This window comes from Adiantum capillus-veneris, unplaced genomic scaffold (assembly GCF_014529385.1).
Source record: "Adiantum capillus-veneris isolate H3 unplaced genomic scaffold, ASM1452938v2 Hic_scaffold_325, whole genome shotgun sequence".
Lineage (NCBI taxonomy): Eukaryota > Viridiplantae > Streptophyta > Polypodiopsida > Polypodiales > Pteridaceae > Adiantum > Adiantum capillus-veneris.
The window spans coordinates 1-52,921 of NW_028221436.1; the positions used below are offsets into that span (position 1 = coordinate 1).

The 52,921-nt window shown below is 43.4% G+C and overlaps 1 pseudogene; it reads right to left on the reverse strand.

Annotated features, from left to right (window-relative positions):
• Positions 1–11,768: 11,768 nt before the first annotated feature.
• Positions 11,769–27,740, reverse strand: LOC147417039 (TPR repeat-containing thioredoxin TTL1-like; annotated as a pseudogene).
• Positions 27,741–52,921: the final 25,181 nt, after the last annotated feature.

Here is a 52,921-nt window from a genome sequence, read left to right on the forward strand (position 1 = left end):
AGCAAGCTAGGGTTGTCCTTGAGGTGGGAACCTTAAGCAAGCTAGGGGTGTGCTTGAGGTGAGAACTCGACCTAAACTTAAGCAAGCTTGATGTGGGAACTCGACCTAAAATTAAGCCAGCTAAGGCTGTGCTTGAGGTGGGAACCCCTCCTAAGGTGCTTGTCATGCTTGATGACTAAGGTACTTGAGGTACTTGTCACATTTAATGAGGAAGTTGCTTGAGAAGCTTCATATGCATGGGGGGTAAGATGCTTGAGTCAAAAAGAGAACCTACTCACTTAATGAGGAAGTTGCTTGAGAAACTTCCTATGCATAAAAATCTCAAAGTTAGGGGAATTCTAAAAGAGCACATGGGACACATGTCAGACTCTCACTAAGCTTAACCACATGGTGTGCTTGAATGCTATTAGTTGGACTAAAGAGGGTTCCAATGAGATTCTACTTCCATCTAACAAATATCTAGATATTTTCAAGCTCTCTCTCTCTAAGGGGTAAGGAGGACACTTGTCAAAAGACTACCCATATGCTTGACTGCATGCTGGATGTGATTGGCTAAGGGAGAGGGGTCCAATGAACTTGTAGCAAGTAGAACTTTCGCCCAACGCAAGAAAGGGGGGTGCTAGGGGGATATACACCATCACACACACTCATTTGGACACCATTCTCACTTGGTGAAAGTTGAGGAACACCACCTCCTTCTCCAAGCTTGTGAGAGTGAAAGCCTACACCAACACTCTTGGCTATGGAATGCAATTCCAACCAAGAGTCATGCTTCAATGCTTAAGCTTTCCATCTTCTCCATCTCCATTACTATGCTATTATGTATGCTAGCAAGAAGAGTAATGATAAGTGAGGAACTATTTCTTTCTCCTATGGAATGTTTTTTCTTCCTCTTCCCTATACTCATTCCCCGCTAGCTCTCTCCACCTTCGAAGGTGTTTGAGGCCTTGGAACTAAGGCTTGGGATAGTTAATGCTTTCTACAAGTTTATGTTATGTTTGTGATGCATGAAGCTTTCCATCTTCATTGCATCACGTAGGTCACAAGGAACACAAAGATTGTATTGTACCAAGTCTCTCTTGATGGGAGAAACTATAATACAAATGCCTACAAGTTTATGTTAGGCTTGTGATGCACGAAGCTTTCCATCTTCATTGCATCACATAGGTCACAAGGAACACAAAGATTGTATTGTACCAAGTCTCTCTTGATGGGAGAAACTATCATACAAATGCCTATTGGAGGGGGGACCGGCTCCATATGAATCCGGTCCTCAACTATTGTCATGTTCTCTAAACTCTTTCTCTTGCAAAAGTATTGTTCATGCCATGTTAACTAAGTACCATGTTTATGTTGCTACCATCAATTAAGATCACCTGCTATGCTCACAAAGTAATCTCTCGAAAGTGCTTCACCTAATTTCCTAATTCAGCTACTCTCAAAATTCATAGGCCATTTCCATTACATTGGTATCAGAGCATTAGGTTTCTCTTTTCTTGCTTAAGAAGAGAGGTCCATAAGTAGCCTATTAATGGTTGATTTTGTTAATTATATTATGGTAAGTGGGACTAGGATCTATTATCTGTTTTGTTGAGCCCATTATGTGGGATATGGTGCACACCACGGGAGCTTTGGTCTTAGTAATGGAGTCTTTTATGGCTTTACCATTATTGAGCCATAAGAAGTTCGAAAGGAGCTATCCCTCGGCAACTTTGCTATGTTAGACTCACTCCACTACTCTCTATAATTAACCAATTCGAGCCATGGGTGTAGATACTTAAGTGCATATTTTCAAAGGCTAAGAGGAGTAGCAACTAAGGTTTTGAATTGCCAAAGCATACACTAAGTAAACACCTAAGTTTAACTAAGATGGCTGACAATAACCAAGAGAGGAGAATGAACATTGATAGCTTTGATTTGGCACATGAAGGTTTTAATGATGATGCCCCCATGTTTGTGGTCACCCTCTTCCTTCTTCTTCACCTTCCTCCTCTATCGATGAAAGCTATGGCTATTCTCTTAGAGAATACAAGAGAGTAGGACATTGCAAATCTTACCATGCATGGCGAAGGTCACAAAAGTTAAATAAGTTCAAAGAGGGAGGAAAGAGTATCTCTTTTCTCACATATGATGGCACCTTTGGTGCTACCGACAAAGTATTGGCCTTCATCCAACAATTTGATGCAGCCTTTGGAGACGAGGGCTTCACGGAGTCCTCCAAGCTACGCCATGTAGCTATGCACTTTCAAAAATCGGCTTGTCAATGGTGGGCTAGGCTTCGAGGCAATGGCGTAGCCCCAAAGACATGGAAAACTCTACGAGTTTCCATCATGAAGCAATTCCTTGCAAGTGATGCAAAGGAAAAAATGCTTACCAAAAGGTGAAGTTTAAAGCTTCTCTCTCATGAGTCTATCCACAAATATGTGGACAAGTTTTGGAATTTACATCTCAAGGCTATTGTCTTTCAAAAGATAGACTTTGCCGTGAAAAAAGAAACAATTCTGTGCGGGATTACCCAAAGAGATGGCCGAGTATGTCAACTCTCAATGGTCTGGTTCTATCACCAAAGTAATCCACCACACCATGGTTGCGTCGTGCATCAATTTCCAACAAGGGGCTAGACGGAATGTCAAGCCCATGGAAAACAAAGACAAAAGTGATGCCAAGAGGAAAACCAATGTCCAAAATTCTTACCAAGGCTATTCCAACAACAACAACAATCGGTCCAAGGATAAGGGAGTTTACAAAGGTAAATATAAACTCTCTCCTAAAGAGCTAGAAGCTTTTCGTAAGGACCACAAATGTTTTAAGTGTGGGGAGCAAGGCCATGGTTATCGTCCTTGGCCCAAGAGAATCGACCGCAATGAGACTCCTAGAGCCTCTATGTTTGAAGCTCCAAAAGAGGATGCTCATTGCCAAGGATTTCCCCTTTCCTATGCTTGGGGAAAGATGGAAGAGGATGATGCTTTTATTTTGATTGACCCTGGTTTAACTCACAACTTCATATCCATGGAGTTGACCACTATGCTAGGCATACAAGCCCACGAGATGGGAGATGCATTGAAAGCCAATGGAGCTATAAAGGGACAAGACGTCTCAGTTACTTCCTTAATTGGAAAATTAACGCTTCATGTCCAAATCTATGTGGACAAAAAGGATTTCTTCATCTTCCCTCTCAAACATGAGAATTTTATCGTTGGGGCACCATGGTTTAACCACATGGCTTCCAACATGAAGTTTCATGAAAGGAGAAGCTACTTCACCCATAGGGAAAAGAGCATGTACATAGATGCTAATGAGTCGGGAAACACCATATCCTTGCAATAAAGGGAATCAAGAGGAGTTAGAGTTGTCTAATTTTCTAAATGGATCCCAAGATGTTTTCATTGATGACATCCCTCATGAGCTAACTCTAAAATGAGGGATGATGACCATGCAATTGAGCTCCTACCAAGAAGCTCACCGCCTAACAAGCCTCCTTATCGAGTTTCACAAACTCAACAAGAGGAGATCATGAGGCAAGTGCATGATTTGGTGGAAAAAGGGATGGTGAGGCCTAGATCCTCTCCATTTTGTTCACCATTACTTTTAGTGCAAAAGAAAGACGACACATATCACATATGTGTCGACTATAGATCACTAAATAATATCACTATCAAAAATAAATTTCCCATGCTGCACATGGAAGATCTATTTGATAATTTACAAAGTTTTGGCCTGACAAATGCTCCAGATGCATTCAAACTCACGATGGACAAAAATCTTCAGGCCACTCAAAATCTCTTGAGGAGTACAAGCGACACCTCCAGGTAATTTTTCAAGTTGTGAGAGAAAATAAGCTTTTCATTAATCAAAAGAAAAGTGAATTTTTCCTACAAGAGATTCAATAGTTAGGTCAGTGTAGATAGTGTTGGCAGTGTCCTGTCCAACACCCAAATCAGCCATAAGGCGTCTGAGCCATACACACTCAACCGTAGCCGTGAAGATTGCCCTGTACTCAGCCTCACACCTCGAAGTGGCCACAGTAGGTTGCTTCTTGCTCAACCATGATATACATGAACTGCGAAGCATGAAACAAAAACCACTTGTGGACACTTGCGTGTCAAAACAACCAGCCCAATATGAGTCCAAAAAAGCATGTAAGTTTGGCAGCAATGATCCCCCCTTGGGATAAAACAAGCCAAGATGTAAAGTGCCACTAAGGTAGCGGAAAATCCTCTTGACAGCCTGCCAATGCTTAGACCCTGGGCTATGCATAAATCTGATGACTTGTGAGACTGCAAACTAAATATCCGGCCTCGTGTTGCATACATAAATGAGGCAGCCAACAACAGTTTCGTAAAGAGTGACATCAGCAGGATCGCCAGCATCATGTAGACTCAACTTCAAACCTGTTTCCATGGGAGTGGCAATAGGTTTGCAATCCTCAAGTCCAAACTTACATAGCAATGTCTCTATGTAACTTTTCTGACACAAGGCAATACCACCATCACACTGCTTAAACTGTATACCCAAGTAATGATGCAACATCCCCAAATCTTTCATCTTGAAAGTAGCATTCAAATCAGCCTTAAATTCAGCAATATGTCTCTCATTTGGTCCAGTGATCAGCAAATCATCAACATAAAGAACCACAATGAGAAGTACATCACCCTCACGCTTTACATACAATGTGCTTTCTGTTGGACTGTTACGAAAGCCTCGTTTAACCAAATGAGTGTCAGCTTTCTCATACCAAGCACGAGGAGATTGCTTCAACCCATACAAATCCTTCTTACATCTGCACACTTTGTCCTCTTGTCCTTTTATGACAAAACCGCGAGGCTGCGTTACATAAACTTCCTCAAATATGTCACCATTCAAGAAAGCAGTAACAATGTCTGATTGATGTACATCCCAACCAAAATGAGCTGCCAATGCACATAGAAAACGTACAATAGTCATACGACAAGTGGGAGCAAAAGTCTCTTCATAATCTATGCCTTTTTGCTATGCATAACCTTTTGCAACAAGTCGAGCCTTATGGCGATTGATCTCACCATCCGGCTTGCGTTTCAACTTGTAAACCCACTTTGTACCAATGGCCTTTTTTCCAGGAGGTAAATCACATAAAGGCCATGTGTCATTTTCTATAAGTGCATCATATTCTGATTGCATGGCAGCCATCCAATTTTCTGAATTCTATGCTTCAGCAAAAGACAGAGGCTCCTCAACATCATGTAAGCTAGACACAGCCAAAGCATAACAATCTGATGCATAAGATGCATGGCGAGAGCCTGAACGAGTACGACTAGACAAAGGTGCATCCAATTTTTTGTCACGCAAAGTGTGCACCAACCATTTTGGCATACCTCTAGCGTGCTCATTTTTAGCCCTTTCCTCATCAAGTACATCATGTACATCTACATCAGTATAAAACATTTTCAGAAACCCCCATAGGCTGTACATTTGCCTCATTCGAACTTACATTCTTATTTCCACCACTGAAAAGAGGCAACAAAGTGTCATAAATGCCCTTTGAGCTTACATTATTGTCTCTAGTACATGACAGCAAGGGCTGAACAGAATCTTCCACAAACACTACATCCCGAGAAACCTGAATACGTTTTTTTTGCGGATGATACAACCTGTAACCTTTGCTTTCAGCACTGTAACCAACAAAAATACATTTGACAGCCTTATCATCCAATTTTTTGAGCTGCACTTGTGGCACCAAAGCATATGCCAAACAGCCAAAAACACGCATGTGCTCAATAGAAGGCTTTCTATCATGCCATGCTTCATATGGAGTAATAGACTGCAAAGCTTTCGTAGGACACCTATTAAGTACATAAGTGGCACACATGATGGCCGCAAGCCAAAAAGAATGCGGCAAAGCTTGACTTTTGACCATACATCGTGCCATTTCCGTCAATGACCTGTTTTTCCTCTCAGCAACACCATTTTGCTGAGGTGTATAAGGCACTATACATTGGTGTTTTATCCCACCACTAGCCGGAAATTCATTAAATTCATGAGACATATACTCCCCCCCTCGATCGGAACGGAGGGTGCCCATAGTACATTTCGAGACATTTTCAGCCATAGCCAGAAATTGTTTGAAGCACATAAAAACTTCGGACTTCGCTTTAAGAGGAAATACCCATGCATGCCTGGAGTAATCATCAATGAAAGTCACGAAATACAGGTAATTGCCCAAGGACGGAGTTTGCATGGGCCCACAAACATCACTATGCACAAGCTGCAACCTGCATGTGGCCCGAACTAAACCATCCTTTGGAAATTTAGAACGCTGCATCTTACCCAAAATACAGCCTTCACAAACATGTTTGACAGGTGCTTCAAGAGGCGGCAAAGAAGCAACCATATCAGATTTCTGCAAACGCAGCAAACTAGTAAAATTCAGATGACCAAAACGTGCATGCCAAAGTTTTGCATCTGAAATAGCCCTTGAATCTGCAACAACATTTGCAAAATTTTGTCCACATTCGTCATACAAAGTGAGCTTATACAGCCCACGGCACAAAAGGCCAGATGCAACAATTTCATCACCAAAACTGAGATCATGAACTGTACATCTGTCATCCACAAATTTGACTACAAGTCCAAGTCTAGCAAGTGCGGATACAGACAAGAGATTCTTTTTTATCCCAGGTATATAAAGTGCATCAACGAGTGTGAAAGAACTGTCGTTAGTAGCAGTAAGTACAATCTTTCCAAATCCCTGAACTGGATATGTAATGGAAATGGCCTATGAACTTAGACAATAGCAGAATTAAGAGAATTAGAGTGAGCGACTTTGAGAGCATAGATGGTGCACTTAATTGGTAGTAGCAACTTAATAATAACACTTAATTAACTAGGCATGAGCAATACCTTTGCGAGAGAGAGAGAGAGAGAGAGAGAGAGAGAGAGAGAGAGATTTTAGAGAATATGACAACAATTGAGGACCGGATTTATGTGGAGCCGGTCCCCCTCCAAAAGGAATTTGTATTATAGATTCTCTCATTAAGAGAGACTTGGTACAATACAATCTTTGTGTTCCTTGAAACCTCTTTGGCAGTATGGAGATGGAAGCTTCATACACCAAGCTTTTGCATAATATCAACAATCAATCTTAGCTTGAAAACAGTCAAGAATTCGTGAACATCATTAGTCTTTGTGTTCCCTACATCATTTGAGTGCATGAAGATGTATACTTTTATGCATCAACTTGTGCCTAAAGCAACAATTAATCTACCTTGCAATACAATTAATCTACTTGCAATAAACCATTAACCTTCTTGCAATAAGCATAACATGCACTTTGTAGAAATCATTAACTATCCCAAGCCTCATTCCCAAGACCTCAAACACCTTCGAAGGTGGAGAGAGCTAGTAGGGAATGAGGGTAGGGAAGAGGAAGAAGAAGTATTCCATAGGAGAAAGAAATAATTCCTCACTTATCATCACTCTTCTTGATTAGTATACATAATAGCATAGTAATGAAGATGGAGAAGATGGAAATCTTAAGCATTGAATCATAGCTCTTGGTTGGATTTGCATTCCATAGCCAACAGTGTTGGTGTAGTCTCTCAACTTCTCAAGGAGCTTGGAGAAGGAGATGGAGCTCTTGCACCTTGCCTAGCACACAACGAGAGTGTTTGTGAGTGTGTGTGGGTGAGTATACCCCCTAAGAAACCCCCTAGCTTGCTTGGGTCGACCCCCCCTTGTAGCTCATGCTTGAAGCTCATTGGACCCCTCCAGGCCTAGCCAATCATAAGCAGGAGGCATTACAAGCAGCAAGGGTAGCCTTGAGACAAGTGTCCCCCTTTCCCCTTTGAGAGAGAGGACTTGATAAATGCAAAATCAATTAATTAAATCCCCTAAATTATCATTGGACCCCTTGGGTGGCCAACCAATAGGCTTTAGGCACACCATGAGGGCAACATGAGGAGGAACTTGACAAGTATCCCTTTTGCTTTCTTTGTACCATGCATGCCTTGTGTGAGTGTGTGGGTGTTCTCTCTCATCCCCCCCCATGTAGGGCTCGCCCCCTCCTTGTAGGGATTGAATCTTTGACTTTTTGACACCTCAACCCCTCATGTATAGGCCCAGTTCCCACCACAAGCTTGGCCCTTAAGCACTTTAAGCTTGGGCTGGGTTCTCACCTAAGTGCAACCCTAACATCTCAAGCATGTCAAGCACCTCCAGCATCTCAATCATTAAGTACCTCAAGCATCTCAAGCACCTCAATCATCAAGCACCTCAAGCACCTTAGTCATCAAGCAAGACAAGCACCTCGAGTTGGGTCGGGTTCCCGCGCCTCAAGCTCAGCCCTAGCTTACCTAAGGTCAAAGGACTTTTACACACATTATTGGAGGTCTTCAATGAAGCTAACCCTAAGGTCTTATGCTCCATTGGTTAGCCTTGCTCTTTGATAGACCATCTCTCATTTGGCCCCTTTACCAATGGCCCCGTGTCGAGATAGATCTAAAAGCACATGTCTATATCTTAACCCTTGTTCCCGTTTATTCTCCCACATTAAGTGATCAGTTGAATATGAGAAAATCATTTGGTTTGGTTAGATATTAGTTTATATGACATTACCTCTCTCTTGAAATCATAGTCGTCCTCGACTATGAGGTAGATATGGTAAAGTGTCACCCATTAGTCCATTGGTCCTAGCGGGTAGAGGATCCATTTTTACCCTACGACATCATTCCAGAGTGGATGACTAATCCACTTGGTGCTTGAGAGACATTGTCTGCCACAAGCATGTCTACCCTTTTTAGTCCATATCATACTTCCAAAGTAGAGTGACAAGTTCTACCTGGTGTTTGGGAGACGTAGTCACCACAAACATGATCCTAAGTATGCATACTTCTTAAAATTTGTGCACGAAACATAAAAAGAGAGTCTTATAAGACAAAAACATGGATCATTTAAAATGCATTTCTTTTACATTTGCTTACTCTTTTGTGTCATTGTAAGCATCATTAACAAGGTTTATATTATCCTTAAGCTATGTCCTTTGCATGCATTTAGCGTCTTTGAAAGGATAATTCTTAACTTAAATAAGGTACTGTCAGTAATCTTACCATTTCTTAATATCTTGTGTTCCTGTCGAAGGATGAACTTGGATTGGAGCTCGTTTGCTTCATCCTCGATCTCTAATGGGTCTACATTTATAGTCTCTATTGGTGGCTCTTCCTTAATAAGGCTCGAATAGGCTCTCATGAAAAATGATATATATGAGCCAGTAGTTGGGCAACTTTAATTGTTTAGTAAGACCCAAAGAAAGATTTCTTTTTCTTTAAAGGATAAGGCTCTTTTATGCCTAATGGCAGGAGCCTCTTTTGCCTAGATAATAGGTGGATATAGCCTGTTTAATCTTCTAAAAAGATTCGTTTTGATCTCGGCTATACTCCTTTTCAATGAAGATCTTTCCAGGTACCTTAAGCTACAAGGGACGTTTGGATCTTCCGTCTTTAGCCTCGAAAGGTACTTTCCCCTTAGAAGTATGTTCATGTTATTAGAGACATATTGTTGTTAGGGTAAGTACTTCTCCCATTTTGAGCATTGATCTACCTCGAATCACAAGCTTTTAGTAGATCAAGGATCATTAGTTTTCTAATTTTCTTTGGCCATCCGTTGGAATAGTAGGCCAACATAAGAGGGTTACTCTAGTTCTGATAATTCATGCTCATGGTAGGATTTCTATCCGACACAATTAGATGTTGGCAAGCCATGGTCCTTCTATCATACTTCATCTTTTGGTATACCATACCATACCATACATTTTGAAACATACTCTTGTATGTTCTTGTTTCTGGTAAGCCAATACAAGTATGCTTTTATTCCTAAAAGAATAATTCGAAGACCTCTTTGCCCCGCATATGGGAGGAGCATGGAAGTGAGGAAGATATAGCCTATTGAGGTATGGAAGATAACCATCCTCTAACGTGAGTAGTTCTTTCTTCCATTTGTAAAGGCTATTATTGTATCCCTAAATCCTGGGTTAGAAGCATATTAACTATCATAAAAACATAGTTCATTGTAAGTTGCTATTGATATCCTATCTACCCTTGGCCATCGAGAAAGTGCATCGGCTACATGTTTGTGCTTGCCAACAATGTGAGCAATGTAAAATTTAAATTGCAAAAAGAAATTTTCCCACCTCATTTGATTGTCGAAGAAAGCTTGGTTTGTATCATGGATGGAGTCACATGCTTGGTTTAGATCTACTTTGCAACAGTTCTTCACATATCACTGGACCACTTGCCGAGGGCTCAGCTTACATAACCGCCTTGGTAGACGTGCTCCAGAGGACATTCTCTTCGAGTTGGACCATACTTGGTCCGTACGCACAAGTAGTCTTGGACCGCCCCACTGACAAGCGTCCAATGTGGACACATCAACCAATCAAGGTGGGGCTCGGACCATGGCCAAAGAGGTAGCATTCATGATACAGAGTGTGAACCTAAGGGCCACCCTTTCCAGAGCATTCAACAGCTACGAGACAACAAATGTTTGGTTGGCCTAAGAGTGATGTGGGCTAGGCTGTCCAATGGCCAGACTCACTAGAGGCTTTCGTAGGCCACTAGCATCAAATATTTCCAATGGCCATGAGTTGCCTTGGCTAGATATTTCCAATAGCATTAGATATGTGGAGATTGTGCAATGGCCTTGACGTGTGGATATATATAGCATAATATGGATAGCAGAGACAATCTAAAGAGTCTCAATAGAGTCTTGCCATACACTTGCCTTCTGTGAGAGTCCACTATGTGTGTCTCATTCCAGAGCACTCGCCTAGTACTCTTGGACACTAGCATTTGGAGCACTTCACCTTGATTGTCTCCGATTGGGCTTGTGAACTTTGTAGTTTTGTTATGTAGTTACATTGTGATTCAGTAGTGTCGTGGATAGGGCAACATTGGCCCCAACTAGACTAGTCTTTGTATGGTCATTTAGTTAAGTACAAGGGTTGTCTTGAAGGGCTGTGGTTATCTAAACTACTATTCCATTTCTTGTTCATTGTTTACTCCTTTATTCAATTCTATTTTCATGTTTTCACATTGTCTGTCGGTTTGAGCTACCTTGTGAATCCACATGCATACTACATCCAAAGCATCCCACCAATAGAGAGCATTGTGCACCATTTCCATCTACTATCACTAATTGAGCATTGATTGATGTGCCTAAACAAAAACTTGATCCCTCAACTCTATCATAAGGATGTGTTCATATGGGATCAACGGTGGAGACAAAAATGAGGGTGTGCATCGATCAGAAAATTGGCTCCAAGTGTACGAATCCATCCACATATACCGTAAAAGACACTCACAATCCTTATATTACATAATTGTATGTGGTGTAGAGGTTGAAGCACATGGCTTCCTAGTGGGGGGTCATGGTTTTCGATTGGTGGGGTGCCAACTGACCCGAATTAATAAGCCAATCTAAATTTACTTCTTACCCCAACTTGACAAATGTGCATCGAACGGTCCACATGCACCCAGCTATGAATCCCATTTGAAACATATCCACTGTGAAGGATGATTCATAGAAAAGAAGTCTTAATCCTTCCTTTAGCATGCCCACCTGCCATTTATACTCCATGGTCCCGCTGCTACAGATTATGTACCGTGGATGTAGTCTCATGTTAATACAAACGACATGTGAGTATGCAAGTGCTCCTGAGTCTTAATAGCAGAGGCAAACACTTCAATAATTTTCAAAAACATACAGGCCAGAAAATGTAAGGACATTGTGGGCACTATATATTAAAAACGATTTCACATTCTTCCAATTCTTTCAATGTTAAGACAGCCCCCACCACTTAGCCATACATGATGGTGAAGAAACTTTCTAGCCCTCCATGGATTATATGTATATCCTCAGCAAGCGGGAAAAAAAAAAGTTCTGTACTTGTATGCTGTCAACTATCTATCAGAAATGAACAAGAGGTGTACAAGGGGTAGAAGGAAAGGGTGGTGAGATGGTATATAATGCTAACTCTGCATTTAGCCCTCAATGTGGGCCAACCTGCCACAGCCCGTACACATCATCTTGGCAAGACAACGGGCCAATTGCGGCAGAAATTCAGGCACTTCTATGCCAAACTCCCCTCTAATGATGTTTCGAGAGTAGTCCAATTACTTCATAAATGCTTGAAAATGTGGTCAGGCATAGACATATGATACAGGAGTTAGTCTTATGTGTTGCAATGTGCAACACTTCTGTATAACTGCAGGCTAATTGTATTGTCTCACCGCAAACTCGAGATCTTGCTGGCTTGGGCTCACCAGCTCTTTCATTTTGTGTCCATTCTTGTAAATTCTGAATGTTGGAATAGAGCTCACTGCATATGTCTTCCCCACGTCAGGGCTCTCATCGACATCCACCTGTAAAAACAGCACAGCATAAATTCGATAATAAGCCGAACAACATCAATTGTCCTTGTGGAAACTTATCATGTAACAATACAAGAGTGGCATGCACACACAGACATGCATACACATGTATATACAAACATGATAATGACGCCCTTCTGATGATGTTCCTCCATTTTCCTTCCCATTCCCTGAACTGTTGATGTGAAGTTACAGGCAACCAGGGAATCCCAGGAATTGGGTCATTTCTGCTTTCATCACCTCATCTTTTTTATGCAATGGGCCTGTATAAGTATATATACGTAGATAAATCTAGGGAAGAGCCCAAATTCACCTATAAAGGAAAGTGCACCTATAGACTCATGGTAGTATAGTCACCCACAAGACAATATAACCATCAATTTTATCATGAATCGTATTGACTAAATACTACCACATCCCCACTTATGTTATCAGTGCCCAATAGTGGATGTAGAACTTGTGTATGTATGTTGGCAATTTTGTGTGTGTGCGAGTGTGTGTGGCTCTTGCACGCGGGTCTGCTCCTACACGTGAGTTCACAGCCCGAAGGCTAGTCTGCCCTACGAGTTTTGCTCTCTGCGCACCTGTTCCTGCGCGCTGCTAAGTTTTGGGCAACCTGCTTGAGCTGTGTCCTGCAAGCAAGCAGTACCTCTGCGCGCGCAGTCTGCTTCTGTACAGCAGCCAGCCATCGCTGCAGCAGTTTGCTTTCAGTGTGGCTAGCCATTAACATGGTTGTCCCCGGCCAGTGGGTGCATAATCTTCATCGAATTGCTTCAGAATCACTGCGAAGAATGGTCTGCTAGAACTTACAATGCGAATTTGTACAAACTTGTGGAAGGGGCATTGATAGTTAGATGCACTGTGGCTTTATGTACAAACTTTTGTGATCTCTGAACAGAACCTTGGGTTGCTCAAAATACACATTTCTTTGCAGTGTTTATTTTTCTAGGCATCATTGATATATGTCCGAATCTTTGTGTATGTTTAAGCATTGGAAAGCCATGGGAAGCTTCTCGAATGCCACTTCTCACATCAAAACTTGTCTGTATGAGGACTTTTGAGGAGGCTCAAAAAACTTGGAATGGTTTGGCACCTGTTTTCGAGGGTAGATTTTCTTCTCAAACGCAAGGCTGTCCGTGGTTTTGGTGAGCGTGGATTTTATGAAGTCCTGTTGGCACATATTGAAGCGCTAGAAATGTCTCCACTCTTCTTTAGCACCCAAATTACCCATGTTCTACAATGGGCATTGACAAAGGATTATCAAAGTCTTTTTCGCTACAAGTGCCCCGTGTGGGTAGAAATAGTGGAATTCCCTCGCACATGGAAACACTTTCTATCGTTGTTGGCTGCATAGCTTGGGAAGGTGATTTGTCCCCCGGAATTGGATGCAAACACCGACAGGTTTTGCATTGTATGGGATACTGACAATGTTGCATAGCTCGGGAAGGTGATTTGTCCCCGGAATTGGATGCAAACACCGATAGGTTTTGCATTGTATGGGATACTAACAATCCTACCCCAAAAGGCATTATGGTTAATTCAAGGCACCCGTGGGTGGGCAAGCACCCATTCTAACTTAAATGGGCAAGTTTGCTAATTCATGTTTCCCATGTGGTAAATTTGGGCACATGCAATCTGAATGCCCTAACCTATCAATGAAGCAAAATGGAGGCTCAATTGTTAATGCAGCTCACAATGTGGAAAAGGGAAAGCCAAGTTGTCCCATTCTACAGTTCCTGGTAATGGCAATGATGTGAAGGATAAGAATGTGACGTCAAGTGATTCTAGCGCTTGGGGGGTGCCTAAAATGTCGGTGAAGATTCACACTCCACCTTCCTCTCGCAACTATGTTTCGCTTGTCATTGCTAATAAGAGTGCATCATTCGGCAAGAGCTACAACCGGTTCTTGTGAGTAATGACCCACACGATCGCTGGATGATTGTGCAATGTTTGTTGAATGGTCAGATTTATGAAATTGGGGGCATCTATGCATATACAGCCTCTGGGCAAAGGGCCACCGGTTTTTCTTTCCTTTACCAAGGGTTGCAACTGGCTAATCTTGATTTTCAATCGGCTCAAGGCTAAGTTGAGGCAATACTTTCCTGAACGCCGCCTTATGGCGGAACATCTCTTCTTATCCATGGACCTCCAATGCACTCGTTTGTGGTGATTTTAACAATACTCTTGATTTGTATGTTAGCACCGCAGGCAATTCACACATGTTGCTCGTGGAGAAACAAGTATTGGATCATCTCCTTGCTTTTGCACAGATGCTTGATTTATGGCGTCATATGTATCCAAATGTTCTTGGATTTACATGTTGCTCATTACTCTGATCGTGCACGGCTAGATAGATGGTCTATACTCAACTCACAGCAGTGTGATGATTTTGTGTACGATATGAGAATGGATTACACTTTGCAACTATTGGATCATCACCCTCTTTTATTGGATTTGTTCTTTGGGCAATCTCTTTGTGATAGAGATGTTCTTGGATTTACACATTGCTCATTACTCTTATCGTGCACGGCTGGATAGATGATATATATATATATATATATATAGATGAATCCAGAATAAGCCTAGATTCACCTTTAAAGGAAAGTGCAAGGTATAGACTCGACTCACAGTAATATGATAATTTTGTGTACGATATGAGAATGGATTACACTTTGCAACTATCGGATCATCACCCTCTTTTATTGGATTTCTTCTTTACGCAATCTCTTTGTGATAGACCTCTTTCTCGGAAACGTCTCTTGCATATTAACAATACTTATCTTACTCATTAACAATGCTTATCTTACTCATGAGGCCTTTCAAGATATGATTTCTCGACTTGTTCCCCCTTGCTAGGTTTCACTTTGTTATGCGAGCGCAATGTGCTATTCAAGATTATGGTAAATAGTACATGCATTGGATTCGAGGCAATGTTAATGATGCCCAAACTCGGGTATGTATACAACTTAATGACAAGTGGAAGCTTGACAAATGGCAAAATGCAATGTGCGTGCTCCTTAACGGGCCTTTGTGGATAATGGTTGTGCTTCGAAACAATTTTTTAAGCATCTACAACACACGAGGGTTTCCCAAGACATTAAGCGTGTAAAGCTTCCTTCAAGTGCTTAGACATCATCCAAGCAGGAACTTGTTGATGCCATGGTCTCATATTAGACACACGTGTTCGTTGCTCCTCCTCAACCATCTGCAACAATTCGTACAACACGACAATTGTTGCTCTCTCATGTACAACCAATCATTTCTTTTCACGATGCGCAATGCCTTGAGGAACCTTTCGTCGATTCTAACCTGCATTGTGTGTTGCTTGTATTGGGCCGTTGGCGCTCCCCTGGCTAGGTGGGCTTACTATGGAGTTTTTCCTTGCCTTTTGGGAGACTCTTAAAGAGCCTCCGCTTTTCATGATGAATGCGGCTTGGGAGAAGCAAGACTTGCCAATATCATGGAAAGAGGGTTTGCTTAAATTGTTGCCTAAGCAAGCACTTTGCGAGATTTATCTCATTGGCAGCCGATTACTTTGATGTTTGTTGTTTATAAGATGTTGGCTAAGTTATCAGAACCGGATCAAAGATCACCTTCTTACAAGAATTCATCAAGCTCACTATAGTTTCATACCCCTCGCCAAATCAAAGACAACCTGGCTAGTGTTTTGATTCGCATCAGAACGTGTTGATTGTGCAAGTTGACATTGGAAAGGCTCTTGACACTATGCAATGGGATTTACATTACTGCTACGATGCAGGGTCTTGAGTTTTCAAACTTTCCCTTAGGCAATCTTTACGTTTTGCTTGGCAAGTTGGTGATATTACCTCAGAAACGCATCAACCATCAAGTCTCCTATGAATGCGTTTGGTAGCCCTCTTCCACAGATTAACACTCATGTGTTCATGCTTTTGTCTTTCTGTGAGTTTTCTTTGCCTCATGAGGGTTTTGTTGGCAGCAACAGACAACCCCATCATGCTTGCAACAGACAACCACGTCAGTCCCTCCACTTCTCATTGGCCTGCGTCAATAGCCATCAAGTGAGATCCCATCAAGAGATAGGGATGCCACTCAGCTGTAGCCAATCTTAGAGAGAAATGCATATCAAGTTGTTTGAATCCAAGTGGTTGTCCACATTCAGATAGAAATGTCCCCATACCGGTTGCTACCTTGCTCACCATATGATTCACTGATACACTGCCACTTTAATATGGTATTAGAGCTACAGCATGCTCAAGAGTATTTAATCTGTACGAGTTCATTGTGCAAATATTTATGTGACAAAAAGGAGAGAAAGGGGTTGTCCACGTTCACAGAGACATGCCACCACAAAGGTTATTGCCATGTTCATCACCCAATTCCATTGTCCCTTTGACATGATATCACAGTTATAGTGTGCCCTAGAATCGAATGGTGAATAGATCGTCTGTCTCTGTTTGAGGAGCTTATAATTCGCGAGCATTTGGCTGGTTGCTACTAGTGTCCACTCATTTAATGTTGATTTGTTGTTGTTGTAAGCTCATTTGAAGATATCCCATCAAATCTCTTTAGACTCAAAACTAAAGCAGGTTCTACATACGAAAGTGGAGCCGAATCTACTACCACATAAGATAACTTGTCTCAATTATATTACAACCGAGAAGACAAACACATCAAGATCAGTACACTCTCAACCTTTCCGAAGGATCGATGGTTGGATAATGGCAACTATGTTATATGGCATGAGACCATGACGGCAGTCTTTACAAGCTTAAATGCTTTGTAGCCAATAAAATTCAAAAAATATGAAGATGCAAAGGGTTGCGGCTTCGTGTGGGAGTGTGTCAATGTTGGATTTAATTCTTTGTTATTCTCAACAATATTCTATCTGTAATTCATATTAAGACGATGGCGAACTCTAAGAAGATTATGCTTGTCTAGAAGAGTCGGGTTTTCCAATAAACCATATTTTAAAGGTGCAATTGAGGACCTTAGGCGCAGACAAAGGTGCCCATGAGGGACCACATCAACAAGATGTAGGTACCCCAACGCGAGAGATTTCATGTGAAGAAGTAGTTTGGAATATATGGCAATTCAATTTTTGGCACAATTGTCTCCACGGTATTCCAACTTTTATTCAGCTTCTGATTACCAGCAACGAGTAAAGGCAATAACAACAAAAAGTTTGATGATGAACTAGAAGCTTTGGGCGCAGAGCGGCATTACAATAATTGTGGTAACCAAGGCATCATCATTGGTGGAAGTGCCCTAAGCGCACACAAGAATCTTTTGATGAAGTCATCAGCCTTCACAAATGTCAAAATTGGGTTGTAAATAATGGTGCTTCATGGCACACAACACCGTCTAGAGAGTTAATAACAACATGCAGAGGCACTAGGTCTTCCTTTAACCGGACAACAAGGGGAGTATGCATCCCCATCACCTCTCTCTAGGTACAAGCCATTGAACGAGGTTTCGACCCCATCCCCCCACAAGCTGGGCATGGACGTGGACTTCGCGGAGCATCCAATATCTACTCAGTACCTTAGCTTTGGCAAGGAGGCTCGAGGAGGCAAGAAAGAGCATTGCCTCTATGTATGCACTCTTTATTCTATGACAAGCTCTCCTACAAGTGACTTGGCATTACCATTTTGGTCACTTGAAAGTTAAGACTCTTCAATCGCATACGATCGATGTTTTACCCAATGTTTTGGAGTAAACAAGGAAAATGCAAGTCTTGTGCTCGTGGGGAGTAGCATGGAGTGGAGAGGCTATTTCAAAGCATTCTAACCGACAAGCTTCGATGCTTTTGGAGTTTGTCCACACCGACTTCTGTGGACCTACCCAAACTTCATCCCTTGGTAGAGCTTTGTCTTTAATGCTCTTAGTGGTGACTTCAATCATTTCACTTGGTTTGTTTTCTTCCGCACAAGGACGAGGCTTTTAAGACCTTCAAGCACGATCGAGCACAAGTGGACATTGGAGAAGGAGACCAGACAATAAACGAAGATTGTCCATGCGGACAAGGGTAGTAAGCTCACCTCCGATGCTTTTGTGATGTAATGTTCGAATAACGACATCAAGCATGGACTAGCAAACATAAGAGTCTCCTTTAGAGATTGGAGTTGGGAAACAAAAGAGTAGTGTTGTTGGGGTGGGATAGAAAACCTCTTTTGTTCTAAAGTACAAATACAAATCAAATAGTACATCAAATAAGCACAAAGCTTGTCTGATAGCTGAACAATTTTCTCTATGACCTGGAATTCACTACGCATGATCTTTGCACCAATTCTGTGTGTGCCACTATTCAAACAATCCTTAATCTTTCAACTCATCATAATGACGTGAATATCAGAGAGGTCAAAAATTTGCCTTCTCAAATGGCAATTTTAAAGGATACTGACACTACTGATGTTGGGTACTAGGTACTGAGGTATTGAAGGGGTATCGAGATTCTATGTCGAAGACGATGATGTCGACGACGTGTTCTATAGGTTCTATGTCGAAGACGGGGAGGTCGACGACGAGGTCTATGTCGAAGACGATGAAGTCGACGATGAGGTACTAAGGTCTTTGTCGATGACGATGAAGTCGACGACGGTAATGTGTTGAAGGCGGTAAAGTCGACGACGGTTCTAAGTCGAGGGCGGTGAAGTCGACGACGGTTTTGTGTCGAAGGCGATGAAGTCCACGACAGATCTTGTTGGTCTATGTCGGACGACGATGATGTCAACGACGACGACCATGGTGTCGTCGTCAAGTTCGAGATTGCGATGACAATGACGAAGGTGTCGTCGTCAAGACAGGGATATGCGATGACGACAATGATGTCAACGACGATGGCACCAAGGCTGAAAACTGAAACGCTAGATGCTATGCTATGGATCTGCTGTTGTGGCCATACTGCAGGGCTGATCTGCAACCGCTGAGTCATGCAAAGGCTGAGAATGCAAAACGTAGGCTGCTCTGGGCTGGAATTGCAAAACGCTGGCTGTCTTAGCTGAAAACTGAAAACGCCAGGCTGATCTACTGCTGGTTGGTCAATGCGGCGATGAGCTGCAACAGGGAGTTGCAGTCCAGCGAAGCTAAGGGCTGAAAAATGAAACGTTGTTGGCTGTGGGCTGAAAATGCTGAACTGCTGAAGCTGAAAACGCTGGGCTGAACTGCTGAGAAAACACTTGGGAGCCTGAGGGTTCGCCTGCTCTTTCTGTGTCTGTTGCTAAAGTGGCTTTATTTGACAAGAAAATAATTCTAAATGAATTATTGGATTTATAAGTGAGGGTTTTCTCGCTTGGAACAACAGGAAAAATAATTATAAATGAATTATTGGAATTTTAAGTGAGAGGGTTTTTCTCACTGGAGACATCCGAGTACAGAGTATTCCTAGTGCGTCGTTCGAAGTAATGACGGGAGCATTGTGAATGGGAATATTTGTAAGGCCACCAAGAACGGGTACTTCTGATGCGTCACATCGGATGGGTGACATGGAGCATCGGGAAGAAGTATCAGACCATCCGAGAACGGACATCTCTGATGCATCATAGGATGGGTGACATAGAGCATCGCGAAGGAGATTGTACCGTTAGTTCGGTAGGAAGTGACTAGGTGATGGGTATTCCTGATGCATCACAAGGTGGGTGACGGGTGCATCGGAAAGGGAATATCCATAGTCGAGAGGAAATTCCGAACTGTGTTAGAATTGTGCACAAGGAAAGGCAAGCACTTGAATGAAGATGGGTTCAAAGGAAACTTTGAGGAAAAACGGATGCTTTTTGAGAAAGCGGAATTGCTTTTCGAGAAAGCAAATGCTTTCCCGCGAGGAAGTCTATGTCTGCATTGCAATTGTGCGTGTGATTGCATCCAAGGACGCCTGGCAAGTGCAGTGAAAGCATTGTTTTTAACTTATAAGGTTTTCTGAGTTTTTGGACAGATTCAAACCATTTTTAAAGCTGACCGGCCGCCCACTTAATAAGTGGGCAGCCATCTGATAAATAAGGCAACAGATCAGCCAGCGTTTTCTCTCTCTCTTTTTCTGGCAGAACAGCAAAAAAAACTTGGAAAAAAAAAAAACCGGCCGCGATCTCTACGCGAGCAGCTATTCGAGCCCGTGGCTAGGAGCTATAAAAGCATCACCTGCCCTCACTCAGAGGGGAGGACCAATCTTTGCAAGGAGGAGATGTTGCTGCAGATTTCAGCCGTAAAGAAGACGTTGCCGGTGATGCCCATGGCTGCCCCAAGTGTACCAGATGTCGCCAAGACCCAATGCGCGAGTTCCCTCGCAAAGAAGTGCCTACGAAGCGTGTTTCCATCGCGACAAGTTGCTGTTTTTCTCTGTTTTCAGCCCATAAACGTCGTAGACGGGGCTGATTTACGAGAAGGAACCCAAGAACACACCTCTTTTGTGTGTAGGATTGGAAGAGAGGATTTTCTATGTAGAGATCTCTTCTGGGGAATTTCTTTTTCGAGAACCGAGTTGTGTTTCGAGCGTCGAGACTTTGAAGGTAACGATTTTCATGTTATGATCTTTGAGTATTTGATTGCAGGTGTACTTCCTCTTAGTGAGGGAGTAGGAGCAGAGGAAGGCATGAGCCTCTGCAGGAGAACAGCGCTCTGAGGAACTAGAGCCAAATCAGCCCAAGGGTTTCGTACTCGAGTTTGGGAAGTAGATCCACGGATCGGAGAGAAGTAGTCTCTCAAGTTGTGATCCGGAAGTTGGGATTCCCAAGTAAGGACTTCGTGTCCGGGAAAGCAACGTTGTTCTGCGGGAAGAGGACTCTGGAAAGAGAGTTGGAAAAGAGTTGCAGGAATGCCATGCCCCGAGTCTAGAAGGTGAGATCCAGAGGTGGGAACCTTGATTCTCGAGGAATTGGAATAAGGAACAGAAGTTCCTTGGAATAGGGTTTTGCCCTAGGAGTCGGAAGCTGAGGCTTCCGAGAACCATCAAGTCTTATTCTAGAACGAACGAGGTAATACGTTCGGTTCAAGTGCTTGTATAGACTTCTCCTCAGTAATAAAGATACTATTACGGGGGGGACCAACCCATCTTCTGGTCCCCAATACTGTGTCGATCTTCTCACTCTCTATCTCTCTCTCTATTTATTTCTCTCTACATCCTCTGGCTTCAATAATAAGTGATAAATCCTATTTATCCGAATGTATTTTATATTGTTTTGCGCTCCGTTTGTGACAGTATCCCTGCTTCTTCTGCTTCTACTAAGTGCCCAATGGGTTTCATTTATAGGAATTATATGCTGGGTAGGGCAAGCTTCCCAACAAACTTACAAAAAGAATTCCAAAAGTCACTTTTAATAAAATGACTTATAAGAGGTGGTTCACGCAGTAAAATGCCTGCATGATGAAAAGATTGTTCTTGTACAAGAGAGGGTATGCAACTATGACCGACCTGGACATGCACGTCTTGCTAGAGGCTCACAAAGTCCCAAGCTCAATCCTAAGCTAGGCTATGACTGATGCTAGACTATGGCAGAAGCGTGTCCACGTGGCGCAAGTGAAGTGCGCACGTGACATCACCCTAACAATGTAACGCTTCCCCCTCATATTAAACTTTTTCCCTTCGCATTTTCTCAAGAATCACGCAAGATAGCCCGGGTCCCAAGGTTCCATTTATAGGACTTCATAACCACCCTAACCTAAGGGCTTGGTACACACGAGCCAGACACATCTCAAGAACTACTCCTAATATCTAGGGATGTCACCCCCTTGCAAAGGAGTTTAAGATGATGGGCTCCAAAATGCTTTGCTACTTCCTTGGAGTTGGAGATTTGGCATCAAAAGAGGGAAAAGAGGGATCTCCCTCTCTTAGCAACGGAAAACTCAAGAGCTATTGGAAGGCCACTGGCATGAGTCATGACCAACTTTAGTCTTCCTCTACTATGGAAATTGATACGAAGCTATCATAGAATGACTCATATTGCCAGGTGCTTCCTCTCTCATTCCCGTTGAACGATCTCACCTTCTTTTTCTTCCTCTGCCATCTTGTTCTAGTATCCAAAGGTGTAAGAACGATCCTACTCACACTTGGGATAGACTTCCCCTAGAGGGCGATTTGACGCAAGTTGTTCAAGTTGGGAGGGGAGCCTATCCACATTCGACGAAATGTCACTACACCGACTGCTGCCCCGTTCATCATCCAATGCACTTGATGTGGATCTGCTCGGTTTTATGTTGGTGGTGCATGCATTGTCCTTACTTTAGGATTTGTTTGAATCAACTCTCATGGTTCTAAGACTCCTATGTGCCGGTTTCTTCACACATAGTGGCTTTGATACTCTTTGATTAAGCATCTTCATGGCCGGGTATTTCCAACTACTCTTTGATAATGCACATCATCTGAAGATTGCCCCTCTTAATGCCCAGCCACATCATTGGACAAAATGATGTTGGGTGCCTATCCTTAGCTCTTATCCTTATTAGGTCACTAGGACAGTCCTTGAGGGCGGTTTTTCCCTTGGCATTTTTCGGTATCGGTATTTGCAGAAGGCCTGAGCCATAAGCTAAGTTTTACTGTTATCTGCATTACCCTAATACTCCTGGGCTATTGCCTCATCCCTTGCGCCAGCCACTCTATAACTGCAAGCATCAGTGACATTTTGGTACAACTAAAACAGCACTAATGCAGTTTTAGAAAAACTAGGCACCACAACCACACATACACACACATACACACACTGGATGGTTGACAGCTATTCCATATAGCAACAATAAGAGCAAGACATTCAGATAACTTTGACATACAAATTCCAAGAACATCAAGGTTGCAGTACCTTTACAAAATGCACACAAGGATATCGTTTACAGAGCTGATCAAAAAAGGAGCAGATCTGGCGACAACGGTCTGCCCGCTTACTTGAAAACTGCACTACAGACATCCCTGCCACAAGCGACAGAAGCAAAATTAGATTCTATCTTTAGAGGAGAAAGTGTTTCAGGACGTTCAGGATTTGACACAAGTAATGCCTCAATATTTACCTTCAGAAGAGACCACATCTCTAAATCGCTCAGAATCAAGCACCTCCTCTACCTCTCCACCAAATCTCATTTGATGAATCTCCTCTCCTCTGGCTTTCTTAATTGCAACCTGAGCATCAAAAAGACCTCGAGAAACTTCTATATCACCAGGCATCTTTACTCGTAATACCTCATAATCCCTAAGTGCATCCTCCCATCGTTCCAACTGCAAGATAAATCCGTGAAGCAATCAGACACATTAGCTTGCATAAACCCTTTCTCATTTGCACATACCAAAATGCACCATGCAAACATAGAACATATCTGGGTGCAGTCGAAGACGGCCCATGCAAACCCAAAATGTATGTAGATCATTCCTCACTTTCATCTTCATTAACATTAACACAAAAAAGTACTATTTACAGCAGGAAATCAGTCTACATTTCATATTCTCTTATCAGAATGCATTAACATCAAAGACCCTACCTACAGTTATTTTAGCACAGTCCACCTCATGAGTGCATGATGCCTTGCCAGTAAATGATTGCATATCCACTGAAGTCATAATAAGACTTGCAAAGGATTCAGGACTACAGAACAAACTGAGGTAAATAACCCCAGAGAGAGCAAGACTATGTGCAAGAAGATGCCTTGCTAATCAAGTTATTACATATCCACCATGAAACACAGAAGTCGTAATTTCCTAAGAAGTCAGGACTGTAGAAGAAGCCGAGGTAAATAACCCCAAAGAGAGCAAAACTAGTCTACTTATATGTACATACCGCTCGAGCCAAAAGCATGCAGTTTTTGACCTACAGACAGTGATGTGGGCTTTTATCATCCACGAGAGAGGTAGAAATCACAAATCATTAGCCAACAAGCTGGTTTTAGCTTGGACACAATGTTCAAGGCACAGTTAAAAGAAAACAACTGTGCATGATTGTGTGAAAGGCAATGTCTGTAGATGTCTAGCTTTCTAATCTGACATAACTTCAAAAAAGCTCTAAACAAGAACATGCAGTTTTATCAAATCCAGAATTTCAACAGTCAAAAGAGCAAAACTGCATTGTAGCAACAGAAAGATGACAACGATGCATTTACAAATACTTGCCTTTAAACTGCAATTGGCCCTCCTCATGAGAGCTTTGACGTACTGGGGCTGCGAGTTTAGAGCCGCATCACAATCTTCCAAGGCCTTCTCCCATTGGCCAAGCTTTGATCTGCAAGCTGCCCGATTACAAAGCAGGACTGCATTTGTTGGATCACTTTCCAGCCCTTCACCATACGCGGCACAGGCCTCAAAGAACTTTCCTGCATTAAAAAGCTCATTTCCTGATGTCCTTGTCTGGCCAACTGCCCGCGCCTTTTTAAGCAGACCAGCAACCTCTGGATTTCGAGGGTCAATCTTTGCAGCCGTTTGCGCCGCAACTATTGCAGTGTCAAACCTGTGCATTTGTAGTTTTCCTTGGTTGTCAAGTGGGACATTTCCATTTTTGGATTAAAAATGTCTTATTAGCATACCTGCCAAGGGACATCTCTATGTGTGCTCGCAGAATACTCAGAAAAGAGTCAGATGGAGCAAATCCCTGCGTACAAACAGACTTTTCTAGTCTTTCAGCTTCTGTACACACTATCTCTGCTTCCTCTGGTCTGTGAAGCTTTAGCAGAGCCTCAGACTTATATCCAAGAACCTAAACAATAACAAATTTGGTTAGGGATGTGCACGACCCACCCACTTGAGAGGGTCTATTCAAACCAATCATTTTTAGAGCCCAATCTCTTCCTTAGGATTATCCAAGCCTCAAGCTCTCATTTTGAAAATAAACCTTCACCAGAAAAATCGACTCCACGGCTTTGAATTTTCTCAATATACAACAAAGCAAAAGCAACCACAGACCACGGAGGTGCCACATTACAATTCCACAGCACCTGAGGTGCAGAATCAGCACCAGCCGTGCTTGCAGCCATGCTTTCTCTTAAAACACTCTTCCAATCACCCATCTTCCTTGCATCAATACACCTCGAGATGTGCTTCTCCACTGCCTGAAGGGATTGCACGTCCCTTGCATCATCCTGCAACCCAGCAGCTTGAAAGCGCCTCCTTGAACTCTCGATAAGACCTAACCTGCACACAGGATTCTCAGATAAGCAAGCTACCCGACCAAGGTTTTCAAGAGCATCCGAGAATTCAATAGAAAGTAAGATATCCACAAAAAGACCAGCAACACAACCAAAATTTGCAGAGATATCAGATAGCAACCAGGCCTTTCTCGGACCGGGAAAGGGAAAATCTAGCACTTACAAACCAGAGAAATAGAATTAGTCACCTAAGATAGAGTTGTGCTGCTCTGTGTAGAGCTCTAGAATACTTAGAGTCAAGCCTAATGGCATCTTCACATTCCTGCACGGCTTCAACCAGCTTTCCAAGTCCAGCAAGCGCTGCCGCCTTATTACTCTTATAAGGGGCATGATCTGGACTCAAAGCAATGCACTTGTCATACAAAGCTGCAGCTTCGAGGAAATGCCCCATCTTGTACTGCTCATTGCCAGCCCTCTTGATGTCCTCAGGAGAATTCAACTCGTGTGAAGTACCATTGTCTTCACAACCCATTGGCTTCTGGCTTGAGTTGGCATTACTTGGCAAGTTACCAACTAATGAGAATCCATTCACATTATTCGCACATATATTGCCAATATTGCCATTAAAGGAGTTCCCCAAGCATCCTTTCACTTGAGAGCAATCTTTCCTGTTCAGCTGCATGGCAGAATCAAGTTTTTTGACAAGGACATCCCCAGACTTTGAGGAATCATTGGCATTAGGCTTGTTAGTTGAGTTCTTAATGTTGCCACCACCAAAAATATTGCCCATACCTCTTAGATTTGCACACGGTGAAAGCTCCTTGTCATTTAAAACGCTACTACTAGCGATCCTTCTGCTGACATCTTTAATCGTAGGACTTCCAACACTAGAGCTAGAGGAATCTGCAGAGCCATAACCACCAGTTGATGACCTTCTCCATATATCCTTTGCCATCGGACTTCCACCATCAGAGCTACCACCATTGGAGAATGAAGACCTCCTCCCGCCATCTTTGGCAGTAGGACTGCCCCCCATGGAATCTGTAGATCCCTGACTACCAAAAGATGGCCACCTTCTTCCATCCTTGCTTGCAGTTGGACTGCCCCAATGGCAGACAATGCCTCTGCAAAGCCATACCCCTCAACTTGAACATTGCCCAAATTAAAAGGGCCAGAGGTAGAGCTCTCTCTTGGGTTTCTTGCACTCACAGTGGGTTTAGAAGAAAATTGCTCCCCTGATTTGTGCAGTCTAGTACCAGGAGGAAGTCCCCCATTCAAGCTCAACTCTGCAGACTTGTGTTTTCTGCCTCCATCAATGGCCCTTTCAGCAAAACTTGCACATCTCTCTACAGCATTCCGACCATTGTGAGTCTTGATGGCATCAAGATCTACTCTTTTAGTACAAGCTTGGACTGAGCGTGCCACATTCAAATCCATGGAAGTTTGCTTGGCATCATGAGTAGCATTTTCATGCACTCCCTGTGATGAGCCCGAACAGAGTTCCTTCGGAACAGAAACAGGGATCAGGCTCATATTCCTTAGAGGTTTTACAGCATGGCTTAGACTTAGATCCACACCAGACAAAGCTCCAGGTTTATGTGTGTCCTCACGAAAGCTGCCAAAAAGAGACGCCCTGCCATGGGAAACTGGCTCCTTCCACAAACTGTCGGAGCTTGGCTCCAACATGTGATTGAGATTTTTGTTAGCTGCATTATACTTGGAGCCATGAGAATGGCTACATGCATCTCTGTTCGGAGAGTAGAGCTTACTGTGAAGTACACCAACGTACATATCCATGGCACTGGGGTGTTTTCTCCCACCATCTGCGTGACAATTGGCCATAGTACCTCAGTGGGGAACAAGAAATGAAGACTCAGTGGTGTGGCACGTACTCGATGGGAAACACTATGCTTTCACAGGGCCACACAAGGTGTGAGGAGGCGGAGGGCACCCTCCATCCGAAGGCGCTTGTGTGATGCAATCGTCTGCGAGGAGTCACATCAGCATGGACACCTAAGTTGACACAAAGAGGTCAATCAGTACACGAGTGCCAGCAGAGGAGCAATGCAGGTTGTCCAAACTCACCTTCTAGAACTTAGAGGACCTACCTTGCAGAGCTGAAGCATGGAGAGGATGAGCAGGCCTGAACAGCCACAATGCAGGTTATCGTATCAAGCCGTCTCTGGTAGACGGCTGCTCTCCCAGCTCACCCACATGGTAGAAGACAAGCATGAAGAAGATGAGCAAGCTGGGCATGCCCAACCGGAGCAGAAACTCTGTGCGGAAGCAGAGGAGGGTGGAGCAAAGAGGGGACATGAGCTGATGCATAGTGGAGAGAGCTCTACTGGCTTAGAGTTAAGAAGGGAAGTGGGGATGTCGTCTGCAGGGTATCGATTAACTAGCAAGGCAAACAGTGGCTTGCTCGAGACTCGAGCACACATGTAAAATTTACAGGCTTACTTTGCAGGGAAGCTGCAGAAGAGAGGGAATGAGGGTGGGGTGAGGGTGAGGTTTGCTGGGTGTCAGAAAAGAGAAGGTGGGGGTTGGTTGAAAATCACAGAGGCAGAGTGAGAGCCTTGAAGAGGAGGGAGAAGAAGGCACCCTACCTGATGACTCTCTTTCCCTCCCTATAGGCACAAAGCAAAAGCGGGAATTGCAGTAAAAATACAATTCCGCTTACTCATCAGCAATGAGAAACTTCGAAAAAAGGAAGAGAAAACTTTGAGGAGGGAGAACAGGGGAGGAAAGCAAGGCTCTCTTTAAGGGATGGAAAGCAGCGGAAAAGGAGATTTGAAGGAACCCAACGCAAGATTGGAGGCGCCCAATTGCTGGTTTCAGGCGCAGATTGTGAAATTGCGACGTGGGCGCGAGAGTGTGTGTTGTCAAAGAGTTGTGCCTGTGTGAGGGGCGGAGAGGCTGAGTTTAAAAGAATCGAAAGCGCTTGCAAGCATACCGAGTGCCTGGCAACCTGAGAGAGGGAGGGGCGGCGCGGGAGAAGGGCAAAAGAAAGCGTTGTTTTGTTTGCGAGCCTGTGGCCAGCTCCGGGGGGAGGGGACCATCTCATTCCAACGAGCTGGAGCCTGGCGGGGACCATGAGAGCTGGCCTCCATTCTATCCGTCTGCATAGGCTAGCGTAGGTATGTCCAAATTGCCAAAGATCTCTCATTGCTTCTCAAGCTCTCACCTTCAACCTTCAAGATCAAAGAGTCGTGTCAAAGCTGTTTCTCCAATGTCACATCCTTGGATGAAGCATTTAGATCATAGGCTTTTATGCCAAGTGGCAACTTGGAAGTGTTCTCAACTTCAATCTCAAGCTTCAAGTTGAGCCCTCTGTCACACACGTCTGCCCGAACGAATATGAGAATGAGGTAGCAAAAGCTTGTTGGTCCGCGAGTGTGTCCATTATGCAAAAACAATTGGTGCATACCCTTGCCCATCCTTGCGTAATGGCGGACATGCATAAAAGTAGTTGCATGAAGAGAGCTGGTTGGTATTGAGCCGAAGACCTCGCGCGATGAAGCTAGCAGCTTTTTCCATTTGACAAACACCATCTCAAAAACTCTAAATTATAAACAATGTGTCCGTCCGGTGTGACTGCTAGGGCATCCAAAACACCTTTTATGGCGTTGTTCAGTGCCCATGTCTGGCAGGAGCTTGAGTCTAGACTCTCATATGCAAGAGACAAACTTGGCAATGGACACATACACAACTCCCCTTCTTTAGGTGGCATCAAGGAATGGGGTGGCCATCCAAACAAGCTGAGTTCCACTCATGTGCAGCAAACGTCAACATATCGTTCGATTTGGTATCTTTCAAGTTGCAAAAAAGATATTGTATGTGGAAAAGTCTGCATGACCAGAGGAGGGATCATTTTTTCCACAACATGATTTTTGTTGGAGCTTTATGTTCAACTTTTAGATTCCTTATAAGTTATTTCATGCTTACAGACTTTCACTTGTGCATAGGCAGGCCCTTGTTTGTGGGTTGGGCATTCTTTTGCCCTCCTAGTAGGAATTCTAGGGACATGTAAAGTTGCACTAGGGATCATGGTGATTCTTATGGTGAACAACTTGTGGACTAACTTATGGACAAAGCCAATGGTTTTGACATTTGGAAGATCTTCGACTTCTAATTCTTCAACTATTGCTTCAAGACATGCGACTCCCACTTCTTCTACAACTACTTCTAGGCACATATAGGATTTTCACCATGCAATTGAGCATTTCTTGTTTTTCACCATTTATGGCTTTTTGGTGGGTGGTGAGTATATTTGGAGGTTTATTCTAGCACACTTTGTATATTTCGCTAAATGGCTAATTTGCCCACCCGTCCACCTCTCTCTCTCTCTCTCTTCTCTCTCTCTCTCTCTCTCTCTCACACAGCTACTTCTACACATATGCAATAGTACAACTATGCTAATTGGAAATGGTGTTTCTTTATGGAGTCGAATTGATGGATATGTATACATGTAGAAAAACATCGTGGGGGTAGTGTGATTAATGTTACCATATACATGTGGTAGTGATGTGTGTGAACACACTAGGACCATCGGGGCATTTTTTTCGTCTTTGGGAGTTTTTCCCTCGTGCATTGTTTATACGCCATCACTCTATGGCTATCTATCTTTCCATTGCACATAAGTAATATACTCTCTGTTGTGTGCTTTGAGCTTCTTCGTCTTCTCAATGCTCTGTGTGTTTCCCTTCAACCATAATTCCAACAATTGTATCAGAGTAGGTCACGTCCTCCCGGGCTTACTCGCCAGAATGCCCCTACTCGTTTTCTCAAATTTCAACGAGCTTTGGCGAGCGTCAAAACAGGCCGACAAAAACTTTGGAAAATCTTATAGAGCCTGGTATGCTCAGAATTTCATTTCGGGCTCATTTTGACCTCCGTTTCCACTCAACCAAGTCTGCACATGCAATTGTGTCATTTTGTGTAAAATTTTTGTCAGTGCCAATTACTGCATAACAGGTTCCATACAGTCTACTGCGGGTTGTGCTATATAGCACGTGCTGGTCTCACTCAGTTTCTCCTCATTTCGGGCAGTTTTCACATCAGTGCAGGCATTTTTCCATGGCTAACAACAACACAGATGTGTTCAAGATGTTTCTTGTTGAGGAAATATGGATGGGGACAATTACCCTATGTGGGCTTACATGATGCAACATGTACTTGTATCAGAGGGAGTTGGAACATTGTGTGGGGCATTGATGTGCGTCCTGGTACTATGGATGCAAGCAATGTTGAGGATGCTCCAGGTTTTGTTGCCAGAGTTTGCTGTTGTCAGAGCTGTTTTGCCTACGTCTGAGCAGGCTGTTGGGATGTAAGAGATGCGCGGGCTCATGCATTGATTGCATTGTCTATGAAGCGCACTATCACTCCTCACATCCGTTCTCATCAAAATTTGGCAAAACATGTTTGGTTATTCTAGTGGGTCTTTTATGCAAGCCGCAATGAGGCTAAAGTTGCTTTGCTGCGTAAAGAGCTGGAATCGAAGATTATGCATAAGGAAGATGAAATGGACACTTTCCTTGTTGGTGTCAGGGATGTTAATGAGCAATTAATTTCTGCAGGAGAAGTCATTTTTGACAATTCACTTGTGCAAATTGTTCTGGATGCTTTGCCAAATTCTTACCAGACCTTTGCTAGTACTTGGAGACTTATAACCCAAGGAAATCCTAAAGTTGTCAAGTTTGATTCACTATACACATTGTTGTTGCAAGAGTCACTTTCCAAAAAAATCAGGACTAGGCAACATGCAGTTGAACAGCTTTTATTGCAGCTCAAAGAAAAGGTGGGAACAGCAATGTAACCACTTCTTATGGTTCTGCAACGAGTGGCAAAACTTTTGTTCCTGATGCTTTTGCTGGCAGCACTTCGTCTGGCAATTCTGGTGAAAGGGCAAAAAGAAGATGCGTTGCCATTATTGTAAAGCTAATGATTACTTGATCAAGCGGTGTCCAAAATTGAAGGCAAAAGAGGCTAAGAAGAAAGAGGTTGGATCCACTACAGGGTCCAATACAAGTGCAGTGATTGTAGAGTCTTCTGTCAAAGGAGATTGTGATGCTGATGTTGATGCTAAATGGGCATTTACTGCAGAGTGTATGTCAGTTGTTGCAGTTTCACATGTGTGGCATTTTGACAACGGTGCTACAAAGCACATTACCTCACATCGTGATTTGTTTACCTCTATTGAGTATGTCCCTCATGGGAATACGGTGAACTTGTGCCAACCAACACCTCTTATCATGTTCAAGGATTTGGAAAGATTGTGCAACTGCTGCAAATGGTGTTCTTTCACACTTGCTAATGCATTGTATGTACCTGGTAAAAAAGAACCTTTTCTATATCTGGACTTGAAGACTTGGTTGGAGTCCAAAATATTGTGGATGACAGATGTACAGTTCATGATTTTCAATCTTTGGTCATACAACAACCAAAACATGGCTTCCTCCATTGGCTCCATGGACTTTGGCCTAAGGGTTTATGATTATTTGATGGCTATATAATGTAAAGAGGGACACTTTTTTGTCCTTCAAACCATGTTTTCATAAAGCTAGGTGACCCCGGAATGAGCTGGTCACTTGTGAAAACTATTCTAGGTTGGTTAGCTAGAGTTAGTTCAGACCATGCAAACAGAATCAGATAGAGACGTTAGATATCAAAAACACAGACCCAAATGAAGTACGAGACTAGAACTGAAATAGAAACTAGAATGAGATGAACTAAAGTATGTATTCAGATTAGTATAGCTGGAGTACAATAGTATGAGCTAAAGACTACTCTAGCCTTAATGAGGCAAAAGATTACAAGAGCATAATGAGCTCCAAGACACTAGAATCCATGATAGTGGTAAAAGGTAACCTGCAAAATGAATAGTGGCCCTATTTGTTGTTGGATTGGACCTTTGACTGATTGTCTCCTATGTAGTTATCGCAATAACTGAGTTTGATAATTACCAGGTCCTGGTGAGCTTTCGACTAGCGTCTGTTCCCACCATCTACAGTTCTATACTTACCAGCTCATACTGACCTTTCGATTGGCGTTTGTTTCCACCATCTACATTTTCTTACCCCTTTTCTTTGAATTTTGGAATCTTTCCAAATTTTCATTTAGGTCTCTGATTAATCCAGTATGAATCAAGCACTCTTATTCCACCTAACCATCTTTCTTTTATCTAGATCCTTCCTCTTTGTAGGTTTCTAAAGAATCCACGGCAGAGCACTAGAACCCCTCTTGAGCACTAGAACAAACATTCCTCTTCTGAATTAGTTGATAATGATCTTCTTGCTGTAGCTTCTCCTTGTGCTTAGTCTTCATCTCCATTTCATATGGTGTTAAAGCATTCCAAGTCTTCGTGTTAGCATCATACAGAGTGTGTCTACCTTTGGTCAATCTGGGTCTCTTAAGCTTTTGACAAAATGATGCTATTTGAATCCATCCTTTAGAAAGTGACTGCTTGATTTGATTATGTCCTCATACAGTACTTCAACCATCTCTCTGAACTGGGATTCTGAATTTTCTTTGTTTGCTAGCTCTTTCTCTGGGATCTTGGAGGCCTCTACTTTGAGTTGAAGAAGCTCATTAGTGATCTTTATTATCTCTCTAACATGAATGTGCCATTGGACCATCTTAAGGAAAAAATTCGAAGGCATCTGGCATATCATCCACTTGATCCTTCTTCTCAATTCATCATAAACTTCCATGTAGTCCATTCTGCTATGGTTCTCTCATACCACTCCCTTGGGTGATCTACTATCCAGATATAATGTTGGAGAGGGGGAATGGCGGAACACACCTGACACACAAACAAAGACCTCTCTATATAGCTCAAGATATCCACAACACCCCTATCCTCTCAGAAACACCTTCAAAAAATACACTTTACACTAGCAAACCACCGCCTGCTCACTTCCCAATGCTTACACACTCCACAAGATCACCACACAATGCACACCTACTGCCACAGTCCGTCTCTACCCTTGCGTGTGCGTGCGTGCGTGCGCGCACACACACACAAACACTCAATCTCACTCTCTCACACAAAGTACCCCCGGTTCGGGGGGCACACACATCCACACTGCTGGCACCACGGGGAAACACAAGAGCATGAGAAATCGGAGGGGGGAAGGGGAAACGACAACACAACTGGGAAATGGTGGCTTGATACACTTCAGAAGGCACATACAAAGCATGTACTACCACCACAATTGCCATTTTCATGCGAAATTACAAACGGGGTCAACACACACTCCTCTGTCAAAAAACTCCACTCTGGAGGCTTCAAACAACACACAAAAATCCCTTCATTTGATTACAAAAAGACATTTTATAGGGGGGGGGGGGGGGGGGGGGTTCTTCAACTTTAGACAGTGCCCTTAAATTTGTCCATCTAGAATCCATTCTTGGCAACTTTGGAAGGGGGAGTCACTTTGTTTCCATCTGCTCTCTTTGAAGTGGGGGGCACTAGCTTGAGAGAGGGGTACACTAGCGATGTCGCTATTGCCCCTTGGCATTCTATTATTAATATAATTATTATATATTTATTTTGATTTGTTTTGTCTCCCCCTCACTAACCATTTTACCCTTGGTAGGTCACTTGCTTGCTCCTTGTCCGGCTTGGGTCTGGACTGCCTTTGACCTCTCTATCTACCTTTGTGCCAGACCTGACTTGGGGGCCCTTTGCTTTACCCGGCCACTTCCCCTCTCTGTCTTTCTCTCTACTCCCCTTTATGCATGAACTCCCGGCTGCCCTTTGACTGATCTAGACCGGCTTGGCTTTGCTCTCTTGGCCTTGGATCCTCCCCCTCTGTCACTCTCTCTCTATTCCATGCCATGGAGGCACTAGCAAGGTCGCTATTGCTGTGCAGGCTTGCTCTCCAAAAATCCCTAACGGTGCGGGACACCGTCCCTATCAGATACCATGTCATCACTGCGCAAGCGCCATTCAACCACCATCGCCAGCCCTCTCGGCCACTAGTCCAGCCTTGCACCACCATTCACCAAATCTCACGGCGTTGCCACCCATCTCTGCCGCCAAAAGTGCCTACACAGAGCCGCTCAAGTGCCATCATAACCACACGGGAGATCTCCTCTCCCTCTCTCAATTAGTGATACCCATGGAGTGGGTTTGCTCTTGCTCTTATACACCGTTCATCGACACCCTCCCCTGACATACAGTATTATGCTGAGACATGTGGCATCACATGGAGCGCCCTCTCTTGGGGTGGGTTGGGAAAATCCCCATAAACACTGAAAAGTATAACTTATTTGTGTCACTTTATCCCCTTGCCTTTTTTTGCTCGATAGTCAAATGCCTGAGCGGTAAAGCTAAGTCACAACTCCATTGTATTGACTCCAAATCACTTGATCATTGGAAGATTTTGATTCTTCCACGGCCTCAAACCAAGGCCCATACTTAGTGAAAAACATTTTTCACCCTCTTTCACGCAATTGCTCCCCAACTTTAGACTTTAATATCTTACTGCTCTGAATGCGGTCAACCCGGTCCATAATTGGCCCCCAAAAAGTCTTCTTATAGCCATAACTTGTAGTCTAGAGCTCTGATTAAAAAATTCGACAAGACAAGCATGGTCACCAACTCAATCTCGTCACGCCTACTTCCACTGACCCATCTTTAGCCATCTTCCCCTAGTTGTCCTAGCCACTAAGGATCTGCAACACCTTCCAACTTTGAACTGCATTATCTTTCACACGAGGGCTCTATTTGAATAGCCTTCTGAAATGGATTCTAGAGCACATCAATAATTACATTCCAGAACACAAACATAACACTTTGGACATTTGAACTAGCCATCCCAATTGGTTCATTCTGGGGCCTTCTTGGCCTAAAAAATGCATCATGTATACATTTCCACTGCCACTTGCCTACCTAGGGCCTTCATAACTGCTAAAACCCTTTGCCATGCACCTGTGCATACCTCTAGCCCTACTTAGTGCCACTTCTAGCCTCAACCAACTTTGTCTGTATCATCATTTCCCAGCCCCCTCGTCAAACATTCATATTCAACCAAAAGCATATTTACAGAACTTTAGAAACTGGCACACTATTTTGACAACTCAAAGTACTCATATACCACAACCCTATGTATAGGCTATGTACAAGAGCTTCATCTTATTTGCACGCTCCATACTTTAGGTGGGTTTCCACCCCCCTTAGCTACAATTTGATGTACTCAAGCACTAGATCTCTTTCAAAATACACCTTGAGCTGCACATTGTTCACCCTGTGTTTAAGAAGCTTATCATTTTCCCTTACTAGCTAATAGGTCCCATTTGGAAAGGCCTTCTACACTTTGTACAGACCTGTCCACTTCTTTTTGAACTTCTTCTAGAACGTGAAATCCAGGTAGCTATCGTACTTCATCACCAGGTCTCCCTCTTCTATCATCTTGTCAGGCAAGTTTTGATCAAACTTGGCTACCCGCATCTCTCTCTATTTCACATAGTAGTCTGCTGCTGCCTCCCTATCCATTTACAAAGCCTCCAAACTGGCTATCCAATCCTATAAAACCACATGTTGAGTGGAATTGACACGCCACATACCTTTTAAAGAGCCTATTTTTCATGCATTGGCAATATAGCCTTCTTACCATAGACTATCTCAAATGGAGTAAAATTTGTAGCCACCTTGTAGGACATCCTGTATGCCCACAAACACTTCTCTAGATTTTCTTCCCACTCAGTCTCGTGCATATACACATACTTTGTCAACATCGTGATAATTTTCCCATTAGCACTCTCTACCAGACCATTGCACCGGGGATGATGGGGTGAGAAAAACGATGTTGAATCTTTAACTTCTCCAATAATGCACACATTAGCTTTCTCCTAAACCCCTGACCCCTATCAAAAACTAGTACCTATGGAACCCCAAAACAACAACAAATGTTATCAAACACAAATTGAGCTACGACATGAGCATTCACTTCTTTAACAGCTTTGGCTTTGACCCACTTGGGTAGGTAGTCAATGGCTACCACAATATACTTCTTACCACTTGTAGACTTCAAGGTGGACCTATGTCCTCCAAACGCCACTTCTCAAAATCACTTTGTGCGATGATGGCTCCCTGCGACTTTTCCACCAATTTCCTTTTACCTATAGTGTGAAAATTGTGGCATGTTTTGCACCATTAATGCACATCCTTCACTATGGAAGGCCTCCAAAAGCCTGTTCTCAACACTCAAAATAGCACCTAGTCATTACCCTGATGTCCGTTCTCTTCATGGCATTGCTCCGACACCATACCTATCTCTTCCTTGTATAGCACCCTCCTTAGTATTCCGTGTCACCCATAGTTCATCATGTTTTCACCTACCAGTGTGAATTTGCAACAATTTTGCACCACTCTTCTTCTCTGCAACTTGGACAAATCCTTTTGACATTTCCTTGTACTAAAAAATTATCCCACCTCCTTTAGAGTCTCCCTAACCTACATAAGTGGATGAGGCCACATATAGGCCTCCAACATGCACTTTTATTTTGCTACTTGCTAGTGGGTCAGCCTCTTGGTTTTGTTCTCTCCTCACATGCTTGAATTGTACCGCTTCAGAAAATTTTAGCATTTTCTTAATGGCAAAGAACCAGTGCTTCAAAGAATCCCACTTTACCTGGCACTGGCCTAGTAGTTGCTTGATGACTAGAAGTGCATCACCCTTTACCACTAGCCTAGAAATACCAAACTCCAGGCACTGCTCTAAGCCTAAATGCACAGTAAGATACTCTACCTCATTATTGGTGTGGATATCCTCCAAGTTGTAAGCTTTTAAAATTATGACTTTGCCGCATGGGTCATGTATCACCACACCTCCACCTGCCTTCTAAACTACCCTTTGATATGCCCCATCGAGCCAAATTGTAAAAGCATTCTCCAAATTGGGCTCCTCTTTAGCTTCATCCCACACCACTCTTGGATAGACTAGCAAATCAACAACCAAGTGAGACCGAGTCGTGTGGTGTACTTTGAACTCAGACTTGAACTCTTCAGGTCCAACACCCACTTCATGATTGTTTTCAAATGTAGCACTGATCATTGTTTGAATTTTTTTTCTGCACATCACTTTTACCAGGTCATATTTAGGGTATCCACGTCCCATTTGGAAATTTGCTTGCTTTATCTTGCGGCGTTTTCTCCTTTTGCTAGTATCGGGCTGCTCTCTACCCTTGTACATATTCTCTTAACCTTGCAAGCTCTTGTCTCTCACTCGGTCTTTGTTTATCTCTCAACTCTTGCCCTCTTATTGGTCAAAACTTTGACATACTACTTATCCACCCTGACGATATTCACCCTCGGGACCTCACCTCCTAAATTGGGCGGAGAAGGCTGCACAGGATTCTCCACTGCTTGCTCCCTCGGACCATTAAATTTCCCTTGACCTCAGTCTCTACCAAACATGAGGTAAATGACTCCTCTCTCTTTTGGCAGTTGAGAGCAATCAGGAACATAATGCCCCTCTTCTCCACAATTGTAGCACCTACCTGGCAGTGGCCTTGCCCTGCCCCTTGCTCCTCTTGGATGTCCTCTATCCATCATGCTTAGCCGCAATTCCTCTATCTTCTCAGACAAAGGAGCTTCGACCGTGGAAGCTCTAGGAGTCTCATTGCAGACATTTCTTTTGGGGCAAGAACGTAGCCATGTCCTTTCTCTCGCACTTAAAGCATTTGTGGTACTTATGAAAAGCTTCTAGCTCTTTAGGAGAGAGCTTATTTTTACCTTTGTAAACTCCCCTCTTCTCATTGGACCGATTGTTGTTATTCTTGTTGTTGGAATTTCCATGGGAAGAGTTTTGGGCATTGGTTTTTTCTTTGCATCACTTTTGTATTTGCTTTCAATGGGCTTGGCATTCTTTCTAGCCCCTTATTGGAAATTGATGCAAGAAGCAACCATACTGTGGTGGATTACTTCAGTGATAGAACTAGGCCGTTGTGAGTTGACTTAATCCCGCACAAAATTATTGCTTTTGTTCAGCAAAGTCTATCTTTTGAAAGACAGTATCCTTGAGATGTAGATCCCAAAACTTGTCCACATATTTGTGGATAGACTCATTGAAGAGAAAAATCAAGCTCCACCATTTGGTAAACACTTTTTCCTTTGCATGCTTGTAAGGAATTGATTCATGATGGAAACTTGTAGAATTTTCCATGTCTTTAGGGCCTCACCATTGCCACAAAGGCTAGCCCACCATTGACGACTACACTTCTGGAAGTACATAGCTACATAATGTAGCCCTTAGAGGACTCTGTGAAGCCCTCATGTCCGACGGCCACATCAAATTGTTGGAAGAAGGCCAATACTTTGCTGGTAGCACCAAAGGTGCCATCATAGGTTAGAAAAGGGGTACTCTCTCCTCCCTCTTTGAACTTCTTGAGCTTTTGGAACCTTCACCATGCATGGCAAGATTTGCGATGTCCTCTCCTTTTGTATTCTCTAGGAGAATAGCCATTGCTTTCATCAAAAGAGGAGGAAGGTAAAGAAGAAGGAGAAGAGAGTGACATCTTCCTTTGTTTCCTCTCTTCCCCTTTGAAGTGACGAGGAGAAGGACTATGGGTTGACCATTTCCTCTTGAAAGGAGCTGGCGATCGTCCAGACCGCCGTCTTCGTGGAGCACATCTTTAGAGGAGCTTAGGGATTCCCTTCATTCTCGTTCTTTGGATTCCTCCTCTCTTATGGGAGAGAGTCTTCTTTTGGGAGTCTCATCAAGAGACCTCCTAAGCTCTTTCTCCTCTTGGAGAGGAAGAGAAATCCCATAATCAAAAAGTTATTGGGTAACTTCGGCTTGCAAAGCAAGGTTTCCCATAGCTTGATGCAATCTAGTAATAAGATAATTAACAAACATGGGGGAATCATCATTTGCACCTTCATGTGCAAAAACAAAGTATCAACGTTCATTCTAATCTCTTGATTATTGTTAGCCATGCTAATTAAACTTGTGTATATATTACTTTGTGCTTTGGTACCTTCAAAACCCTTAGTCGCTACTCTTCTTTACCTTTGAAAATAAGTTCTCAAGCAGCCACACCCGTGGTTTAGACACTGTTGATTCACTACAACAAAAAAGGGGACCTTCGACACCGGTTTTGATGCATTTCATCGAAAATCCCGTCTATATACGCGTCTCTACAAATCCGTCGCTATATGCGTCGATATACGGGTCGAAAGGTAATATTATTGACGCGTATATCAACGATTTTAGCGACGCAAATAGCGAGGACCATAACAGAAAAAAATTTCTTGGGCAGAGGACAGGCAGCCTGGCCTGTGCCCAGTGAAAAGATGGACACAGCCATAGCGAGACTGCCTGTCCTCTGCCCAAGAAAGCGAGCAGCACCAAAATCAACCATGCTCCCGCAGAAATTTCGGCAGAGTTCCCTTCGTTTTTACATAAACTTTTAAAAAAAAACCAGATCATGTATACGCCTCCTACATGCTATCCATGTAGGATCTGACATGAGATTTAAGGCCAATGAAAGAAATGAAATGAACTTTGTGCAAAACCATAACCGTACCAACTTAAAACCATAACCATAACGAACTTAATTTGTGCAAAACCATAACCAAATTAAAACCATAACCGGCCATAACCACTTTAATCAAAACCATAATGCAGATAACCATAACCATAAACAAAATTAACAATAACCATAAGAATAACCAGAAAGTTAAACATAACCATAAACAAAACAAGAACCATAACCATGTCTATACAAGAATATGAGAAATAACCATGTCTATACAATGACAATGACAATAACCATAACCATAAGGAAAACAATAACTGTCTGAACAATAACCATAACCATATATATCTATATAAAAAAGAGACACAGAAGCATGTCTGTGTCTCACAAAGCATATATATGAAATCCACTGATGACTAGGCGTCACAACCTGCACATAGGACAAGTCACAAAATTAGTATTGATATTACTTCACATATACTTATTTAATTAAATCAACTCACACATATTAACGTCTCACCTCAAGCGATCAGCAAGACTCTAAGGCCTCCCAGTCTACAGGCTCTCCTGAAGCATCAAGATCATTCAATACTTCATAGATACCTCTACGATATCCTGGCGTGTCGGGGCTCGATGCATCGCAAGATTTTGCGTTTATACTGAGGCGGTCCGCGGCGGGCAACAAGAGAGGCGACCTCTAAACACCCCTCAAGGCTCCCGTGCTGCTCAATTGGGGCTGGGGCAACCACAAGTACAACCCAACAACAAACCCACACAGCCAAACCCAAACAAGATAGGGGCACCACCTAGTTATGGTATGCGAACTAGGACGCAAGAGAGATTTTGGCACAACCAAGAAGATGCACCACACAACACACACAAACAACCTCACACCAAGACACACACTGATGGGGGCTTTTCACAAGCCAAGCTCCCATACCCCTCTTCTCTCGTCCCCACCCCATGAAAACCCCCTCTTAGGGAGGGAGTGATAAAAGGCATTGGAAAAAGTAAGAAAAAAATAAAGTATGATTATGTAAATATATGAGAAAGGTAAAATTGGCCACCTCATGCCTACGGGGCAGCCCATCCCTACCTTGCCTCCTTTTTCTTCACTGTTGCCCCGCCGTGTGTCCCTTTTCCTCTCCTCCACTCAAAAGGTCAACCCTCTCTCTTCCCCTTGTACTTTCTCCTTTCTCTCTCCCCTCAAGCTACCCCACCTCTCACCAATAATGCATTCTAACTCACCAATAATGCACCTAACTCACATGCAACTTATGCTATCTTCCAAAATAGTATACCCCACCCCCCCTTTCTCTCTCCTATCATATCCCATGACCCAAATACCCCCCTCTCTCTCTAAAGGGCGCCATGTCTCTTGTATTGTAGCTAAATAACCTCCCCACACTCACACACACTCAGTTTCACTGAAAAAGGTGTCCAGAGACCCATCCCCACCCAATGGTTACCTGATTTTTCTTGTGTTCATACACATCTGCACACAGATTCACCTCTGAGCACACTCCCCTCTTGTAATTACTTTATTCTCCATGTCACCTCTCACTTTTTTCATCAACCCATCTCTCTCTCTTAGTCTCTCTCTCATGAGACTGCTGTTCTGGCACATATACACACAGCCAGACAAGTGGGGCCCACAGTCACATGGTCTATGTAGATAATGATTTCTTCATTTCTAAATTCTAGAATTTCTCCCCCCCTCCTCCCCTATATAAAGAGGGGTCACCATCACACTACACACACACAACATCACCAAAGAACACACTATGCACTGTGTGTGCCTAGTGCACACACACACACCCACACCATCACCATCACCGCAATCACCATGCTTGTCTTGAGCATGACCTCTACACCCTTGGCTATGGAAGATGAAGGGCAACTAAATGAAGGATGATGGCCATAATCCTCGTGCGAGTCTTCGCCATCAACTTCCACCTATCCGCCATGTGCTCTACCACTCTCTCCCTTCTCATTCCCCTACCCTATGCTCCCCATTTCATCGCCTAATTCTCTAAATAAAGCTTGAGGTTTTGTGAGTATGTTTTCTTGCAATGTTTTGGCGATGTGAGGTGTGCGGAATCGCTAGCTAGTCTTGTGTTTTGGAGTGAGCTTATGTATGTGTGAAGGGTGTGCAGATTCTCCATCCTTTTGTGGTACCTAAGTACTAAGCCGTTATACCCCCTCCCTCACGCTCTCTTCTCTCTCTCTCTCTCTCTCTCTCTCTCTCTCACTTGATCTCATTCCCTTTCCTCTTCATCATTACTCCAAGCATCCATCTCTCTTGGATGAAAAGTTTGTTATGGTGGTGTGTTGTTTGCGTCCTAGCCGCTGAAGCTAGGTGGTGCCCCCTGTTTGCTTTACCATGACAGGCTCGAGGCGCGCCATTCGGTCCCTGGTGTTTTAGAGGCCGTCGGGGTTCGGGGTTCGCTTTGCTCCCGTCATTTGGTGCCCCCACTGAGGATCTTTTCATGAAACCCTTCAGTTTACAAGACTGAAACCCTTAAACTATTGTGAATGGATGAATGGCTAGCAGGATTTGCTAATTGGACGACAGAAGAAGAAGAGCTCCAAGCACAACTAGACGAACTCCGCATCTCCATCGAAGCTCGAGTGCCAGGCGTAACGGTAATTGATTTGCAGTGGAAGAGTGAACCAACACGCCAAACCCAGTGGATATACATAGGCCAAGTGCCAAGAAGAAGAAGGAGAAGGTCGAAACCATGTCCGCAACCTACAACCAACCCACAACAACAAAATGGAAGGAGCTCTACACAATAGAGAATCAACACTATTCTACTTTGAGAATCGGGTAACTCAAGTCACCGAGGTAATTATCACCGTCAGTTTTCAAGTCGCACCTGATGCTGCAGCACAGATAACGGAAGCATTGGCTCACACTCTCACTAGAGAAACTAGGGATCTACTGAGTTTGTTTCAGGAAAGAACACCACCCTCTCCCACAAGCTTGGACAGTGACTAAGCACCTCTAAGCTTCACATGAATCAGTACAACCTACCTCAAGACAGGTCACACATACCAACACGTGTACGCTCAATCAAGGTAATACTGGATTTGAAGGCTCACTACCAGCACGTCATTGACACCATGCCGGGTGGGGAGCGGTTTTTGGAGGTTCTGGCATCAGATCAACCATTTGTCTTACCTTTGGTACAAGGCAATGTACCGTTTGAAGTTTTAATCTATGTCCTAGTATAAGAGGGTATACACGCCTCCTTGTAAAGAAGAAAAAAACTTTTGCAAGCTAAGCAGTGTGTCTTTCTAGCTCTCTCTCAGTAATCATGGCAAGTGTAGCATTTCCAACATTTAAAGGAAAGAAGGGGGAGGATTTGGTAACAGACTTCCTAGATAACTTTGAAGTAGCATGTGTAGTGAGCAACAAAGATACGGATGAATCCCGGGGTAGAATCTTCAAGCATCTCATGAAGCTAGAAGCTAGATCATGGTACAATGCACTTCCACAAGCAACCAAGGATTACTGGGAATCCTTAAAAACCGCTTTTAAGAGGCGCTTTGGGGAGGTACCACTTCAGAAAAGTTGTGGGACAAGTTGAGAGACTTGAAGCAGGAGGGTCTTTTAGAATATGCCACCTATGAGTCCAAATTTGTGGATTTTTGGGCACGGTGGGTTGAGTCACTGGCAACGGGGGAAGCTGCACCCGATTTCCTAAAAAAAGATCGGTTCATGCATGGATTATGGCTGCTTCTCAAGGAGAAGGTGAAAGGTAGATTCCCGGCTACGTACGAGTTAGCCGTTGAGATTGCTCTCCTTAAGGACAAGAAGCTGCGAATGAAAGCCAAAGAAACCGAGTCAACAGAAGTAGGAACATCGCATCGGCCAGCAACCACTGACGGGAGCAAAGCAAACCCCAAACCCTGACGGCCTCTAAAACACCGGGACCGAATGGCGCGCCTCGAGCCTGTCATGGTAAAGCAAACAGGGGGCACCACCTAGCTTCAACGGCTAGGACGCAAACAACACACCACCATAACAAAGTTTTCATCCAAGAGAGATGGATGCTTGGGAGTAATGATGAAGAGGAAAGGGAATGAGAGAGAGAGAGAGAGAGAGAGAGAGAGAGAGAGAGAGAGAGAGTGAGGGAGGGGGTATAGAGGCTTAGTACTTAGGCACCACAAAAGGATGGCGAATCCGCACACCCTTCACACATACACAAGCTCACTCCAAACACAAGACTAGGTGGCGATTCCGCACACCTCACATGGGCAAAACATTGCAAGAAAACATACTCACAAAACCTCAAGTTTTATTTAGAGAATAAGGCGATGAAATGGGGAGCATAGGGTAGGGGAATGAGAAGGGAGAGAGTGGTAGAGCACATGGCAGATAGGTGGGAGTTGACGGCGAAGACTCGCACGAGGGTTATGGCCATCATCCTTCATTTAGTTGCCCTTCATCTTCCATAGCCAAGGGTGTAGAGGTCATGCTCAAGACAAGCATGGTGATTGCGATGATGGTGATGGTGTGGGTGTGTGTGTGTGCACTAGGCACACACAGTGCATAGTGTGTTCTTTGATGATGTTGTGTGTGTGTATTTAGTGTGATGGTGACCCCTCTTTATATAGGGGATGAGAGGGGAGGAATTCTAGAATTTAGAAATGAAGAAATCATTATCTACATAGGCCATGTGACTGGGGGCCCCACTTGTCTGGCTGTGTGTATATGTGCCAGAACAGTAGTCTCATGAGAGAGAGACTAAGAGAGAGAGATGGGTTGATGAAAAAAAGTGAGAGGTGACATGGAGAATAAAGTAATTACAAGAGGGGAAGAGGGGAGTGTGTTCAGAGGTGAATCTGTGTGAACACAAGAAAAATCAGGTAACCACCGGTGGGGATGGGTCTGTGGGCACCTTTTTCAGTGAAACTGAGTGTGTGTGAGTGTGGGGGAGGTTATTTAGCTACAAGACAAGAGACATGGCGCCCTTTAGAGAGAGAGGGGGGTATTTGGGTCATGGGATATGATAGGAGAGAGAAAGAGGGGGTGGGGTATACTATTTTGGAAGATAGGGTAAGTTGCATGTGAGTTAGGGTGCATTATTGGTGAGTTATAATGCATTATTGGTGAGAGGTGGGGTAGCTTGAGGGGAGGGAGAAAGGAGAAAGGACAAGGGGAAGAGAGAGGGGGTTGACCTTTTGAGTGGAGGAGAGGAAAAGGGACACACAGCGGGGCAACATTGAAGAAAAAAGGAGGCAAGGTGGGGATGGGCTACCCCGCAGGCATGAGGTGGCCTATTTTACCTTTCTTATATATTTACATAATCATACTTTATTTTTTCTTACTTTTTCCAATGCCTTTTATCACTCCCTCCCTAAGAGGGGGTTTTCATGGGGTGGGGACAAGAGAAGAGGGGTATGGGAGCTTGGTTTGTGAAAAGCCCCCATCACTACGACAACCACCATTCCACCACCACCACCGGCTCTTGGGGTAAGAGATGACCAACAGGATATGTTGGCCCATATTACTGACCAGCTGCAGAATTTGTCTGTCCACTTAATACAGCGAGGGAGGAGTCAAGAAAGAGATCAAGACCCTGGAAGAGCACGACGACAAAACAGAGAGTATCACTGCTACAACTGCGGAGAAGATGGTCATGGTATGTACTACTGTCCCAAACCACAATAAAACTATAATAGAGAAGGTAGGAGGAACCAATTGTCACCCCTAGAGAAAGAACACCCCCACCCCGAGCACCAGCCCCACCAACACAAATTCTACGTCCGCCACAATCACCACTTACAATCATCCTACGCCCACCACCAATTGGTACCCCCACACCAAGTATCATTGGTCTTGCAGAAGAGGTCAAAATGAGTGTAACAGAAGAAGGATCAAGTAAGAAGACTATTCAAAGAACTCAAGCAGTGGAACAAGAGGTTAAAGAATCAAAAGATGCTACCCAGGTGGGGGAGGTAAGTCAAGAAAATTGTGTTACAAATGTGAGTACATCTTTAACCTTGAATGAAATAGGCACCAAAGCGATCAATCGACAGCATTGGGCAGTAAGCGTAAGAAGGTGTAAAGTGTTGATTAGGCCTCGTCAGAGTAAGAGGAATGAAAAGGGCATGAAAGATACAAGAGAAGAGGAAAACCAGCCTGCTAGCAAGGCTTTGCAGAAGGTGGACAACATATCAATCAAAGGGGAGGGCTTTGAAAACGGAAGCCTGTGCACCAGCATGGACCCAGGACAGTGTAGCAAGCTAAAGGAATCTTGCATCAAGGCAGTTTCACTTGAGGACCATAACGAAGAGGTAAGTATGACTGAAGGTTTGGAGTTGGATATTTCTCCAGAGGCTTGGCAGCCGAGCAAGACTTTATTGTGTAGTGTTATAGACTTAGAGATGGGTAATGCCTCTAGTCTACTGAAGGGTGTTATAAACTTGGAGATGGGTAATGCCTCCAGTTTATGTGAGGGTGTTCAGAGTAAGTTTGATGATCAATATGCTGCCAACCTTTTAAGGATGTTACAAACTCCTCCACAACACAGCATTGTGTTTGCATGGGATGCATCAAACTTATGGCTATGGCTAGCTGCTCTAACATATAGAGAAGATCATCATGGAGATAAGAGCAAAGGAGCCATGGATAGACAAAAGCCTAATAGAATGCAAGAATGAAGACCTCATTCGCAATTTGGTACAATTTTTTACAAATAGCGCATCCTCTTTTTGGAGAAAGGTAAGTGGATTACGCTTGAATTTAAGCCGCAAGGTAGGTGGCTTGCTATTAGCATCAGTAAAGGAAGCTGACATGTTTGAGCACACCCAAAAGAAGCATGATATGCTTGCAGTTTTTTCTAATGGCAGTAAGCAGGACTCTGAAGACAACTTGAGCTCACCACACCAACAAGGCGGCCATATATGGTGGATTCTTGGTACACTCTTGGGAATCATAATTTTCATTTCTATCTTTGCAGGAGCCAAGATGCTCATTTCCCCTCTCTCTACTGGTGGTTACAAATTTGATCCAATTTGGCATGCAAATTTTTTTGTTCGGACACTGCAAACAATGATCCTATTTTTCACTTGGGATCCAGGAGGACATTGGCACAAAGTTCTGGAAGCCATGGGCTTCCCCTTTAATCAACCAACACTATTCCAAGGAACAAGTTATCACTCGGATCTGTTACAGATTCATGAATATCCCAGAAATCTCGCCAATGGCCAAATGGAATGGCTAGTTCAGAAGGCAACTCGATATCGGATCCTACAGCTAAGTGGAAGAAGAAACAAAGCTAGAGACATGAATGCCTCTAGCCAAAAGGGGAGGGCTAATGATGGGGGCTTTTCACAAGCCAAGCTCCCATACCCCTCTTCTCTCGTCCCCACCCCATGAAAACCCCCTCTTAGGGAGGGAGTGATAAAAGGCATTGGAAAAAGTAAGAAAAAAAAAAAGTATGATTATGTAAATATATGAGAAAGGTAAAATTGGCCACCTCATGCCTGCGGGGCAGCCCATCCCCACCTTGCCTCCTTTTTCTTCATTGTTGCCCCGCCGTGTGTCCCTTTTCCTCTCCTCCACTCAAAAGGTCAACCCCCTCTCTCTCTTCTCCTTGTCCTTTCTCCTTTGCTCTAGGTGGATCCACTACTATGGCTTTTCCTTTCTCTTCTAGCCTTATGATGTTTAAAGGTCAACCCCCTCTCTCTTCCCCTTGTCCTTTCTCCTTTCTCTCTCCCCTCAAGCTACCCCACCTCTCACCAATAATGCATTCTAACTCACCAATAATTCACCCTAACTCACATGCAACTTATGCTATCTTTCAAAATAGTATACCCACCCCCCCTTTTCTCTCCTATCATATCCCATGACCCAAATACCCCCTCTCTCTCTAAAGGGCCATGTCTCTTGTCTTGTAGCTAAATAACCTCCCCCACACTCACACACACTCAGTTTCACTGAAAAAGGTGCCCATAGACCCATCCCCACCCGGTGGTTACCTGATTTTTCTTGTGTTCACACACATCTGCACACAGATTCACCTCTGAGCACACTCCCCTCTCTCCCCTCTTGTAATTACTTTATTCTCCATGTCACCTCTCACTTTTTTCATCAACCCATCTCTCTCTCTTAGTCTCTCTCTCATCAGACTGCTGTTCTGGCACATATACACACAGCCAGACAAGTGGGGCCCACAGTCACATGGCCTATGTAGATAATGATTTCTTCATTTCTAAATTCTAGAATTTCTCCCCCCTCCTCCCCTATATAAAAAGGGGTCACCATCACACTACACACACACACAACATCACCAAAGAACACACTATGCACTGTGTGTGCCTAGTGCACACACACACACACACACACCATCACCATCACCGCAATCACCATGCTTGTCTTGAGCATGACCTCTACCCCCTTGGCTATGGAAGATGAAGGGCAACTAAATGAATGATGATGGCCATAATCCTCGTGCGAGTCTTCGCCATCAACTCCCACCTATCCTCCATGTGCTCTACCACTCTCTCCCTTCTCATTCCCCTACCCTATGCTCCCATTTCATCGCCTAATTCTCTAAATAAAGCTTGAGTTTTGTGAGTATGTTTTCTTGCAATGTTTTGCCCATGTAAGGTGTGCGGAATCGCCACCTAGTCTTGTGTTTTGGAGTGAGCTTGTGTACGTGTGAAGGGTGTGCGGATTTGCCATCCTTTTGTGGTGCCTAAGTACTAAGCCGCTATATCCCCTCCCTCACTCTCTCTCTCTCTCTCTCTCTCTCTCTCTCACTTGATCTCATTCCCTTTCCTCTTCATCATTACTCCCAAGCATCCATCTCTCTTGGATGAAAACTTTGTTATGGTGGTGTGTTGTTTGCGTCCTAGCCGCTGAAGCTAGGTGGTGCCCCTTGTTTGCTTTACCATGACAGGCTCGAGGCATGCCATTCCGTCCCCGGTGTTTTAGAGGCCGTCGGGGTTCGGGGTTCGATTTGCTCCCGTCAACACAAACTGGACCAGAGAGAGCTAGAGCAAAGGAAGAGAGAGAGAAAAGGATCTTGCGTAATACCTTATTTGTGACTTGCAAATCGAGATGGTTCGTTATGATGCTATCGTAGAACTTGTATAAAAGTCACTCAATGCTTAGTGATTACTAAACATTGCCAAAACACACACACACTGTCTTACGGTGTGGGAGACCTCTCACCACAATACCCTCTTACAATGAATACAAAACTGGCAATGAAAAACACACTAAAACACTTTCTAAAATCAAGATCAACCGATAAAAACTCAAATATACAAGTCACCTTGAATTCACCAAACTGTATTGCACAAATGGAAGGACGAAGATTTGAACGTCGAATCATGCCTTTGATGCACCAAACCTCAATTTATTGATGATGAAGGAGCATATACAATAGTGGTTTTGAGATTTGTGGAACTCTCGCTCTCTCACTTGCAATGTGTAGCTCGAAGGCTTCTCTCACACCAAGAGTGAAGCTCACAAGTGGTTGCTACACCTAAGTCTCTCCTCACGCATAGAGTGTTGGGGTGCTATGTGAGATGTTGGAGGTTGTTTTACAAGAAGGAAAGGGGCCTATTTATAGGTTGGAGACCCCTCATTAAGATTATTGAAAATCCTAGTTTACAAGCTAACAAATCAGGATTATGATTTTTTTGAATATCAAAACATTGCGGGCCTTGTTTGTCTGCTTGAGTCATGGGTGTGGGCTCAAAAGAGAGCATTATTGATGGTAGATAAGGTGAAAGTAAGTAAAGAGAGAGAGAGAGAGAGAGAGAGAGAGAGAGAGAGAGAGAGAGTTACTATACACATGTCTTGAGGCGAGGTGTCTTTTATGGTTAGGTCAATGGCTATTTTGTGTTAGTGTGTTAGTGGTTAGTAATCACTAGAAAGTTATTGTTACATTTACAATGGGTAGAATGAGGTGGATGGTTGAATGAAGTGAGCAAATCCTTGTGATGGTGAAGCTTTGAAAAAGCTTGAACTCACCCTTGTGTAGATTGTGGAAAAAATGACCGCTAGTCTTCTTCTTCTTCTTCGCTTCTTTACGCCGCCGCCACGGTTGACCACCACGATGAAAAGAGGATTTGTTGATGAAAAATCCTCAATTTGCAGAAGTTATCATGGTTAAGATGCTGAATTTTAGATATTTTTAGGAGAGGTAAATGAAATTGTAACATAGAAGCAATAGAGAGAGACATGGAGAGGGTGTATGTATGTAGAGGTTCATAAAAGAACTATAGGGATGAGAGAGAAGGGTAATGGTGAAGAGGGTGGGAGAAGCCATGGAAATTTCAGGTTTGAGTGAGGGAAGGAGAGGGAGGGATGTGTAAGAGTGAGTAGGTGTGTGGAAGGGTGAGAGAAGACTAAGGGCTACTTGTGAGAAAAGTGGGCAGACTGGGGTCCACTCAAAAAATCATAGCTCACCGCTGGTAGCTCCAAAAATCATGAAAACATTTGAGGTGATTATTCAGAGCGTGGGCTACATTTTATCTTTTGACCACCGCTCCAAATTTGCAGTGGAGATAGGTGCCAAAATTCTCACCAAAAAGCCTGTTTTTTATGCCTGCAAAAGTCTTTTAGTGGCCCCCTCCTTTGTTGAATTTGTACAATGCATCCAAGAGTGAGCCCCTCCTTTGTCATATTATAATACAAAGCATCCAAGTTGCCCTTGATCCATGCATGGAGGAGGATTATTGGTGAATAAAGAAATATATACATGGTGGGACTAGTGTATGGACTATTCATAGACTTTAGCTCAATGAGCACATGGTGTTAGAATAATGAGTAAAAATAATAATAAAAATATGGAGGAGTTATGGATATGGAAAGATATTGGAATCATATGATATGGTCCCTCCTTGAATTATTTTGGGTGAAAGAGGAAAAGGTATGCAAGTAAATAATATAATAAACGTAACCAATGAGTAGAAATCAATTTTTTGTTTTCACGAGGGTGAGGGTGAGAATGTGGGAGTGATTTGTATAAAGTAAAAATATGAGGTTAGAGTATGTACATATTGGCAAAAAATATAATTATGGTGTAAGAGGATGAAAGAAGGTGTACATAGGTTTAATAAAACACACACCTAAGTAAAAATATTTAAATAAATACCAAAATAATTATGAAAAAATCTCTATATTTAGGCCATATATAAAATGAAATATTTACTCACAAAGAGGCCATAATATACTTTTATTTTTTTATTTTTTTTATTTTTTTGGCTCAACTAGCCCAGTGACTAGCTAGCTGAGGGTTTTAAGAAGATATGGGAAAAGCCCCCTAACTCACACACGTCTATGTACAGGGAAATGGTAGGGATAGCCATAGCGTGTGGGTGAATTTGGTAGGGTGGAGTAACTTACTATGGCAATTATGGAGAGCCGGAAAACGGCTATCATTAGCCCTCCCCCAGGATGATGGTATATTCATGTACCATCATAGAGCATCTTTTCCAAAGAGAGTGCTTCAGAGTCCTTGACGAGATCTTCATTGTTTGGCCCCTCAGAATTTTGGTTGGAGTTACACTCATGCTTCATGTAACAATACTTACATGAGACAGCGGCCTTTGGACAGATCTTTGGTAGATCCTTTGGTAGAAGGCGACTCAAATAGGGCTTCAAGCGATACCCGTTTACCTTCCTGGAGTGCTCTTTACCATTCAAGTCCATAAGCGGATAGTAACTAGAACTGAAAGCCTTCTTGACTATGTATGGCCCTTGCCATCTAGTTTCAAACTTGGCATCAAAACGATTGTCAAGTCGATTGTCATACCTTAGCACAAGCTCTCCTTCCTTGATGCCTTTGTCCTTCAGTTTCTTGTCGTGCGTTTCTTTCCCTTGTGTGGCTTTCCTCTTGTAGCACTCATACGCTGCTTCTCTTTTCCACTCAAGCTCCACTAACGTAAGAAGTCAATCCATCCATACCTCTTGATCATCTGGCTCCTTTGCCATGAAGTCGCATTGTTGGAATGTTGAGCTCGATAGGCTGCAAAGCCTCTTGACCATAGACCAAGTGAAATGGTGTGAACTCCGTGGCTTCCCTATATGTGGTTCGATATGCCCACAAGGCACCATCCAAGAAGTCATCCCATAATTTTGTCTTGTTTTGCACCATCTTTCTAATGATTCCTGCAATGACACCATTAGCCTTCTCCACCAAACCATTTGACTGTGGGTAGTATGGTGTGCTATGATGATGTAGAATGTGAAGCTCTTCACAAACTTCTGTGAGCAAGCCCTTCCTAAACCCTGGACCATTATCAGAAACAATCTCCAAAGGTGTGCCAAATCTGCAACAAATGTGATTGTACACAAACTTGCTAACTGTCCTCTCATTCACTCTTGCCACACTTTGAGCTTCCACCCACCTAGTCATATAGTCTACAGCCACTAGAATGTAGAGTTTACCAATTTTTGTCCTAGGCAGAGAACCCATAGCATCAATGCCCCACTTTTCAAAGGGTCCATTTGCAAGCACTATTTGCCTCGGGCCATGCACCAACCTTCTATTTCCATTTATCTGACAATTGTGATAGCTTTTACACCAATGTTGAACATCCACATGCAAGCTTGGCCAAACATACCCCGCAAGCAAAATCTTCTTCATAGTTGATTCTTGGGCAAAATGACCACCACATGCCTCTTCATGCAAACCTTTTAGAATGGCTGGAATTTCCTCGATAGTTGGTACTCTTCTGCACACTTGATCTTTCCCTCTTTGATAGAGGGAGCCTTCTAGGAAGAGATAGAAACTTGCCTTCTTCATGAGTCTCCTCTTCTGAGCCTTCGTGAAGTCTTGTAGAAACTCACCTCCAAAATGTAGCCAATAATGGGAGCCAATGACTCCAATCCCTGGTATCTCGTGTTGACACTGCTGCAATGATGACAGCACTTCTAACACATGTAAGCTTGTTGTGCAAAAAATAAAGGCATCTAGTTGGAAAAAAAAAGTTGCACTTCTTCAAACTGATTAAACATCCTACGAAACCCATGCACCCTTCCT